At 65.8% G+C, this 66,447-nt stretch overlaps 4 protein-coding genes across 10 annotated transcripts; 3 read left to right on the top strand and 1 right to left on the bottom strand.

The window, feature by feature from the left end:
• The first annotated feature begins 27,646 nt into the window (after positions 1-27,646).
• Positions 27,647-35,186, top strand: TH (tyrosine hydroxylase). 3 transcript variants are annotated; one of them, XM_045558450.1, is made up of 14 exons: positions 27,731-27,833; positions 28,556-28,635; positions 29,431-29,652; positions 30,570-30,744; positions 30,959-31,047; positions 31,194-31,261; positions 31,679-31,729; positions 32,122-32,267; positions 32,377-32,512; positions 32,688-32,757; positions 33,180-33,236; positions 33,449-33,544; positions 33,791-33,924; positions 34,740-35,186. In XM_045558450.1, the coding sequence occupies exons 1-14, from the start codon at positions 27,731-27,733 to the stop codon at positions 34,897-34,899; spliced, it is 1,587 nt and encodes a 528-aa protein (XP_045414406.1). In that variant the 3' UTR covers positions 34,900-35,186. The 3 variants fall into 3 exon arrangements, with proteins under 3 accessions (XP_045414407.1, XP_045414406.1, XP_045414408.1); XM_045558451.1 differs by lacking the exon at positions 28,556-28,635 and having other exon boundaries at positions 27,647-27,820; XM_045558452.1 differs by lacking the exons at positions 28,556-28,635; positions 32,122-32,267; positions 32,377-32,512 and having other exon boundaries at positions 27,731-27,820.
• Positions 35,187-37,456: 2,270 nt separating this feature from the next.
• INS (insulin) lies at positions 37,457-38,417 on the top strand. Its single transcript, XM_045558449.1, has 2 exons — positions 37,457-37,646; positions 38,272-38,417. The coding sequence occupies exons 1-2, from the start codon at positions 37,460-37,462 to the stop codon at positions 38,415-38,417; spliced, it is 333 nt and encodes a 110-aa protein (XP_045414405.1). The 5' UTR covers positions 37,457-37,459.
• A 9,887-nt stretch (positions 38,418-48,304) lies between these two features.
• LOC123642179 (WAS/WASL-interacting protein family member 1-like) lies at positions 48,305-56,158 on the bottom strand. The gene is given in 9 exon segments (XM_045557081.1): positions 48,305-49,478; positions 49,982-50,048; positions 50,381-50,560; positions 50,778-50,927; positions 51,032-51,092; positions 55,578-55,704; positions 55,706-55,776; positions 55,779-56,012; positions 56,122-56,158. Coding segments are annotated over 9 exon segments (1,725 nt in total). The 3' UTR covers positions 48,305-48,680.
• IGF2 (insulin like growth factor 2) lies at positions 49,164-63,584 on the top strand. Of its 5 annotated transcripts, none has more exons than XM_045558445.1 (4): positions 49,164-49,253; positions 60,725-60,887; positions 62,605-62,753; positions 63,063-63,584. In XM_045558445.1, exons 2-4 carry the CDS (start codon positions 60,731-60,733, stop codon positions 63,297-63,299), a joined length of 543 nt encoding a protein of 180 aa, XP_045414401.1. In that variant the 5' UTR covers positions 49,164-49,253; positions 60,725-60,730; the 3' UTR covers positions 63,300-63,584. The 5 variants fall into 5 exon arrangements, with proteins under 5 accessions (XP_045414401.1, XP_045414404.1, XP_045414400.1 ...); XM_045558448.1 differs by lacking the exon at positions 49,164-49,253 and adding an exon at positions 56,212-56,376; XM_045558444.1 differs by lacking the exon at positions 49,164-49,253 and adding an exon at positions 57,533-58,254.
• The last annotated feature ends 2,863 nt before the right edge of the window (positions 63,585-66,447 follow it).

The raw sequence follows: 66,447 nt of genomic DNA, 5'->3' as shown, positions 1-66,447 counted from the left end.
TGGGATTGGGCGGCACACCCCAAAACCTGGGGGGACAGGTAGGCCAACCTGGGCCAGGGACAAAGGCTGAGATGTGAGTTCTGTCTGTGGCTTTGTCAAAAGCCAGCAGGTGCTCTGGGGCCCTGAGTGTGGAGGAGATACAGGCTGACTCTCACTCTTGCAAAGGTCACATCAGCCCCCAGGGGGACAGAGGGGCCCAGGGAGGGTGAAGGGAGGCCACAGCATGGGTCACTGCTCTCCGGATGGGGGCTCCAGAGCAGCTGATGGGTGGGATGCGGACAGGAGTGCCAGGTGGGGGAGGAGGTATGTCCCCAAGGAGGGTGGGTGGTGGGGAGCCCTGGGGCTCCGCGCGGGGTGGCCGAGCCTGAGCTGCCACCGTCAGAGAGCATCAGAGGGCAGCTGGCTTCCAGGCCGGAGAGACGCCTGGACTAGCGGGAGCAGCAGCTGGGGGGCATGGCAATGCCACCGGGGGGAGAACACACGTGGGGCTCGGAGGGTCTTAGAGCGGTGACGCTCCTCCGTGTGACACTGGGGTGGCACAGGGCAGGGCATGTCCACACCCACAGAGTGTCCAACACCAACAGTGAGTCCCAGTGTTGACTGTGGACTTTGATTAGTAATAATCTATCAGTGTATTTCAAAACAACACGCTGCACCTGATGGATGTGTACAAATTTTATTTGACAATTGAAATAAATAAATAAATAGTTAAAATGTTTACAACAATTGTCAGCGTGGATGAGCAAAGTGTGGTCTGTCCCTACAGTGGTGTATTATTCCAGCGTAAAGAGAAGAAAACCCTCCGCAGGCTACGACGTGGAGGCACCTTGGGACGTTGCACTCAGGGAAATGAGCCAGACGCGACAGGACAGACCCCGTCCGTGTGCTTCCGCCAATCCGAGGTCCCCAGGGCTGTCGAAGCCCCAGAGACTAGGTGGATGGGGGTGCAGGGCTGGGAGTTCAGATTCACCACCACGGTCCATCCCCCGCCTGTTCCCCCCCGGGCTGCCTGGTGCCCAGGGCTGCCTGCTGACCCCTGTGTCCTGCAGCCGGGCCAGCCCCTGGCCTGGCGGGTCTTGCTACGCGGTGGGGAAGCGGGAACCGACCAGAGGAAGGCCTGGTCAGCCTGACAGCTCCCGGCACGCTGGACACTGAGGCCCTGAGAGGCCACCACCGCCCAGCCGGCCACGGAGGCGCTGGCCTGAGCCAGGCTGCCCTCGCGGTCTGTGCCCAGCCTCGTCCCCCAGCCTCTCCGGGCTCCCGTGCTCTGAGATTTGCTGTTTGTACCTGTCTCAGCAGGTTATTGTTTTTAAAATGAGGTGAAATTCGCATATCACAGAATTGGCTATTTGGAGTACACAGTTCAGTGACATTCAGCACTTTCGTGGTGCTGTGCGACCGTGACCTCAGCCTGGTTCCCGGAGTTGGCGTCACCCCGAAGGAGCCCACCCCGTCAGCGTCAGTCCCTGCTCCGCCAGCCCGGCTGCCGCGGCCGCCATCCGCCCTGGCCCCTGTGCATTTGCTTATTCTGGAAATTTCACACACATGGGGGCAATGGCCTGGGGCCTCCGGTGACTGGCTTCTTTCGCTCAGCGTGTCCTCGTGGCTCGTCCCTGTCGTGGCACGTGTCAGCGCTTCATCCCCATGTGGCCAAACCACACTCCACCACACGGAGAGGCCACTTCCTTATCCTGCCGCTGGCTGCCGTGGCCGGTGCTGCGTGGCCGTGGCCGTGCACACTGGAGTCTCAGCTCTGACTTCTGGACCTGGGGCTGGACCTGGGGTGGGACCGTGGGGTGGTGTCCAGCGCCGTGTGCTCCTGCCAGGCAGCTTCCCCGGCCACTGCACCACTTCACGCTCAGGGGGTTTTAATCACGTTCCCACTTCTGTCCTCCGGGCCCGGGAGTGCGCCGTGAGTGCCGGCTCTCCCGTGTCCGAGCGTGACCTGCGGCCCGGGCCCGGCGGGCGTCTTGCAGGCAGCTCCATCCGTATCCTCTGGACGAGTCTCCCGGCGCCAGGGCTGCTGGGAGGCTGGTTCTAGCCCGGGGAGAGGCCATGTGCTCTGCTGCTGCAGGCCCTGGCGCAGGGTGGCAGTGCCACGGTAGGGCCGGGCGGGGGCGGTGCCCAGGCCATGCCCTTCGGCAGGGGCCACCGTCCTTCTCCCTTGGTTTAACCATTAACAGGCCAGCCCCTGGCGTGGCTGGAGACAATGCCGTGTTTGTTCGGCGCAGCCCGCGGAGGCCGGTGCGGGGCCCTGGCACGGTCATCAAAGCCTCGAGATTAAGTCTATTAGGGACGGGATTTGTACGAACAAAGAGACAGGTGCAGGGCTCGGCCAGCTGCCAGGCTGGGGTGTGCCGCGAGGTGGCCATAAACCTCCCTGGCTGGCCGGGCCCTCCTAGCCCGCAGCCCGCTCAGCGCAGCCCGCCACCCGCCAGGCAGGGAGGCTGGGAGCAGGTGGTCGGTGGGTCCTGCCGTCCCCAGCCCACGACCCTGGGCCGGCCTGCAGATCCGCTGGCCCCTGGAACGTCTGAGCCCGTCTCCTTTTCACACAGCTCCTGCGAGCAGGTCCTTTAAACACGAGTGACCATTTGGGAAGGGAGGCGCCACCTGGCAGCCCCTGCTCAGGGGGGGCCTCTGCTCCCCAGTTCTGGCCCTGGCCCCTCACCCCACGGGGGCTCCACGCGCCTCGTCCCTGTGTGACAGCCGAGACCGCGGACCTCGGCCGCGTAGGTCCTGGGTCCGGAGGTCGCAGGCCCCAGTCTGAGCCTGGCCACGACCAGAGGTCACGCGGGTGATGGGCCTGGGGGCTCGGCTGCCCTGGTACCTTGGGATGTGGTCTGAGGGACACCTCATCCTGCCTCCCTTCCAGGTGTGCCTGGACACCGAGTGGACACACCCACCTGGCGGGCAGACAGCCCCGCTTGGAGCTGCGTGGAGCCGCTGTGGACTGGGCTCCCACGTGCCTTCACGTGGCAACTGGCTGTGGACCCCGATGAGGGCCCGGCCACCATCCCCACAGCGACAGGAGGACATGGGATGGCAGTGCCTGGCCTTCACTGCCCGGGCCCGTGGCAGGGCGCGGGGCGGCCTGGACAGTGAGAGCCGGTGTGCCCCACGCTGGGAGGTGATGGCTCCACTTCTTCCGAATCCTTCTGGCTGGAGCCGAGCCAGGAGGCCCCGCCCCACTTGGGGTGAGAATCCCAACAGGACGGGGACTCAGGAGGCCAGTCGGGGTCCTCAGGGCCTTGGCCACAGAAGGAGGACAGGGCCTGGAAGTGTCCTGGGCAGAGCCCTCAGTGGGCGGAGGCAGCACAGGCCGGCTGGGGCTCCCCCTTCCCCCCAGGGCCACCCCCCAAGGGACGGAAGGGCCGTAGCTGGGAAGAGAGGGGGCTGGTGGGGCTGGGGGGGCTGGGCAGTGGTGTGAGCATCCCAGTCAGGGTGGTCCAGGGAGTGAGCGCCTGGTCTCTGGGGGTGAGCAAGCACTGAGGCTGGAGCCCACCCACGGCGAGGGCAGGACTGGGCGGCTGGGACTGGATCCCTGGGGAGAGCGTGGGCGGCAGGGGAGGGAGGAGGGGGGGGCAGGTCCAGGCCTGCGGGGCGGGTGGGGTTGGGGAGGTTGCTTGGGAGTCCCAGAGAAGACTGATGGGCCCGGGGCTGCACCGTGACCTGGGGCCCCACCAGCCTCCTCCTTGGCCATGGGGCCTGGCGAGGGGCCGGCTGTGCGGGGGGCAGAGGGGCTCCTCCAGCCCCTCCCCTCCCCCACATCCCAGCGGCCCAGTCACCACCCCCCGTGCCCCCAGCGGCCAGCTCCAGCGTCAGAGCACAGTCCTGTCCCCCCTTCCTGTGTTCCTCAGCCCCTCACACGAAGCCACCACCCCCGCCTCGTCTGTGCCACCCCTGCCTTCTCTTGGAGGCCCACGGGGCTGTCCCTGTGTCTGTCCTGCGGTGTTCTGGACTCTGCTGTCCCTCCAGTCCCTGCCGGCTGCATCTCAGCCCCTGGCTCTCGGCTGTCCATCTGCTGCCCATATGGCCAGCGGTGACGTCCCTGCTGGGAGGGGAGGGGCCGGGCCACACCTGGGCAGGAGCGGGGACAGCGGTCACTGTGGACAGCAGAGCTCCAGAGGGACAGGTGGAGTTAGGCACCGAGAGCAGCTGGCAGGCAGGGGCGGTGACCCCATTTTCTGCTTGGCCACTGGCCTGCCATCAGGGCGAGGCCCGTCCTGGGGCACTGAGGCTGCTGCCCAGGCCGCCCGCCTGTAGCCAGGGGCCTCGGGGGAGCCCAGCGCAGCCCCTCCTTGCGATTTTCCAAACCCCCATGCCTCGGAGGACGCTGCCAGGCCTCACCGGCTCTCCAGACAGGGGCTCACCCCAGCCTGCCCACCGGAGCTCAGGGGACGTTCCTGGGAGGGTCATGTGCACGTCCCCAGGCCTGGCCACAGACCCTGAGTCAGGGGTGGCCGGATCTGCGTTTGCACAAACTCTGCAGGCACTTCCGAGGCCCCGGAGCCCCGGCATGCCTGGTGTTTCTCTTGTGTGCCTGTGCGCCGAAAGCCAAGCCAGGGTGTGGCCTCCCCCCTTGCTCTCCTGTCCTCAGGGACAGCTTCCCCCACCTACTTCCCTGCTGGCCACACTTCCTTCCTGCTGGTCCTGAATGTGGGGGCTGCACTCATCCCGCCTCAGGGCCTTTGCACTGCTCCAGCCATTCGAGAGGCCCAGGGAGGGCCTGGTGTGGAAACTGCCTCTCTGCCTGCAGCTTTGTGTCCCCACTGCCCCGCCGAATTCTCCCTGGTGCCAACGTCGGGCATCTCTGTCCGACACTTCTCTGTCCCTGATCATCGGATCCCCTTCACCAGAAAGCAGCTGTGTGGGGACGGCCTCTGCTCATTGCTGTGTCTCCCAGGAGGGGGCCTGGCACCCGCTCTGTGCCACTGGGATGAGTGGATCCCCCGCCGACGGAGGGGCCGCGTGCAGATGTGCTGGCCAGGGCGGCTGTGAGAAGGGTGAGCTGCGGCCGTCTGGCCGTCTGGGAGCGCAGGAGCCGCCCTGCAGAGCCCGTCCACTCCGGAGCTGTAGGGGTGAAAATGCCGTGACCTTGTTTCCAGCGATAGTGGTGGGCAGCGGGGTTAACGCTGTGGCGGGGAGAGTCCGCCTGCCTCCGTGTGACGGGGAGACCATGGCAAAGAGCAGACGGGCCTGGAGCCCTGAGCCCCAGCCCCGGTTTCTTGTGTGAAACAGGGAAATTGCAGACCCCCCCGCAGACCGCAGTGGTGAGAAGCCAGTAAAATGTGGAATGTGTGCGAGACAGCGGTGGACAGCACGTGGCCTCAGTCTCAGACCACAGCAGGCCTCGCCATAACCTCGCAACCCCATCAGGGAGGAAATGGAAACCAAACAACTCGACGGGGCTTCCAGCGCACGGAGTTCTGTTTCCTGCATGTCGCAAGCGCTCGGCTAGACGGGTTGGGGGCCCGACCCGCACGTGCCGCTGTTGTGCATACGCGGAGGAAAATACAGCAACGAGACCTGGCTCCTGTCCCCCAGCAGGCCCCTCCTCCCAGTCCCTCTTGTCCAGAGGCCTCGATGGCGACTGTGCCACAGGAATCCCCCTGTGGCCGTGGACGGGCCGGAGGATGCTGCGTTCTGAGAGAGGGGTCCCCACTACTGACCGGGGGTTTTGCTTGTTCTGCTGACGTCTGGATCTTACAGCAGATGCCAGCAGGGGTGTCCAGACACACCCGAGGCTCCCACCCTCCCCAGATGGGCCGCAAGGCTTGGGACTGGCGTGTGGAGGGGTCACCATCAGGAGGGACCACCTAGTTGTCAGTGTCCACCTGTGGCCACCGTCATGGACCCACCTGGGAGGCTGGGGGGAGGGAGGCTGGGAGGAGGGAGGCTGGGGGGAGGGGAGGCAGCGTGTGGGCTTCTCAGTGAATCACTGGCCCCTGAGGACAGCCGGGTCAGGTGCAGCACTGCCCCAGATGCCGCTGACCAATTTGTCACCCCTGCCCTGGAGAACCAGCTGCAGGAAGGGACGGTGCCCCCAGCTGCAGCACCGGGGAGGCCCCTCCTCCCTGGCAGAGGCAGGAAACTTCTGAGCTCCCACCGACCCAGGGAGGCCCCCATATCTGGGTCCTTGTGCAGCAGGCCCAACCCGCCCTGCCACAGAATCCTCTAGAATCCCTGGAATCGCAGAGTCCCACCCCCACCAGGAATTCTGTCAGATATCCTAGGAATGGGGCCCTGGGGGAGGGGTCGGAGCGGGAGCCTCTGCACAGACAGCGCTGGGCAGCGGGACAGGGGGGGCGTCTGCTGTGACCCGTGAGCGCCGCCGTCTGACCCTCGGGCTCCCCCAGTCAAGTAGAGGACCCCCCACCGCCGCTGAGGGCTGGGGAGAGGAGCGAAGCGGACGCCGGGGTCACGCCGCATCCTGCTGCCCGGCCCACAGCAGGGCCACCGCCAAGGCATTCCCCTCACGCTGGGGACCCTGCTGCTGCCAGGGCGGGGTTGGCACCTGGGACCCCCACCCCTGCAGGCAGACCCCCCTCCCGAACACCAGGGGCTGGGCTGGGGGCCCCAGTGGGTTGGAGGAAGCCGACAGCGGCAGCCTTGGAGGCTGTCAGGAGAGCTGGGCCGGGCTGACCCTGTGGTGCCACGGAGCCCCCAGCCCCCCAGAAGCTCCTGGATCCTGTCAACATGGGGTGGTCGCCAGGTGGAGGGGTGCGTCCCTGCCCCTAGGAGGCTGCCACCTCCCCTGGCCTCTGCCTGGCTCAGGCGCCGCGCCTGGAGTGAGGCCCGGCCCAAAGGCAGAACCTCAGGGTGAGGTGGGGGCCTCGGGGGGCTGTCGGGGCCTCCCCTGGACCCAGGGGTGGGGCTGGGCCGAGGCCGCTCCCTGTGGAGACTGAAGTCTGGGCAGCTCCAGGCTTGCTCCGACGGCCCGCCACCCCTGGGTGGGGCCCTTTGATGTCCCCGAACCGCAGGTGGGCGGGACCCAGAGGCTTTTTCTCGACCTTTGAAGCCGGGCACTGCCCTGTGGCCCCTCTGAGCAGAGGTCTCCGCAGAGCCATGTGGCCCCAGCCCCAGGGTCAGGGGCCTGCTCACCCCAGGGCCCCGAGGGCCAGCCCTCTGCCTGTGGCCAGATGTCCTCACCCCCGGCCCTCAGCGGCAACAGCTGATGGCACTGCGCCCGGCTGAGCTGTCCCCTAGTCCCGCTTGAGCAGATCAGTGTCCTGTCCTTTAGGGAGGAAACTGAGGCACGGGCCTTGAGGGGGCAGGAGGAGACGGGGACCCGCCTTATGGGAGCCAGAGCACGCCACCCCGCCTGCAGCTGGCAGGGAGATGGGGACCAGCCGTAACCGTTTGTTCCCGGAACCGAGAGGAATAAAGTCAGATGCTAATAAAACAGCCAGACTCAAAGCCGACTTATCTCCTCGAGGTGCCGTAAAATCGCAGACTCACAGAGGCGGCCGCCTCTTTATGGTTCGGGACCCAGAGATTTCCGTGCCCGTGGCCCTGCAGGGCCCCCACTGCCCTCCCAGCCCCACGTGGAGCCCCAGCCCAGAGGGGACCTTCCGTGGGCCACTCCTGGACATGGGCTCCTGAGACCGGGCAGAGCTGCCCTCCCCGCACGATGGCACCTTGAGTGGCCCTGGCAGAGGGATGGCCCCACCGCTGTGGGGTTCCTGGCCTGGGCACTGTGCCCTCTGGTCTCTGCAGAAGACCCCCCCCAGTTCCTGAACCCCTAGACTCTCTGGGAGGGGGCCCAGCCTCTGTGCCAGCCACCCCCTCTGCTGTGCAGCCTCCAGGCTGAGTCAAGTGTGTCCGTGGAGCTGGCGAGGACGGGTTTGGGGGTCCTCTTCTCCCGGGTGGCTCCTCCCTCTGCCACCCAGGCCCCTGGGGTGGGGGCACCAGTCAGTGGTGGGTGGGATGGGACCCCAGCGCCTCGGGCAGGCAGGCAGTCACTCTTGCAGGCCTGGGGTCCACATCAGAGACACCGTGCACCCCCACAGGTAGGCATGCTGTGGACACACCCCTGTGTGAACACGTGCCCAGCTCCCGCTGACGCCCCTCCCCCGCCCGCCCAGGGTCCCTGAGCAAACGCACGTGGGTGGCCCGCCACGCTTCCTGTGCACGCTTCACCTCTTTCCTCACCAACTGCTCCCCAGAATCTGGCCTCTTTCCTTCCCAAACAGGACCGACAGGTCATGACACAGAGGATCTCAAACCTTCTCTGAGGGCGGGTGGGAAGGGGAGGGGAGGTTGGCCTTGGGGCAGGGGCTTCCACTGGCCTCCAGCCTCCACCCTAGAACAACCTGGGCCCCAGAAGCAGGTCCTGCACCCCTGCTGTGCAGGGCATCGGGTTGGGTGTGGGCCAGGGGCCAGGGGAAGGGGCCGTTCCCGGGTGGCTCCGGCAGGCACAGCCAGGGCAGAGAGGGTGGGGAGCTCAGTGGCTCTGCAGCCCCAGGGACACCCTCTCCACCTCTCTGGGCCCTGGCCGTGGCTGGGTCTGGAGGGAGGGCCTGCCAGGTGGATGTGGGTCCTGGGCGGGGCTGGGGGTGGGTGTGGCCTCAGCCTCCCCCCACCCAGGCATTGCACTGTAGGGCCCTGCTCCCCGCTCAGGGCAGAGCCTAGCAGGCACCCAGGACAGACCAGTCACGAGTCTCAATGGCCCCAACAGGGATGGGCTGGGGGCGGGGGGAGCCCCTTGTTTCAGAGAAGGCTTCCTGGAGTGGGTGACATTTCCACTGGGACTGGGTGACAAGAGGGATATGGACAAGCAGGCCGCTCCTAGTAGCCCACAGATTTCCCCAAGGGGTGTGTTGCACAGATGTGGGCATCCATTCATCCATCTGTCCTTCCATGGAATCTACTCGCCGTACAGAAGCCTGGCCAAGGACTTAGAGGGTACCCAGGTTAGCAGCAGGGCAGCTGCCCCGCCATGGCTAAGACCCAAGTGAGCCCCAGCTGTGGGAGTGATATTACCTATCTACCACGTCTGACACTGTGAGGATTTGGGTCCTGTTAGTTGTATTTACAAGAGGACTGACTCAAGCATATCCTAGAGCAGGCAGGACACCAGAGTCGGGCCTTTAAGAATGTGACACTTTGAATACATCAAAGAACTGTCTCCTCAGCTTCCATCCAACCATCCCTCTATCACCCCACCCATCCATCCATCCACCCATCCATCCACCCATCCATCCACCCCCCCATCCATCCATCCATCCATTCACCCATCCACCCACCCATCCACCCATCCATCCATCCACCCATCCACCCATCCATCCATCCACCCCCCCATCCACCCATCCATCCACCCCCCCATTCATCCATCCATCCATCCACCCATCCACCCACCCTTCTTCCCACCCATCCACCCACCCATCCACCCATCCATCCACCCACCCATCCACCCACCCATCCACCCACTCACCCATCCACCCACCCACCCTTCTTCCCACCCATCCACCCATCCATCCACCCATCCACCCACCCTTCTTCCCACCCATCCACCCATCCATCCATCCATTCACCCCCACCCATCCATTCATCCATCCATCCCAACCCATCCATACATCCATCCAGCCAGCCAGCCACTCATCCACCCAGTTATCTATCCATTTCCCATCTATCCATCCACCCACTCTTCCCCCACCCATCCCTTCCTCCCTTTATCCATTTCTCCCTCTCTTCCTCTCTTCATGCATTGATCTACCTAAGTGTCTCTCTCTTGATGTATCTATCTATCTATCTATCTGTCTGTTCATCCATCTATTCATTACATCTCACCACTTTTGCTTAGCAGACGGGCATGAGTTGAATCACAACTTATTTCTTAGGAGGTTATGAACATCGTCCACGCGCCCACGTGATGCAGCAACTCCTCGCTTAATGAATGAAAGCATTCTAAAGCCGCAGGACTGTTTTATTAATTCAGTTGCTTTGAAAATATCTATCTTTCACCTTCTTAGAGGATTGGTTTTTGGTCATCAGTCAATGCTGAGTGCACTGTTTTGGGCACGTGGCGGTCCCTGTCCACTCCTGTGGGTGCTGCTTGTGCCCAGCGAATGCTGGAGGATGGAACGGGGCAGGCGGGGGTGGGGCACACCCGGGGTGGGTGGGCAGGTGCAGGGGATGGGAGGGAGGGGCGTTGTAGCAGGTCTCCTGGGGCCAGGACGCAGCCCAGACCCCAGGCGTGTCACCCCCCGCGGGGGGCCTTGCACACTCTGGTGGGCTCTCCCAGTCTCGGCCCCTCCGTGGTGAGGTGAGGTGGCGTCTGCGCTGCAGGCAGAGCGTGAGGAAGCCGCGGGGCAGCAGCCCTCGGAGGATTCTATAAAGGGCCTCACTGCTGCCTCCAAGGGAGAAACGGGTGAAATGAGGGCGTGAGGCTGGGCCCTGGCCCGGCAAGGTGAGTGTCCTTGTAAGAAGAGGCTCAGCAGGGGGACACTGCCAGGCAGCCCAAGCAACTGGGGGACACTGGGGACAAAGGAACCACCTCGGGGTCACATCCAGCTGGCCGGCTGGCCTTGGGAGTGGTCAGAGGAGGCAACAGTCCACTCCCGGATAAACACTTCACTGCGCTGACCGCAGGCGTCTGGCCCACTGTTGGCCCCACTTGGCGCAGGGTGCACATAGTAGGTGGTCAATAAAGGCCTTGCAGGAATGGCCTGGCGACAAGTCTGCCCTGCCAGTGGCCTGGAGGTCCCGTGGGGTGGTCCATGTCAGCATCGGAGGTGCCCTGGGTACGGGTGGGGCAGGTCCCTGATGGGTGCCAGGGCACCTGGCCGGCCAGGGGCTCCAGCAAGTGTCCCCAACTCGGCACATCCCCGGGGGAGGAGGGAGGACCCCTGACACTGGGGTCCCGGGTGTGGGGAGCAGGAAGCCCCAGCATCCGTCTGTGCACTCATTGCCTCCTTGTCCCACAAGCCTCCACGGCTGCCCTTGCTCGGGGTGGGCGCGGGAAGAGGAAGTGTGGTCACGGAGCCCCCGCGGAGACACAGGGCTGCCGGTCAGGACCAGGCTGCCTCCCTGTCCCTCCCGCCACCATCCCACACGCAAGCGCAGGGAACGGGAGATTCTGTGGCTCTATGCAGTCTCTCCCCAGCTTCCGTGGCCAGGGCCCCCCGAGAGTTCAGCTGTGTCCCATCCTACCTGGCCCCCAGTGGCTCCTGTCTGCAGGTGCTGGCTGTGGCTTGGCCAGCTGCTGTGGCCACTCACGCCGTGGCCGACAGTTCTCTAGGCCGTCCCTCTGTGGCCCTCTGTCCGCGGTGGCCGGGCTGTCCAGGGCAGACGGTGGGCTAGGCGGGCGAGGTCCTGGCCCCCACTGCTCGGAAGGTCCAGAGCTGGGTGTCTGTGAGGACCCCCGGGGGGAAGAGCCCTGCAGGCGCAGGCGACTCAGGCTGGGAGGCCCCAGGGCACCCAGGGCCTGGCCATGTGTCCGACCCTCGTGTTTCTAGCAGGACCAGGCCTAGTGCAGGATAAAGGAGGGGTGCTGGCCCTGGGGTGTCATCCTGCTGCCCGCCAGGACTGGGACGGCCTGGCACTGGGCTGGTGTGCGAATGACCGGGTGGCTGGCCCACCTCCCGGCTCCCCACAGCAGGGCCTGACCCCTTCCCTATGGGGGTCCAGGAGGGGACGGTGCCCTCTGTCCTTGGGGAAGGGCCTGAGAGGGGCCTCCTGGTCCCAGGGGAGGACACTGGACCCCAGGAAGGTGCCACCTGCCAGCCTTCTGGGTCTCTGATGTCAGCACCTGGGCCTTGGGGCCGCCTCAGTGGTCAACTCACGGCGTTTCCCACCCAGATGTGCAGGCTCGGCCCTGGGCGGCTGGGACAGGTGAGGGCCCCAAGGGGTGTGGGGGGGCCGGGTGGGGGCGGGAGGGTGGCCTGGCCACACTGATCCTCCGGCACCAGAGCCCAGGGCCACCGCGCCCCGTTGGTGCCTGGCTGGCAGCTGGGGAGTGTCGCGAGTGTCCCCATCGCTGTGCTGGCCCCGCCGTGCAGGCTGCCAGGTGGGAGGCTGCCAATGGCGTGTGTGTGAGCACCACCATGTGGGAACATGTATGCTGTGGCGTGTGCACATGCGTGATTGCATGGGAATGTGTGTTGTGGCCGTGTGTGTGCATGTGTGCTGTGTGGTATGTGTGCACATGCATGTCGCATGTGTGTCTGGGCCCCATGTCCTCTGGACTCTGGGACTGAAGCTGCCTTGGAGACCCCTGTCCTGTGGGCCTCCCGCAGGCGCCTCCTGGGGACACCAGTGACCCCCGCCCTGTTTGGCCATGACAGCACCTCTGGGGACGCCCACCCGGCCTGCACCAGCCGGGCCCTGCCCCAACCCCCACCCGTGACAGCACCTTCCTCCCTCCCTCTAGGGTCCTGTGGGGCACCTGGGGTCCCCGAGCCCCAGCCCAGCTGCCCCCGGCTCCTCCCCTCTCCCCTGGCCTGGGGCAAAAACTCCCGGCTCTACCGAAAGTGGGGTGAGGGCCCCATCCTGTGGTCACTGGCCGCACTGCAGGGCCTGTCTGACGCTTCCCCACCCCATCTGCCCTTCCTCCTCCTGGGGAGGGGCGTGTGAGACAGAGGGAGACAGACAGGGACAGAGACAGAGAGAGACACAGAGACAGAGACAGAAAGAGACAGAGAGACAGAGACAGAGACAGACAGGGACAGAGACAGACAGAGACAGATGGAGACAGGGACGGATGGAGACAGGGACAGAGACTGCTGGGGCCACTCCCATCCTCCTGCTGCATTTGGGTTCCTCCAGGACACAGGCCCATCCCCGTCCCTTGGCCCACAGGTTTCCGTGGGTGGATGGGGACCCCAGTGGCGGCTGGGCACAGCAGTGGGACAGCGATGGCCACCTTCCACCAGACCAGGCTGAGCCCGCGCACCGGGTGGGCATGTGCCCCTGTGGGTGCTGCCACCTGGCTCTGTGCCCTGACGGGTAGGCAGGGGTAGGCACGGGCCTCCTCCCCGAGACGCCCTGCCCATGGTGGCAGAGGCCTGGTCACTCACTGTCTCCTGGGCCGCTGTTTTTTCACCTGTCACATGGGGGTGATGACCACAGAGCCTCCAGGCAGGCTGTGGTGCGGCACAGATGCGCGGGGGCCACACCGTGCCCTGTGACCCGCTGTGGACAGAACAGCCCGGCCTGCCCAGGGTGGGGTGGGCAGCAGGGACGGCCTTGCTGGGGGCTGACGGCTGCACTGAGGGCCTGCCCGGCCGCGTGGTCTCCCAGGACGAGCCTGCGGGAGCCGGGAGCAGCTGGGCTGGGGCTGACACAGCAGGGAGGGAGGCAGCCGTGCTGAGAGCCGGGGGGAGTGGGGGGCTCCAAAACCTCCGGAGCCCTCGGGAAAGGGGGCCTTGCTCCCAGCGGGCATCTGGAGCTGGAGCAACTCCCTTGTGCTGGCCACGCCGGAAAACTCCGCCACTGACCTGAGATGCCAGGGCTCTCGCGGACCCCGGGGGACTACAGACCCCACGCAGCCAGTGACAGCCAGAGCCCCCCAAGGATCTGAGACCCCCTCCGCAGACCCCCTGCCAGTCAGGGGCTTGTGAACCCCCAACCACCTCTTCCTGAGCGGCGAGCAGGGCTCGAGGTGATGCCCCCGATGGCCACGTGGGGGCGCCAGCCCGCCAGGAACACCAGGCGAGGGGCTCGCCAGGCGGGTGGGTGCTCCAAGCCCTGGCAGGGGTGGCAGGCGTGCCCCCCACCACGGGGAGCCTGCTCCCACGGGGGACAGGAGAGAGGACGGCAGCTCCAGGCAGCGGCACAGGCTCACGTGGGCACGCAGCCCACCCAGGGAGGGAGTGCTGGGGAGCAGGCTGGGCAGGCGGGTGCAGGTGGGGGACGTGGGGGCAGCCTGTGCGAGCAGGTGAGCCGCATCCACGGGGAAGCCAGGGTAGCTGGGGCGGGGGGACGAGGACCCACCGTCCACGACCCAGACCTGCGTGTCCAGAGACAAACACACCCACACCTACTCACCCGACAGACACACACACGCACACGCAGCCCGTCTACGGACGCACACACCCCACACACCCTGGATGGAGAGCAGAGGGCCTCCTGCCCAGAAAGGCTCGTGGCCAGTTTCGGGGCATGTCTGGGCCTCCCGAGGGTCTCTGTGCCCGTCCCCCGACCACAGACCCCTCCCCGTCTGCGGCCCTTCCCTCCTCCACCCCACGTGCAGCCACCGTCACCTCTCTCAGCAGGCAGCGATGGCGTTCGCATGTGTCCTGGCTGTGCAGCGTCCCCACCACACACACACCGTGTGCACACACGTGCGCGTGCAGGCACACATGCTCCCGCACACGTGTGTGCACAGATGGCAGCGGGTGCCGCAGCAGCACTATTGCAGTGAGTCCCGGGGCACAGGGTCCAGGCCCCCCACGCTCCAGGTTTGGGGTCCAGGATCGGTGGGGGAAGGGCTTGGGGCTGAGGCTCAGAGCACAGGGAGGCTTGTCCCCCTCCAGGCCTTGGTGGGGGTCTCTGGGTGCTGGTCGGGTGGGCTCTAGCAGGGTGCCCTCTCCTCCTCCCAGGGCCCGGACCGTCCCCTGTGCCTGCATGGATGGGACCGTAGCCGGGGTCTCTGTGGCCTGAAGCTGGGCCCCTGCCGGGCGCTACTCATTGCCCCGCCCGTCCCAGAGCGGCCCCCGGGCTCCTCCGCTGCTGCTCCCGCCCGCCCTGCCGCGCCCGCCTGGCCCTCTGCCGCCTCGGAGACCGTCTGTCCTCCGCCAACCCCCTCCCCCCCCCCCCCCCCCCCCCCCCCCCCCCGCTACCCCTGTCCTCCAGGGCAGCGAGTGGGCCTCCCTGCTGGGCTTTCCGGCCCCGCCCACAGCCTCAGCCTGGCTCCCGGTGGAGCCTGGTGTCACCTGTCAGAGTGACACAGACCAGGGCCACTGCCGGGGAGCGGTGGGGGAGCAGAGCGCCTGGGTGCCCGCAGGCGAGGCTGGGGCGCGTCCTGCGGAGAGAACGCCGTGTGCCCTCAGCAGCAGGACAGCCTGGGGCCGGGCGCCTGGCATGAGCCATCGCGCTGCCCCCATTGCCCATGATTCCCGCCACAGCCCGCAGGGTTGGTTTCAGGACACCCGCCACATGGGGGGACATTGAGACCCACAGGGAGTGGCCAGACGAGGCCCTGCACCCGGCGGCCTTTTCCTACCTGGCAGCCTCCCCAGGGCTGCGGGCCGGCGAGGGTCAGGGCAGCCCCTCGGGCCTCAGGGCTGCCCACAGCCCGAAAGGCAGAGCCACCAGGCACCGTCAGACCCCACCCCAGCACAGGGACAACGCTTGACCCCATGGACAGGGCTGTGGCCACCACCGCCCGGCACCAGGGATGGCGGAGGGGGTGCCTGCCCGCACCACCGGCCCTCATGTGCCCCCCCTGCAGAATCACCTCAGCTCAGAGACACCAGACTCTGCCTTTTGGGGTCCCCAAGGCTGCTCCCCTAAAGCCCCAGTGTTGGGGTCCCCCCAAGCCTCTGCTCCCTCTGGGAGGGGCTGACCCTTCCTGGATCCGAGAACTCTTCCCAGAGGGATGGGCACCCAGCCCCACAAGAGCAGGCTGGGCTGTCGCCACGCTGTCCCTGTCATGGACACGCATACCGCTGGCCTGGGGACAGCTGCTCGGGGGTCAGGCCCAGCCTGGAGGGGGTGGGCCAGCTTCACCCTGAGAAATCACATCACACCCGGCCAGGGCCCCCACGGTGCATCCCAGGGCCGGGTGTTTAACAATCCCGTGTGCCAGCTGGTGGGGACAGGGGAGCACCAGTGTCCCCAGAGTGGCTGCCGCCGGCTCCGTGAAACCCGGGTACCTCTGGGACCCCGTGTCCCACCTCGAGAATAAGGACCCAGCCTCGGGTGTGCACCTCAGTTCCACTGCGCCCCCTCCTGCCCCAGACACAGCCGCCACCTGGAATTTGGGGTCCCCCACCTGTGGAGGCATGCCGACGGGCACCGGTGTGTCCAGAGACCCAGGGCCCCACACGTTCCGTGCGCTCGCTGCAGGGCACTGGGCGCCTGCTGTGTCTTCCCCACGCGTTTCTGGGCCGCTGACGTTTTCCTGACGCGCACAGGTGACTTCATGCTCCTGAGAACACTGTGGATCTTCAGTATCAGACGGGGAGCCACAGGCTTCCCACCCACCTGACTCCAGCGGTCACCCCGGGCCTCGTGACAAAGGCAGTAGGCAGAGGGGACTTGGGGAAAGTCAAGCTCCCAGATCTCAGCCCCGGGACCCGCTCTGTTCCACCCGGGCCTTCCAGGTGGCCCTGCTCCCCCACTGCAGGGGGTGTCTCTGGGGCCCATGTCCCTGCAATTAGTCCCCAGTGCGTGTTACAAGGCAGCAGGGCCTGGCTGACGGTGCACAGATAAGACAGGATGATGCTCTGCCCTGAGGCTGAGCACGGGGCTATCTTCCTGGACGGGGGACCAGGGTGGTGATCAGACGGCAGCGTCGCCCAAACCTCTGTCGCGAGGGCCCTGGGGGGCGGCAGCAGCACCCGCTGGCACAGCCCTTCCTCCTCCTCTTCAGAGGTGGACTGGACGCGGAGACAGTCGGGGAGGGCTGCAGCCGCGCCTGGCGGTGGGCGCGGAAGGCGCCCCTGGGTCTGCCCTGCAGTCGCCATTAGCCACAGGACGGGAAGGCGCTCGGGGCAGCCGGCCATATTCACCCCGGGCTGCTGTTTCCTCCGGTTTTGTTCACTTTGCTTTATGATGGAAGATAACACGTCTTAATGAAAACTCGGTAAACGTTCCCAGCCTCTAATGGAGGAGAAATGAATAAATGCACAGAAGCTGAGCTCCCCTGACCAGCAGCGGAAACAGCACCTTCTGCCTGTCCCCAGCCCGGGGCCCTAATCAGATCAGGGGCAGCTGGAGCGCGGGGAGGGGCCGCCCTGCCCTTCCAGCTCCCAACAGAGCAGGTCATCCGTCCCCCGCGCTGTCCCCGCTGTCCCTGAGAGGAGGGCAGGGAGGGCCTGGGCCCGTGAGCTGGGGACGTCTCAGCAAGCGGCCGTGGCCTCCCCGCCTCCAGGGACCCCCTCTGCTGCCTGTGAGCAGGGGCTTGGGCACGGTGGGGCCGCGGTGGCCCTGGCCCTGCACACCCCGGGGGGACAGTTCTCAGGGCTCCCCAGGTGCTGCCTGCACAGCTCGGTACCCCAGGCTCCGTGGCCGGGTGAAGGGGGTGAGCTGGCCGCTGCCCCACATGCTGGGTGGGCTTCCTGTCCGGTGCCCACCCGGCCTCCTGGGAGGGGCTGCCTGCTCTGCCAGTGGCCCAGAGACCCAGGTGCGGGCGGTGGCAGTCCTGCGGTGGCCCGGACAGAGCCAGCCTTCTCACGTCCCAGCCTGGCACCACAGATGGCCGCCTCCCTGGGAGGGTGGGGCGCGAGGTCCCGCCTGGCCAGTCCGGGGGCTGTGCCTGGCGTATCTCAACACTTGCAGCCCTGACAGCTCTCTCCGCCTTTCGTGACCCCTGACCCTTTGATAAACATCAAAACCCCAGCATCCTTGAGGGAGGTCATGCCCCCTGACCCCCACCACGGTGACACTCACTGAAGTGTTCTCCCCAATCCAGAAGATTCTGCGCAGCCCACCTGCCTGCAGTTTGTAAAAGAGAAACAAGAGAGCGTTGTCGGTTGTCATTATTGAAATGCAAAACTGCATTGTCACATGGAACGCCCCCAGTGTGCGCGGAGGGGGCGCATGCTCCTCCTTCGGGGGGCATTGCTCTGTTTGGGTGGGTTCTCCAGCAAGTCCCAGACTGCCACACCCCGAGGTCACATCAAAGCCAAACCTTCTCCGTGACAGTAGGCCCCATAAACACGTGAGGGACGGGCTGGGGCCTGGAGAAGATACCTCTCGCAAAAAAGGACACAGGTCCAGGACAGAGAAAGGGCTCCTGCATCTCACTGCGGAAAACACACACCCACAGGGGACAAGGCGAGGTGGGGAAGGGCCACCTGAGCTCAGGTGTGGAAACTGCCAGGCAGCAAGCGGAGGATGGCGCCCTGGGGCCCTGGACCAGCAGGCTAGAGCGTCGGTCAGATTCTGCCTTCACACGCCTCACGTCTGACAGTATCACGTGTTGGCAGGCGTCCTGGCCCACGCTGCAATCCCAGCACTCGGGAGGCGGAGGCAGGGGATCACTTGAGGCCAGGATTTGAAACCAGCCTGGACAATATAGCAAGACCCCATCTCTACAGAAAATAGAAAAATTAGCCAGGCGTGGCAGTGCACACCGGTAGTCCAGCTACATAGGAGGCTGAGGCAGGAGGATCACTTGAGCCCAGGAGTTCGAGGTTGCTGTGAACTGTGATGACGCCACTGCACTCTGGCCTGGGTGACAGAGTGAGACCCTGTCTGTAAAAAGAAATTAGTAATAATAATACAGGTGTGGAGGAACTGGACCCCTCGCACACCACTGGTGCAGCCGCTGTGGAAAACCGCCGGACACTCCTCAAAAAAGCAAAACAGAACCCCCGTGTGACCCCGCAGCCCTACTCTGGGTTTGTCCCCCAAAGAATGGAAGCGGGGACTGGAGATGTCTGCACCCCGTGTTCGCAGCATGTTCACGGGCAAAGGGTGGACGCAAAACAAAACATGCTCCGTCTACAACGGAATATTCCTCAGCCCTGACAGGAGGGAACCCTGACTCCTGCCACAGCGCGGGCACACTTGGGGACGCTGTGCCCAGTGGGACGAGCAGGACAGACACTGCGATGCCTCTTACGTGGGGGCCCCGGAGTCGTCACTGTCACAGAGACAGAATGGGGGGCTCTGGGGCTGGGAGGGGACGGGAGTGAGCGTTCCACGGGGACAGAGCGTCCGTTGGGAAGATGGAAGGTTCTGGGGATGGAGGGTGGTGACGGCACACGGCAAATGTGCTTGGTGCCGCTGGACGTGCACTGATGGCGATTAAGGGGCGGAGTCTATCTTACCACGGAGGAAACAGTAATCATTTTAAACTGCAGTAATGAAAGGCAGTGGGGATGGAGGGGGTGGTGACAGGCAGCCGGCCGGGGCGCGCTGGGGTCCTTTCAGCCGTCCCCGGGAGTGGAGGGGTGGGCTGGCGTGGGGGCCGCCCCTGTCTGGCCCCGGGGCCGCGCTGCAGACGCCGCGTGCTGCGTTCGCTGGAAGTGAAGTTCACCAGGGCTTGGCCATGGGGAGGGGACGTGGGCCTGGTGGCATCGGCTCGTGGCCCCCAGCTGCCCATTGTTCACTCACCTCACAGACCCGCAGGCCCCGCCAGGTGCTGGTGGACAAAGGGGCCGGTTCCGCTTCCGCGGAGGGTCATCCAGGAGGTGTCAGGAATGGACTGGGCACCCCTCGCTGTGTGGGGCAAGGCAGGGCGTCCACAGGGAGGTCCCCATGTCTGGACACCCAGCGGCCTTGGGGCGGGTGACAACACAGGCCGGGGAGGATCCTGACCCAGGCCTCTGCCCCGTGCTGGGGACCCCGGCCTGGGCAGCCTTGCGACCTTCCTGGGTCCTGGCTCCAGGGTCAGCTCCACAGGGCCCGGCCCCCTCAGCCCTGCCCTGTGCGACCTGCCCACAGCCCTCCCTCCTGCCTGCCGCCCGGTGTGCCCGCTGGACCGCCCGGCCGGGTGAAGGGCGTCACTCGTGTGCGGGATGAGCACTGGGGTGCAGGGGAGGAGCTGACGCCACTGTGGCCGCAGCGCAGAGCCCGGGGCATCTCCCACACGGCCCCAACCCCCCGTGACGCACGGCTGCACCTGCCTGCTCTATCTGCCGGGTCCCCTTGCTGCCCAGCCTCGCGTGGGGTCCCGGCAGCCTTGGTGACAGTGCTTCTTCCAACCCTGGGGCTGGTGGGGCCTGGCCTTGGCTCCCACCAGCTCTGGCGTCTGGGCACTTCCCCCCCAGCCCCGGAAGCAGCCTGGACAGAGAGGACAAAGGCCCAGAGGAGCCCAGAAGGTCCCAGCCTGGAAATGTGGGGGACTTTTAGGGATTTGGAATCTGGTCCCAGAAAGCCGGGGGTCAGGGAAAGCCCCTGGGGGCCCAGAGTCACCCGTCTCTCTCCATGCTGCGCCCCCACCCCGTCCAGCTGTGCCGCCCCGGCCGCCCCAGGCCACGCTGGGGTGGGGGCGGGCCGCATGTGCTGGGCCCCCCAGGGTCTGCCTGGCGCTGCTGGCCCATTGAGAGCCTCGTGGCATTTCCCAAAGGGCACCCAGGAAACGCTCACTCGGGGGGACTGGGGGGGGTGGGCTGGCAGGACCCCCCGTGGGGACTGAGGCCCCAGCGTCTCCCTCCGGCCCAGGCGGGAATGGCCGGCAGCTGGAGGGAAGCGGCTTAGCCGGGACGAGTTTATTAAAAACAAGCTCCGGATCAAAGCGCCGGCTCAGGTGCGGGGAGTTCACGCGGGGCCGCGGCAGTCGCGGTAAGCCCTGTCTAAATATCACGCGGCCGCCGGCGCAGGCGGCCTGGAAATGTCAGCGGCGCGGGGGCTGCTGCAGCCCCGGATTAGCTGAAGGCTCCTGGAGCTCTGGAGCCCTCCCCGGCCCCCTGCCGCTGCCCAGACCCCCGCGGGCGCCTGGGGAGGGCGAGGCTGGTGCCGGGCAAGGACGCCGCTGGGCCAGGCCGGGGAGAAAGCTGCCTGCGGAGAGGGGGCCCCCTGCTTTGTGCAGGGTGTGACAGTGTTAATTTGGGGAAGTCGGGTCATGAGGACCGGCTCTGGAGCGAGGCGGTCCCAGCGGCTGCCATGGAGCGCCGTCCCCTGCACCCCCACACCCCGGGCCTCAGTTCTTCCCCGTAGGCTCCGTGCCAGGGCTGGCCCCTGCTCTGGGCTTCCCGAGCCCAAGGGAGCCGGACGTTCCCCACAAGCATGGATGGGGCAATGGGGACGTTTATGGGCTGAGGTGACACCTGTAGCCCCACTGAGCGCCCTGGAGAATAATTCGCTGCAGTGGGGACAGTGTCCTCCACCAGGATAGGGATTGCCGCTGCGTCGTCCCAGCAGTGAGGGACGGGGCCCATGGGCTGCTCATCCCTCCCTGGCCCAGGAGAGGCGGCAGGTGCAGGAGAGAACAGGATTCGGGGGCCCTTCGGTTCCAGGAAGCCCCCAAATCTCAGCCCAGCTGCCCTCCTGGTGGACGGCCAGCTAAGAGTGCCAGGGCCACAGCAGGCCACGGCCACGGGCCTGGGCGGAGCAGAGGGACTCAACTGGTGGCCAAGGCGGGGCCCAGGGTGGCACTGGGGGACACCTGCCCCTCCCTTGTTCCCTCGACTCCAGCACGGTGTGCCAGCCCTCCCACCAGGGCCTCCGAGGCCTCCCCCGCCGGCCAGGTACATCGGAGCTGCGCCTCCTCCCTCTCGGCCCTCGGGAGTGGGGACACGGAGACCTCCACCCTCTCCCGGGGCCTGCATGGGGACAAGTGCTCCACGCCCCTGCTGTCCTCCCGTCCCTCCCGCAGGGGCCAGCTTCCTGGGAACACAGCTGCCTGTCTGGGTCCCACGGGGTCTAGCCGCTGTGGTCACACCCATGTTGAGCAGAACAAGACTGTCCCCTCCTGTGTCTTGGCTACTGTGTCTTTGCTAATGCAGCCCAGGGCCATGCAGTCCCCAGGGAGGGGGACAGGAGGGCACCAGGAGCTGGTGTACTGTGTCTACACCTGTGGATGGCGAGGGAGTCTCAGCACAGGCAAGATGGGGACAAGCAGCCCGCACCGCCACGAGCTCTGGGTGCCGACGCGCTCAGCTCAGAGCGGCGGGACCACGTCTCCCCCCAGCCACGTGGCAGGCGACTGGGACCCAAGCGTGCGGCACCGGCACTGCAGAGGGCAGGGGGCGGGCTGCGGTCCTGCAATTAGATGTCACTGCTGTCAAAGCACAGCTGCCGTCTCCGCGAGTGACTAACGAGAACTGAATGTCGCTCTTATTGCTTTTCACCCGGCTAATTTGTCAGAGACTGTCAAGAGCTGGGGGCAGGGGGCAGCGCGCGGGGGCCGCGGTCTGACTGAGTCACTGGTGCGGGGGCGCGGCCAGGGGGCCTGGAGGGGACCACAGGAAGCCAAGGACCCTCGCAGGATCCCAGAGCTTCCAGGGCCCTGGCCATGGAGGGACACGGGAGCCGGGGGACACCCTATGCGTCACATATCCATGGCCAGTCGGGCCTTCTAAGTCCCAGCTGTATATGCACAGGCATGCATGGAAACACGCATGCACCCACATGTAAGCATGCACACACGCATGCAAGTGTGTGAACATAAAACACACACATTCATGAATACTTGCATGAGCAGTGCTGGGTGCATACAGACACCGTGACACGCGTGCACGCACTCACACGTCTGCACAAGCATGCACACACACGTGTGTACATTTGAGTGCACTCACACACACACCGAGTAAAACTACAGGCAGAGACCGGGAGTGTGGGTTCTGAGCTCCGCTGCACACGCACCCAGGGGTGCTCTTGCCAATGTCAGCGTGTCCACACACACCCCTGCGTCCTCGAGTTCCGGTGTGGGCTTCCAGGTGACGCGTGTGAGCCAGGTACCGTGCAGCCATTCGGGCCCCAGCCTGGGCCTGACCCACGGGCGCTCCCCAGGAGCAGTCAGGGACGCCGGAGAAGGCGGCGGGGCCCCGCGGGCCCGGAGGGCTGCATCACCCCCGCCCCGTGCCCTCCTCCCAGGTGAATACTTGGCTGCCGGGCTCTGGTGGCCTCTCGCTGGCCAGGACTGTCCACACTTGGCTCTGCAACCTGCCCCCTCCGTCCCTTTGCCCTCCCCTCGCCCCAGCCCCCCCAGCTGCCCCTGCCTTCCTGACTTGGACCCCTGGGCCCTCTGGCCACTGGGTCCCTGCACCCGGAAGGACCCCCTGACCCAGTCCCCTTGGCCTTTGGGAATCCCTCACACACGTGAGGCTCACGGCTGCCTCTCTGAGGATGCGGAGCGGAGGGGACGTCTCCGGGTGGGCGCTGGGCCCTCTGGGGCTGTGGCGGGCTTCTCCAGAGACCCACTGTGTGGATGGCAAAACTGAGTCCAGGCACAGGGGCCGAGCCAGGACCCTCCTCCCGGCCCGCTGAACAGTGGTCTCAGCACCGAGGCGGGACCCCCTCCAGGATGAGGCGGCCAGGCTGGAAGGGCACTCAGGGAGGGCGAGGGGGCTGCCCGGAGGAGGAGGGGTGGCTCCGGCGAAGGAGCGAGGAGGCCACCAGACAGGGGAGGGCCGGAGAGGCCAGACGCAGGGGCCGCCCCTCCCCTCACTGCTGGGCCTGACTTCCAAATGCCAGATTAGCCCTAAGTGCGGCCCATCGATCCGCCTGCAGGCGCTGAGGCCCCGCTGTCGATATTCCCGGCCCGCCCTGCTGCCCGCTCCATCCGATGGGCTTGTTAGGGCTAATTGCCCTGACATTTGGGTCTGACGGGGACGGGCGGGTGCTGTCGTGTGTCAGGGCGTCTTGGCTCTCCCAGCTCGGGGGTGGGCGGGCCGGGTGCATCCTTAGACTGCGGGAAAAGGCAGCCCAGGCAGGGCCGCTGCCTCCTGCTCCGCGTGGTGGGAGGGGAGGGATGCAGGCTTCACTGTCCCCTGCCTCCCTGGGACAACGGGGGCCCAGGAACAGCCCAGGCCAGCATGACATCCCAAGTGGCCCCCGAATCCTCGGAGAGGGCCCCAGCAGATGTGTGTGCCGGCCCGTGACGCCTGGGTTCCCAGAGGACTGCGCAGAGAGCCATGGTGGGCCTGGTGCAGGTGGTGGCGTGTGTGTGTGTATGTGGCATGTGCACGTGTGTGCTGTGTGCATGGCACAGATGTGTGCATGTGCCCAGGCGCTTGCAAGAGGACACAAATGCCGACTGACCGGGACTGTCCTGCTCAAGCGATTGGAGGTGACCTCTGCCCCGGGTTTCTGGGGGGCAGGTCCCCAGCTGCTGTCCACTGTCACACGACCTTCCACTGTTGAGCCCCAGAGCCAGGGGGTCCTCGCTGGGGTCAGGGTACCTGCGTGGGTGGGAGGATGGGGGCCACACGAGCGGGGGGGCCACGGCTAAGGGGGGGGTCGTGGGGTTTGCTGCCAGGACTCGGCGGGCAGGGGAGGGGTCCCCACGCTCCCGGCCCACCACAGTCAGGGCCCTGCAGGGGCGCAGGCTGGAACCCCTCGGAGCCTGGGTTTGGGAACGTGCAGCAGGCAGGCTCCCACGGGCAGAGCAGCCTGGTGGCGGAGAGTGGGCACCTGTGCCAGGCCGCGGCACACTGTCATTATGGGTCATTAAGCCGGGGCGCTGGGAGAGGATGTTGGGGGGCCATGGGAGGGAGCCGGCACAGCACCCCTAATTGCCGCAATGGCAGGCGTGTGCAATTATTCTGGGTGACTGTGAGAGGAGGGGCCTTGCAGGGGTGTGGGCAGGGGGAGCAGAGAGCCCCTGCAGGAAGGTGGGGGCTGCCTGACCCCACAGCAAGTGAGGGGACAGCGAGGGCCGCCAGAGGTCCCCACCTCCCTGCTCAGCAGCCTCGTCTCTGGTCTTCTTGCCTTCACCCCCAGCCCCTCCTCCTAAGCCACCCCAACCCTCCCCATGGGCTCAGCCCAGCCCCTCTCCTTCCCCAGCCCCTGTGCTGGGCGTGACCTTGGCCTCCAGAGAAGCCCCTCCCAGCCCTGCCCTTCCCGCTGGGGTCCCTGCCTCCCGAGATGGGGTGCTGGCAGCCCCAGCCTGTCGGATTCCTCCCCTTGGCCTGGGGGGGACACCACTGGGTCTTTGAAAGACCAACGTCTTGGAAGTTGGGAAACTGGGCTGGGACTCACATGACCCAGAGAAGCCTCAGGCCGGAGCCTCTGTCCTGCCCCCGCAGGAGGGTCCCCAAGCGCCTCGGCTCCCTGATAGCAGCTGCTGCAGGGACCCCCTGAGGACCCCAGCCCCGGGCGCTGCAGAGGCCAGGGGTCGGCCGCGTGTTCCTCCCAGGCCTGTCCCCAGTGTGGAGGAGGGACTAGTGCTAGGACGAGCACGGCTGACCATCGTGGGGGTCTCTGGAGAGGGACAGAGGCAGGGGGAGGTGGGCCCTGGGCAAGGGCATGGCAGGAGCCTGGAGTCCAGGCCGGGGGCAGGTGTTGGGCCGGGAGGAGGCTGCTGGCCAGGGGTGGACTTCGGGGGCCTCCACGGGTCCCCTCACCACCTGGGCTGGGGCAGGGGCATGGCAGGGCCAGGGCTCCAGTCGGGGATCGCTTCTGTGCCCGCAGGAGGCCTCAGACCCGGGCCCAGCACAGCCGCCCGCCCTGAGGAGCCCGTGTGGGGAAGGCCCCCGGGCGATGGGGGCTCAGGGCTGCGCTTGCTCCGCCGGGGTCCCGCGGCCTCCCTGGCCTCAGCGCCTGGGGAAGACTCTAGAACGCTTAGCTCCCCCTGCAGCTTCCACGCAAGTACAACCGACCTGGGCAGGAAAGTGAATTAAAAAACAATATTTGTATCGGTGGAAGACATTTGCTGAAAGGTTAAATCCACATCCGGCGGTGCGGGCCGCCATGCCCTGCTTGGTATTTGTCAGACGTGTCACCGCTCCTGGCCTGTGCCACCTGAGCACGCAAACACGCGGGGCGGGGCGGGGCCGAGGGGTCCCCAGCAGCCTGGCCTGGAGGAGCGAGGGCGGCCTCTGTGGACGGGGCTGGTGGGGAGGGGGCAGCATGGGGGGGCTGGCTGCCAGGCGTGGGGGGGGGGACTGGGGCTCGGGCTCAGCTGCAGCAGAGGCTTCTGGGAGCAGCATGAGGACACGGAGGCCGAGTCAGGCCTGCACACGGGGGCCCCACGCAAGTCCTCTCGAGGCCACACCCCAGGCCACTCCTGAGGGACGCAGGGTCTAGGAGGTGAGGCAGGGCCTGCGCCGGGCACTGGGAGGTTGCCATGGCCAAGCAGGGGGGTCCCCATCCCTGGGAGGTGCCAGAGGAGCAGACGACAGAGCAGAGTAGAGGAGGTGCCCCAATACCATGGCGAGAAGGAGCAGGCGTTACAGAGCGAATGGTGACTGAGCTGGGTTCTGTGGGATGCGTAGGAGCTCACCAGGATGAGAGGGTGGGTGACGAATGACATTCCAGACTGGAGCCCGGTCCTGGAGCAGGAGCGGGACCGCAGGGGGTGGGCCGTGGCGGGACAGGTCCAGGTCTTCCCTTTGCTCTGTGCACTCAGGCTGCTTCCAGAAGGCAGTGGGGAGCCACTGAGGGTTGTGGAACAAGGGAATGACTTAGGGCAGGTCCCAGGGGCCTTGTTGGAGTGGGGAGAGGCGGGTCCAGCAGCTCTTGGGAGCAGAGAGGACGGTCCCTGGAGGCTGAGAGACACCCAGGGGGTGGTCTGAGGTCACACAGTGACCAGCTGGGGTGAACCTGTCGGGGTGAGGGGAGAGTCCAGGGCTTCTGGCTCTGCCACATCCAGCTTGTCCCCTGGCCTCCCATCACCAGGAAGCCCAGCACTGGGGGCTGCCCCGACTCCAGGAGCGGACGGTGGGTGGCAGGCGTTTGGTGGTGGCCAGTTCCTTCCCTCCCCTCACGCCACCATTTTCAGGGTGGGCTCTGGCCTGAGGCTGTCCCTGCTGACCCTGCACACCCAGGGGACACGGGGCTGCCCCTTCCAGAGTCTCCTCCCCCAGAGGAGCCAGAAGCCCTCCGTACTGCCTGCACACCTGTGCCCAGAGCCATTGCCAGCAAGAGGGGCGTGGCCCCAGGGAGGTGGGTTAGACCAAGACGGAGTGGCACTTACACCCGCTACTGGGGGGTCCCCTCCCGCCCCTCACTGATCTCCTGGGGCGTAAACCCCAGAGTGAAGCCCTGGCCCCCCAGCTGGAAGGAAGACTCATCAGAGACGTCATGTCCGGGGTGGGAAAAGGGGGCGCCCTGTGCTCGGGCTGTGCTGGGGACAGGGGTGGGGGACGGAGGGGCAGGCCACCGGCAGACGCAGAGCTCGGGAGACACTCCCCGGTGGGGGATGTCCTGGAGGGAGTCCCCAGGGTGCCATGGGAGAACCGGTCACCCCAGAGTGCCACCATTCAGGGCCCAGTTGGAGAAGATAGGACGGCGGAGTCGGGGGCTGGGCTGAGCGGGTGGGAGCCGCCCCGGGTGCCCTGGAGGGGCTGGAACGGGGGCAGCGGGGACCATGCAGCAGCAAGTGGGACTCTCCTGGGAGACTGCCCCTTCCTCGGGCCTCCCGGGTCCTCCACACTGGAGGGATGGGCCCTTCTGGAACATTCCAGGTCCCACTGGTCACGCCTGGGGACCTGGCACAGGGGCCACAGGTGCGGGGCTGTGTGAGGTTGGCACTGCTGCTCCCTGCGTCTGACAAGCGCCTCACGGGACCCTGCACGGGGATTCGGTGGAGGGAAGAGGAGGCTGCGCTTCCCTCCGGGGCTCTCGGGGCCACCCAGGTCCTACGCCCGTGGGGGGCCGGGGACAGCCCCTCCCTGCCTGCCCCTCGTGGGGCTGAGGGGCCCTGCCGCCCCCAGCGCCTGCCCTGCTGTGTGCAGCCAGCCCCGTCCCCACCGAGCGAGGGAGGGCGATTCAGAGGCACGGCTGGGCGGACCCTGCCCGGTGCCTGTGACGGTGGCGGCAATTAGATTTAATGGGACGGAGCCCTTTCTCCGCGTCTCCCGCCTCCCCCCACCCCCGCCTCCCTCCGGCGCAGCAGCAGGGAGGGGCGTGAGGAGGTGGAGGTGGGGGACCCGGGGGGGCTTTGACGTCAGCCCAGCCTATAAGAGGCCACCGGGCCGAGGGCCGTGGAGAGGAGCCCGGACCTCCACGCGGCACGATGCCCACCCCCGGCGCTGCCCCGCCGCAGGCCAAGGGCTTCCGAAGGGCCGTCTCTGAGCTGGATGCCAAGCAGGCGGAGGCCATCATGGTAAGAGCACACGGTGCCCGAGGGCCAGAGTGGACCAGAAGCCCAGGCTGGCCACGCAGCCGCCCCCACCCCGCTGGCGGGCAGGGTCGGGCATGGAGTCCTGGGCTGGCGGGCACCCCTGTGCCTGGGTGTTCGTGTCCCCGTGGGTGTGTCCTGAGTGTGGGGACGGTGCCTGTCCCTGCAGCACCCCTCTTGTGCCAGCCCCTCTTGGGGGTGTGGTTCCCTGTGTCTCCCATTTCCTTTGGAACCTTAGGGATAGGAGTCTGGAGAACAGCTGCCCGGGGTCCGGGAGGGGGCCCTGGGGGGCAAGAGTGTCCCTGTGTGGGCCCCTCCTCCCATCGGCCCCCCCTGCCTGCTCTCTGCCCAGCTGCCCTGTGTGGGGAGGGGCCCCGACAGCAGCTCGTGGTGGGGTCCTGGGCACATGGGGACGTGGGCCCAGGGCCCGCGATGCCAGCCGGTGTCCAGGCTCTGGGGCAGTTTCCTCCCACTCCCTCCTCCTTCCCCCTTCACCTCTTCAGCACGAAGTCTGTGCCCCTGCGGGCCACTGAGCCAGCCCCTCTGCCAGCCTGGACACTGGGGGCATCTCAGCCCAGCACGGGGTCCTCGGCTCATCCTCTTGGGTCAGCTGTGGGTGGCTTTGTTCTTAGCCCCCCAGTGCGAGCTACAGAGACGCCATTCTCGGGGCGGGACGCAGCACCCTCGCCCCCACCAGCCACCCCCATGTCCTCTCCCCAGGGGGCCCGGGGCCCTGCCCTGCCGGTGCTCCCGGGCCTGGGTCTGCAGCCTTGGCTGTGCCCACCCCACCCACCCCCGCGGTGATGGGGGCTCCGATGTCTGCCACACCCCTTCCATGTTCCAAGACCCTAGAGCCCAAAGACGGCTGAGCTCGTTCTCTCTTGCCAAGGGACCCAGAACATTCTCAGAAGTTCTGCTTCAAGCCACAAACCACAAGCACCCGCCAGCGTTGCCTCCGTCCAGCCTGGGTGGGGTCTGGGTGTTGGGGTGTCACATGTGCAGAGCCCAGGGGCGCACGGTCGTGGGGGAGGCAGCCAGGGGGAGGGGGCCGCAGGGAGGGCTGCGAGGTGCAGGCCCTCCGCTGGGTGCGAGAGGGCTTGGGGGGGACGAGGCACCGAGCAGGGAGCCCCCCGTGTCCAGACGGAGGTGTGAGGCAGGCCCTGGCCGAGGAAGGGCCAGGACGCTGTCGGGTGGGCCCAGGGCGGTGGGCAGCTCCTGCCCAAGCCCCCTGCCCCCGCCCCCGCCTGGCAGCAGGCGTCTGCCCATCGCGGTCCAGCTTGGAGGCTGGGGCGGGACACGCAGGTCTCCAGTCACCCTCTCTCTGTCTTAATCCAGTTAGGGCCTGGCCTGGGGACAGGTGACACAGCGTCTCTGTGCTGAGGGAGTGGGAAGGCACCCTCGCGCTCCCATCCCACTCCCACCACTGCAGCTTCCAGCATCTTCCATGAGGATGGACTGGGCGTGCCATGCCGCAGACAGGCCTCCGGCAGGCACACAGTAGGCGCTCAGTCCTGCCTGCTGCGAGCCACCAGAGCAGCCCGCTGGGGGCCATGAGCGGTCCATGGGGTCTCAGTGGGTGCGCCCCTGTCCCACAGTCCCCGCGGTTCGTCGGGCGGCGGCAGAGCCTCATCGAGGACGCCCGCAAGGAGAGGGAGGCGGCAGTGGCTGCGGCGGCCGCGGCCGCCTCCTCGGAGCCTGGGGACCCCCTGGAGGCCGTGGTGTTTGAGGAGAAGGCGGGGAGGGCTGTGCTGAATCTGCTCTTCTCCCTGGGGGGCACCAAGCCCCCGGCGCTGTCCCAGGCCTTGAAGGTGTTTGAGGTGAGGGCTCGCGGTGGGTGTGCACACGTGTGCATCTGTGGGTGTGCGTGTGGGGGCGTGCGTGGTGGGGCTGCCTCGGGGGTGAGTCCCTGTCCCCTCTAAAGCAGAAGTGTGGCTGCCTGGGCCACCGGGGGCTGGCGGGAAGAGGTCTCAGGAGCCCCCGTGGCCCTGGTGCACCCCGTGTTCGCAGGAGCTCCCCGAGCACAAGCCTCAGGGCTGAGGCCACCAAGCGCCACCGCGCCACACGCCTCCCCACCACCCAGCTCCCCGTGAGCACCCGCACAGGGTGAGGTGTGGGGGGCAGGGCCGAATGCCCCCCACCTGCCAGCAGCTAACGTGGCAGCCGCTTGTGTTAGCTGCTGCCGCCACACTCCTGGAAGAAACTCCCAAATGACATTAGAGCCAGACTCCCCGCGAGCTCCCAGGGCTGGCTTCGTGGCCCGAGGGCCGTTGTGACCGATGGCCCTGGTTGCTGGGTGACAGGAGGTGACAGCGAAGCGGACCCTTTCTGCCAGCCCCTGGGTGCTCAGGGCATCCTCTGTGGGGGCTGGAGCCTCGTGCCCACGGCAGGGTGGGATCCAGGGCCCACGCACCAGACCTGGGAGTGGCCCGTTAGGCCCAGGTGGGGCCAGCAGGGATGGGGGGACCAGACGGTGGGCGCAGCCTCAGGACGTGGACAGCCCTGCCCAGACAGCACGGGAAGGGTCGAGAAGTGACAGTTCCGGGTTAGACGTATTAGACAAACCCCACTGGCCACAGACAAACCCTGTCCAGGCGGCAGCGTCCGACCCCAGCCTGGAGGGTCCATGTGCCGCTGTCGAGGCCAGAGTGGGGCCCAGCGAGCCCAGAGCGGCCCCTCCTTGCCATCCCCGCCTGGCCTCTCTCTCCTCTCCCCCTTCCTGCTTTTACCCCCGAAGACGTTTGAGGCCAAGATCCACCACCTGGAGACCCGGCCCCCCCAGAGGCCCCGGGCCGGCGGTCCGCAGCTGGAGTACTTCGTGCGCTGCGAGCTGCCCCGCAGGGACCTGGCCGCCCTGCTCGGTGCTGTGCGCCAGGTGTCCGAGGACGTGCGCAGCGCCAGGGAGGACAAGGGTGAGGCTGGTTTCCTCTCCTGCAACCGAATGGCCTTGAGACGTGGGGTGCAGAGGTCCCCCCAGGCGGGGCCCTAAGACGGGCCCCCTCCAGGGCCCACCCCTGTCACAGCCCGGCTGTGTCTGCCTCCCCGAGTCCTGGGGGCTGCTTGCACGTGACGCCGCCCCCACGGCCCCACACTCACTGGGGCCTCTTCCCTCTGTCCTCTGTGAAGTCCCCTGGTTCCCAAGAAAAGCGTCCGAGCTGGACAAGTGTCACCACCTGGTCACCAAGTTTGATCCTGACCTGGACTTGGACCACCCGGTGAGCCCCCGCCCCCAGTTGTGTCCCCTCACCCTCGGCCTGGCCCGGACGGGAGGTCTGTCTGCTGCAGGACCCCACGGCCTGGTGCCTGGGCTGGCGGGCAGGCGGGGCAGCCTCCCGACCGGCTCGTGTCCCTCTGTCCTCAGGGCTTCTCGGACCAGGCGTACCGGCAGCGCAGGAAGCTCATTGCCGACATAGCCTTCCAGTACAAGCAGTAAGGGCCTCCCCACCGGCAGGCGGGGTCTGCGGCCTCGCACCAGGCTTGGGGGCAGAGAAAGGACAACGGGAGGGGTCATCTCTGTCACTAGCATCGTCACCTCCCCGTCACCACGGCCACTGACCTGGGGTTTGGCTTTCTGCCGCACAGCTCTGCCCTGGGTCCCACATGTGCTAACGTGGCTGTCCCTTCTAGCGCTCTGGGGTGGGTCCCCAAATCCCAGCTGAGAAAAGCGAGGCACGGAGAGGTTAAGCAACCACCGGCTCAGGGCACAGCCGGGCCCCACGGGCCGTGGGCAGAGTACAGCCTCCTGTTTGCACCCCTAAGGCCTCGCTGCACACGGCTGGCCTGGGTCCCTCCCCCCTGCCCTTCCTGCTCCCCGGGGGACCTACTGACCGCCAACCCCCTCCACAGTGGCAGCCCGATTCCCTGTGTGGAGTACACAGCTGAGGAGACTGCCACCTGGTGAGACCCTGCTGTCACCACAGAGCCCCCTAGAACCCCCGCGTGCAAGGGCCGCCTCCAGGGACATGGTGCAGCAGGAGAGACCGAGGCCAGCAGGAGGAGGGACTTCCCCAGGCCCAGAATGTTGTGTTGGGAGCGTGAGGCTGCCCGGCCCGTCAGGGCATCCCCAGGAGCTGAGGGACGGCCCCACAGCCCCCGGGCCCCTGGAATCCCCGAAGCCGCCAGCAAAAGCCCCTCCCAGTGGCCAGGGTCTCCAGGGGGGGCGAGAAGCCTTCCTGTGGGTGGTGCAGGCGGGCGGCGCCCGTGGGGTGCGGAGTGCAGCTCCAGCAGGAGGGGCTGCTGGGGTCCGGCGCTGGGGGAGCCCGGCAGGCCCTGAGCCCCTGGGCCTGCAGGAAGGAGGTCTACACCACGCTGAAGGGGCTGTACGCCACGCACGCCTGCCGGGAGTACCTGCAGGCCTTCCAGCTGCTGGAGCGCTTCAGCGGCTACCGCGAGGACAGCATCCCCCAGCTGGAGGACGTCTCCCGCTTCCTGAAGGGTGCGGCGCTGCATGGAGGGTCCCGGGGGCGGAGGCTGGGGGCTGGGGACTGTCACCGCGAGCCCCGGCCCGGCTTGGGTGCCAGCCTGACCGATGCGGCCCCTTGCAGAGCGGACGGGCTTCCAGCTGCGGCCCGTGGCCGGCCTGCTGTCTGCCCGCGACTTCCTGGCCAGCCTGGCCTTCCGCGTGTTCCAGTGCACCCAGTACATCCGCCACGCCTCCTCGCCCATGCACTCCCCCGAGCCGTGAGTGCGCCCCGTGGCCCTGCCCCCCACAAGGCGGCCAGGATGCCCTTTATAAAGGAGGTCACAGTGGCAGGGAGGGGCCCGGCCCGTGGTCCTCGAGGGAGGGCGGAGGGGGGGTGCCGGGCAGGCCCCGTGACCCCCAACCCCGCCTCCCTTCTCCCCACGCCCCCCGCAGGGACTGCTGCCACGAGCTGCTGGGACACGTGCCCATGCTGGCCGACCGCACCTTCGCCCAGTTCTCCCAGGTGCGCTGTGGCCTGGGGCTGGGGGCCGGGGGTCTCCGGGGGCCCGGGCAGGGGCTGGGCCTCCATGTGCAGGTGGTGCTGCCTGCTCCCGGGCCCCACCACGGGGATTCGGTGCCCCCACGGTGGACAGTGCCCTCGTGGGTCTGGGAGCCTGCAAGGTGAGGCGCCCTGCAGCCAGGGGTGGGCGGCCCCGCGGACGCTCCAGTGCATCGGAGCAGACCCGCCCAGAGCCCGGGCCCGGCAGAGGGATCCCACGGCCTGTGCTGCCACCTGCCGGCTCCTCGGAGCAGCGGGCCGTGGGCCCTCGGTGGCCAGGGAGGGTCTCAGCATCCCTGCAGTGTCCGAGAGGGCCCGGAGGGGCTGCTGACACCTCAGGCGCCGTGCCAGGGCTGTCTCCCCACTTCAGCCTCCCCCCTCCACAGGACATCGGCCTCGCCTCCTTGGGGGCCTCGGACGAGGAAATTGAGAAGCTGTCCACGGTGGGTTGCTTCCTGGCAGGGCCCTGCGGGTGGGGCTCCCAGATTCAGGCCACGCCCTCCCGTCTGTCCCCTGGAGGTCCCCGCTTCTGTCCAGGCAGTGCGGCCCTCCCCTGTCCAGCCCGGCAGCCTGTGCAGGTGGTGTCCGGCCACCGTGCCTGGGGCTGCGGGTGGCATCTGTCTCTCGACTGACGCTGCCTGGCTGTCCCCGGCAGCTGTACTGGTTCACCGTGGAGTTCGGTCTCTGCAAGCAGAACGGGGAGCTGAAGGCCTATGGCGCCGGGCTGCTGTCCTCCTACGGGGAGCTCCTGGTGAGAACCCCCTGCCGCGGCCCCCGCAGGGGAGACCTTGCTGGGCCCCTGGGACTCAGGCCCCCTTTGGAGAAAGCCGGTCTCTGCCCACTCCCCAGCCCACGCTGTCCCCAGGCCTCAGGAGGACCAGCAGGGGGAGGAAGGGGCGGGCGAATCCAAGTCCAGAGCCCACCGTGGAGTCAGGCTGTAGCGCTCGGTCCCCTCGGGGCCATGGGGTGCCCGGTGACCCCTGTGGCCTCCTGCCAGCACTCCCTGTCTGAGGAGCCCGAGATCCGGGCCTTCGACCCCGAGGCCGCCGCGGTGCAGCCCTACCAAGACCAGACCTACCAGCCGGTCTACTTCGTGTCCGAGAGTTTCAGCGACGCCAAGGACAAGCTCAGGTAGGTGGGGCTCCCAGGCAAGACCCCCACCGCGCCCCAACCTGGACAAGCCAGGCCTTCATCCTAGCCGCCCGCAGGGCCTGTGAACCCGCGTCACGAGTGAGGACACTGAGCCTCCGTCACAACAGCCCTCATGGCAGGCGCCCCCTCCCTGAGGACTCTTGGCAGGCGGGGAGGGGACATGGGGGCAGGGGGCTGCTGGGTGACTGGGCCGGCCAGCCTTTTAGGACCTGGCAGGGCCCTCTGAGCAGGCGGGGCCTGGGGCTGGGAGGGCAATGGGGCCGGTGGGGCCGGGGAGGAGGGATGCAGTGGGGCTGGGGTGGAGCAAGGGGGCGGGTGAGTTCCCAGGCTGGGGGCTGGGGGTGCTGTGACCGATGTGTCCCAGAGAGAGGAGCAGAGCTCGACAGGCTCTTCCTCCTGCAAGGAATTACCATTTCCCTCCAGCTTCCAGTTGTGTAATGAGGAAACTGAGGCCAGGGGCTGTGTCCAGTGTGGAGAGGAGCGGAGGGCTGGGGGCTCTCCAGGGCACATGCTCAAGGAAGGCTTCCTGGAGGAGGGGCCGGGCTGAGGTGCGGGAGGGTGGGGTGCCCAGCGAGGCCCCCTTGGCAAAGCTGCCAGGCCCTGGAGGAGGCCCCAGTGTTGGCCTTGTCCAGGTGGTCGGAAGGGCGAGCTCTGGGGCCCAGGAGGCTCAAAAGAGCCCCAGGAGCTGAGCCCGCCGTGACGTAGGGACCAGCCCCACCGCCCAGGTGCCGGCCCCACTCTGTGTCCTCCGGGCCCCCCCTGGGTGGCTGAGGGTGCCCCGTCTCCCTCCCCAGGAGCTACGCCTCGCGAATCCAGCGCCCCTTCTCCGTGAAGTTCGACCCCTACACGCAGGCCGTCGACGTGCTGGACAGCCCCCGCGCCGTGCTGCGCTCCCTGGAGGGCGTCCAGGACGAGCTGCACACCCTCGCCCACGCGCTCAGCGCCATCAGCTAGGTGCAGAGCTGCGACCCGAGGGCCCTGGGGGGCCCGCCCTGGGGTCTCCCAGCCCCCTCCCCAAACCCCTCCGGCTCCTGCACGTCCCAGAGCTCAGGCCCACGCGAGGAGCTGGGTCTCGGGCACCCTGGGGCCTACCTGGCGACCAGGGCCCCCACACCCTCCCTGCCACCCCCGCTTTTCAGCGCTGTCAGCTGGTGTGTGCACCTGACGTCCTTGTCCTGCTGCTGTGGCCTGCGCTGCCGCCACCCCGCCCCAGGCTGTCTCCCGCCCCACGCGCCCTCTCAATAAAGAAGGATCGGTCTCTGCACGGCCGCCTGGCCCGAGTCTGCGCCGTAGACAGGCCTTGCGCCCCCAGCCTGGCTCAGGGGCCCACACTTGCCCCTCCTCCCTGGGACACGGCCCCCTCCGCCGCCCGGGAAGGAATCAGGAGCACAGCCGTGCTGACTGGGAGTGGTCCCCACGCCCCGGGGCCCAGCCTCAGAGCAGGCAGGGGAGTGGGGGGTTCACAGCTGCTCTGAGCCCCCACCCCACCCAGAGTAGGACCTGGGCCTCTGTGGGCTCCCCAAAATGTGAGCTGAGAGGAGGGGTCCGGCCGAGCGGGTTCCCAGGAGAACTCTCCAGGGCCCTCTCTCCCCAGCAAGGCGGGGGGCTAGATACAGGCTCTGGAAGGCATCCCCGGCTCACCTGCGGGGCCTGGAGATCATGCTCCAGCTGGACCCCCGAGCCCTGCAGGGCTGGCCGGACGCCCCCCGTCCCACCCCACCTCTGCTCCCGGAGAGCGCGGCCTCAGAGCTGCCTGTGAGGACCTCCACTTGCTCACTGCAGGGCGAGGGGGTGCCAGCCGGTCTGCAAGGCCCTGCTCATGGCCCGTAGCCACCCCTACCTTGGCCTACCAGGACCCTTGGCTTGGCCCCCAGCAAACTCCTATGCATCCATCAAGGCCCTCCTGGCAGGGCGCTCTCCCATCAGCTCTCCTCGCCGCCTTCCCTGTGCCCAGTCCCCAGTGTCCACAGCCATTCAGTCCACGAGGCTGCACCGGCGACTTTTCTTCAGGGCTGTGAGCCCCATGAGGCCCCTGGGGAAGGGCTGACGGCCTCCCTTTCCCCCCGCCCTGCCAGCCCTGGGCTCTGCCCTCCACCTGGGTCCTTCCCGCCCAGCCTACCCCCTGCACGCCCCTCTCAAGGTGGCACCACGTCTTCCCCAGCTGCAGAGCGGCCCCGGAGCTCTGTGGTGTCCTGGGGTGGCCACAGTGTGTATGTACCGTGGCAGGAAGGGCCCCCACGGACAGCTGGCACCTGCCCTCCGCAGAGCCCTGCACAGGGTGGGGGGAGCCTGAGGCTTGGAGTGTGGGTGGGGCAGCCCCCCAGGGGCCCCAGGCCGAGTGCCAGGCAGAGGGTCTCGCTGGCAGGCTAGGCAGGAGGGGCAAGGCCTGGGCAGGGGCGGCAGGGACAGAGGGGCAGGACACAGGGTGCCCCCAACCCGTCCTACCCCCTTGGTCTCGGGTGACCTCAGGGGCATCTCTGCAAGGTGCTACAAGGCAGGTGGAGGTGCAGGCAGGGGAGGCTTAGTGTCGACGCACGCCCGATGGCCAGGCTGGGCCTCTGGGTGCCTGTCCTGGGGGACTGGGAGGGCCAGGGGTGAGCTCAGGCGACACCCAAGGCAGGTGCTGGGTTGGGGGGCATGGCTGGAAGAGGGGAGATGAGCCCGGCCCCTGGAAGAGGGTGGGGGCCGAGAGGACACCTGGGTGGGACCCTGCTGTGCGGCAAGTCCTGCTGCCCCCCACTGAGCACGCGGGTCAGTGTGGCCTGTCCTGGGCTCTGCCCCCCGGGGGGAGCTGAGGTCATCACTGGGGCTGCTGTCCTGGGCATGGTGGGGCCATGGCAGTGAGCGGGGAGGACACGTCACCACACCATCCATGGGGCACCGGGGGAGAGGCCAGGCCGAGGGTGCAGGGATGGGCAAAAGGACACCCCAGTCCCTGCAGCCCCAGGCTCTGCAAACTGATGTGGAGAACGGCTCCGGAAGTCGGGTGGGGCTGTGCTCTCCTGGGGACGCTCCCCCCAGCCGCGACAGGGACAGCTCCGCTGTCAGGGCCTCATTAAGACACTAATGACCGCGTGGCCCCCAGTGAAAGGTGCTGACGACTGAGAAGATGTTCCCAGACCCTGCACCAGGGAAATGATCCGGAAACTGCAGCCTCAGCCCCCGGCCATCTGCCGACCCCCCAGGCCCTAATGGCACAGACGGCCGGGCTGGGGGGCAGGGCAGGTGGGCTCAGGGGTATAAAGCCAGCAGCGCCCGGCGGCCTCCAGCCCTGCGGACCAGCTGTACCCGGCCGTCAGCAAGCAGGTCTGTGCCAACGGCCCCGCATCAGCCTGGGCCCGGGGCCGCCAGCTGGGGGGCTCCAGGGCAGTGGGACCCCGGACCCGAGCTCTGCAAGGGGAGGGACGTGGGCTCCTCTCTTGGGCCAGGAAGGGGGCAAGCGGGGGGTCCCAGGGCAGGGCGCCTGCCTGTGCTGGCCTCAGCCTACTCCTCTCCCAGGTCATCGCCCCCCGCCATGGCCCTGTGGACACGCCTCCTGCCCCTGCTGGCCCTGCTGGCCCTGTGGGGGCCCGAGCCTGCGCCCGCCTTTGTCAACCAGCACCTGTGCGGCTCCCACCTGGTGGAGGCTCTCTACCTGGTGTGCGGGGAGCGGGGCTTCTTCTACACGCCCAAGACCCGCCGGGAGGCGGAGGACCCCCAGGGTGAGCACCGCAGCCTGCAGGGCAGCGGGGGACGGGCGGCTGCCGCCCTGCGGAAGTCGGGCCAGCTTCCCTAGACAGAAAGGGAAGTTCGCTGGGCCACATCCTGAAAGCGGCCAGTCCCCGTGGCCCGGCTGGAGACTCCCGGCTCGAGGACAGAGCCGGCTTTGGGAGCAGGCCCCCAGTGGCACCTCTGAGGCCAGCAAGGCCCTCCCCGCACCCATCCTCCCCAAACAAACGCCCCCAGCCCCTGTCCCTACCTCACAGGACGACAGCAGCTTCAGGGGAGGCTTTAGTAAGGGCCTCAAGTCCCGGCGTTGGTGGTCTCAGGGCGACCTCAGGGTGGTCCCCCACCCGCCCGCCTGTGGGCACTCCCAGGAGGACCCGGTAGCCAGTCGGGGGGCGGTAGGGAGTCAGGGGATGGGCAGGCCCTGGGGACGGTACCCGTGGGCACCCGTCTCGCTCCCGCTGACGCACTGCCCAGGCCGGGGACAGGTGGCAGGGTGTGTGGGCTCCGGGCCTGCCTGTCCCTGCCCAGCGGCGATCCTGGGTTGGGGGCAGGCGGCTCTGTGTTCCTGACGGCGTCACCCTGTCGCTCTTTCTTTGCCTGGCACCTCCCACCTGGCAGTGGGGCAGGTAGGGCTGGACGGGGCGCTCGGAGCGGGCGGGCTGCAGCCGCTGGCCCTGGAGGGGGCCCCGCAGAAGCGCGGCATCGTGGAGCAGTGCTGCACCAGCATCTGCTCCCTGTACCAGCTGGAGAACTACTGCAACTAGCCGCCCGTGCCCACCGGGGGCGGAATAAACCCTTGAACTGCCCTGCTGTGTGGTCCGTGTGTCACTGAGCCCCCACGCCGCACTCCCCAGCAGCCCCTCCGAGCGTCCCCCACGCAGGCCCACCGCTGGCCAGGCCCAGTGGCGGTGCCCTCCCCGAGGGTGTTGGAGCGCCTGTTGCTGCCGGCTGCCCCTACCCTGGGGCTCTGGGGGTCTCGAGGACCGGACTTCCCTGCTCAAAAGCCCCAGGCCCTCAGAGTCCCCAGAGAATTTTCAAGAAAAGAGAATGAGAACATTCCAGCAACTTCTTCCCACCTTCCCCTCCCAGGCCCTATTTTTAGAGCTGTTTCTCATGGAGTCCCTGTGCAGGGGGGAGGCTGGGCCGGCGGAGGGGTCCTGCAGGGGAGGGGCCAGGAAGGGGCTGCGAGGCTGCCTGCTGTCCCCAGCTCCGGGCGGGTGGGCTTGATCACAGCCCCCAGCCCAGCCCAGCCAGACTCCTGAGGGACCCCCTGGTGCTCTGGAGGAAGCAGGACAGGCCGGATGACTCCCCAGGAGCCGGGCAGCTGGAGGGGTGGGCGTGGGAGGGGCCCAAACCCCACTGCCCGGCACTGGCTGCGAGGCCCTGAGAACTGCAGCCCACGCGGGCTGGGAACCGCCAGGGCCACAAGGCCAGGGACCAGGGCCAGGGTCTCCCGGCCACCCCCTGCTCCTCTCTTCCCCATAGGCAGGGCCACTCCACCAGATCCCTTCAGCCACAGGCCTGGTGGTCGTCCCCGCAGGTGCCCGAAGGCCCTGGCGGGAAGGTCACCCCAGGTGCAGGTCTTTGGGGTCCTGGCGTGAGCACTGTCAGCACCCACTGGGCACAGTGGCTCCGCTGGGCACCCAGACTGGGGAGCAGATGGGAGCCTGTGGGTACCTGGGCTGACTGACTGTGGCCTGGGAGGTCAGCGGGTGACCCTGGCCGCCACACGGTCTGGCCGGCCTGCCTGCCGCCCAGGCCAAACCAATCTGCGCCTTTCCTGAAAGCTCCACCCAGGCCAGGGCTTGGGATGGCTGGGCCCGGGGCTGGCACCGGCAGCCTCCTTCCCGCAGCCCCGAGGTCGCCCCCTGCCCGCGACTGCACTGACACCCCCTCCAGGGATGTCGCAGGCCCCCGGCAGGCCCCGCCCCTGGAGTGGGGGCCAAGGCTGGGCCGGCGGGTGGATGGCCGGACACTGGACCCGGAAGAGGAGGGAGGAGGTGCCTGGGGCCAGCAGCCGGCCGTCCACAGGAAGGCCCAGCCAGCCCCATTCGCGCGGGAGAGGCAGGGGCGTCCTTCCGGAGCCGAGGTACGTGTGCCGGGCAGGTGCCCAGAGCAGCCGTTGGCCAAGCCTGTCACCCCAGCCGGCCCCGGTGGCCAGCAAGGCCCTGGGAGTGATGGGCAGGTGCCCCGAGGCGCCGACAAACTCCGCAGGGGGCGTGAGCTGGGGCTGGAGGGCGGCAGGAGCCCTGCCATGGCCGGGCACTCGTGGGCCACCCCGGCCTCGTGGGACTACCGTGTCGCTGCCTCTGGGTGGTGCAGGGGTGCTGAGGAGGGCCATTTGAGGGGCCAAATCCTTGTGGTGTCTGTCCTGGGGGGCCTCTGGCCAGAAGGGACATGGTCACAGGGTGCTGCCACCCACCCTCCGCCTTCCTGAGAGCCACCCGGCACTGAGACCCGGGACCCCTCCCCACACCTGTGTCCTCCAGCCTCGTCGGCCCCCCAGTGTGTGTCTGTGAGAAGGTCGGTGGGGGGAACAGACAGGGCATGAGGGTCGCCTCTCCCTGCCCTGAGCATAGACAACAAGTGGCCGCCCAAGGTGGCAGGAGACCCGGTTGTCAGCCGCCTCCCGACGGGCACCGCCCTGCGGCTGGCACCTGCCTGGGCAGTGTGGATGCCCCCCGGGCTCGCCAGGCCCGCAGGCCTTGGCTCTGCAGTCCCCGCCCGGCCGCGCCTGGGCTCCACCCCTTCTGGGAACCTGCGGGACAGCCCTCCCGTGCTCTGAGACCCTGCCTGCCCTTGGAACCTGGGCCGCACGGCCCACAGGGCTGGTAGTGGCCACCAGCTGTGTCCAGCTCTGCCTGTCACCCTGGTGTTGGGGGCTGGGGGCCCATCTAAGTGCTCCCCAGTGGCGGGGCAGTGAGGGTGGCGGAGCAGCTGCTCCCCAAACCCCTCAAGCCTGCCGTGCCCCCCTTGCAACCTTTGCCCCCTGTCTGGAGGGCAAGGGTGTCACCGAGGGCAGCCGCTCCCTGGCCTCCTGTCTGCGTAGGTGTGTCAGCTTCACACGTGCCAGGAGGGCTGGGGACTCTGGCACCCGCGTGCCTCAAGGGGAGACTGAGGCCCAGAGTGGGGGCCCTGGGTGGCGTCTGCTCTGGCGTAGACACCCTGGCACCCGCGCCTGGCCCCGGGCTGTGTTTGCCTTCTCCTGTCAGCTGCAAATATTTGCTGTCCTCACTGCTGTCCAGGAAGAGTATACCCTGGGGGGCGCGAGGGATGCAGGGCTGCCAAGGTTGACCCCCGGCCCTCGAGGACCTGGTGCCCAGCGGGGTCCGGCCCAGGGAGAGGGCGCAGCCCGGGGCAAGGGGAAAAGGCGCCCTGGGCCGAGCTCGGGCGGGAGGCCAGCCGGGAGAGGGAGACCGGGCCGTGCCGGAGGACCTGGCGGGCCGCCCCGTGCAGGTGGCTGTTTTCTGGGTGGCACCTACGGACGCTCAGCAACGAGCCGCGCGGCCGTTCACAGGTGCGACCAGCAGGTGGCGCCAAAGGCTCGCCTTCGCGGTGGCCCCGCGGCCGCGCTGCGCTCTCGCGGGTGCGGGTCCCCGCTGCCCGCCGCCCCGCACTCGGGAGGGCCCGGGCGTAGGACGGAGAGACGGGTCTGAGGACGCTGAGCGGTGGCGGCTGTCGAGCCCCAGGCCAGCTTCTCTCACCAGCCCAGGGTCCTCGCAGGCCGCAGACCCAGGGGAGTCTGGCGGGGGGACAGCCAGCTGACCCACGTCCCGGGTCCCTAACACGCTGAGAAAACCTCCAGCTAGAGCCGGCCCCCACCCCCCGCCCTCCCCATGCTGCGGCTGGGGCCAGGGGGCTACTGGGGGGTCCTCACTCCGCTGTGGCCACCTGGGCCACTCCAGCCAGAGACGGAGTCCTCGTCCCCATGTGAGGGGGCGCTTCAGGGGCTGGGGACCCTGGGCCCAGAAGGCCTCAAGCTGGGGTCCCGCGGGTCAGGGCGAGGGCCCTGTGTCCAGTGCTGAGAGGACGTTTGGGGGTCAGGGGAGGACGGGGTCTGGGGACGTGGCGATTGCAGGGGGGGGCGCAGCCTCGTCCCCTCCTGCCACTGTTGTTTCTGGCCTGGGCCGCGGGAACAGCAAGGCGGATTCCTTCGAAAGGGGGGCGGGTGGAGGCGGCCTCCCCACCGTCCGTGCAGCCTGGTCCCGCTGCGCTGGCGCCGAGCAGCCCGCCGACCCCCCGCCCCGCCCCCGCCCCGCTGTCCTCAGCTCACTGTCCCGGCCCAGGTGGCCTCCGGCCCGCCCCACCCGGCTGGACTCCCCATTTCCTGCCCATCTGCCGCTGTCGGGGACCATCCTGACCCCAGGGAGCCCTGACACAGCCTCCAGGCTCCCACAGTGTCCTTGAGGCTGCCCCTGGAAGCTGCTCTGTACCAAGGGGCACCCCATCATCCCCGCTCCCCAAGGCAGGGCTGAGAGAGGGGTCTCAGGGGTACCTGTGTGTCCATGACTAAGCCGGAGCCGATTCCCCCGGCTGAGGGGGAGGTGGGGCTGCCTCCCGCGCCCCTTACCAGGTACAGGTACACTCAGAGTTCAGAGAGACCCTGGAGGCCTGCACCCCAGCAGCCAGCCCCGGCTCCCATCTGTGACCAGGGATGGGGCTCCTTCCCAGCCATGCCCAGCTCTGTGCTCTGCCAGGGATGAAGGTTGGCCTTGGGCGGCCCAGCCTGGGGGTCCACAGCCCCCTGAGCCTCGGGGAGGCCCCGCCCCTGCAGCCCGTGTGGACCAGGCTGCTGAGTTAGCAGAACCCCAGGGCCACCGTGGGCCTCGCATTCCGCCCGGGCCCCACCCCGACCCCCTTCCCAGCCCATCTGTGTTTGTGGAAAACAGAGCCGTGGCCCGGCAGCCCTGCCAGCTGCGGCTGTTCCCGCTGCGGCCCGAAGTGCACGCTGCTGTCCCTCCAGGTCCACCCGCACTTGGGAACTTGGTGCCGTGCCAGCCTGGCCCCCCAGGCCCGGCCCGCCTGCCCCCTGCCCGCATGCAAGGCCCACTGCTGCCCGGCTGCCGAGGGACCTTGGGAAAGCCCTGACCCACTCTGGGCCTGGGGTCCTTGGCAGGGTCTGTCACACATGGGTGGCTCAGTAGGCGAGGACAGGGCAGAGAGGGGACCCGGGGGGCTCTGGGGGGACTGAGGCACCTGAATGTATGGCTCTGGCAATGGCTGCCTGTCCCTCCATGGCGCCTTCCTGAGGCCCGACCTCCAAGGTCCAAGGACAGCTTCAAGGGGCAGGAAGTGCCTTCCTCCCTGGCCACCTGGGTGTGCTCCCCGACCTGGGCCCAGCTGTGGGACCGGAATGTGCGGGGGGCCAGGCTCCAGGCAGGACGAGCTGGCTGAGAAACAGGAGAGAGAGCGAGGCTGGGGCACCCCCCGCCCAGCTCCAGCTGCACAATCAGAGCTCAGAACAGAGAAGCCAGGAAGCAGCAGTTGGGGAGGCTTCCTGGAGGAGGTGTCTCATGGTCCCACTGGCACAGCAGCCTTGAGGACCGGTCTGTGCTGGGCTACCACCCCCAGGGGTGTAGACCCAGCCTAGTGCAGCCCATGCCGCCCTCGCCGGAAACATGACAGCTGTGATGGTACAGAGCTGGCACCCTGGGCCCTTCCCTCCGCTGGGTGTGGTCTGGCCTCAGCAGAGAAGAAGGGGCAGCTGTGGTCTCAGGGTGACAGTGCACCATGTCCTGCGGGTGCTGGAGGCCCTAAGCATCCTTAGGGCCAGCACAGAGTCCACTCAGGCCAGTGTGGGCTCAGGGTGAGAGCTGGCAGGCCGGGCAGGCCGGGCAGGGCTAGAGTGCTAGCTCTGCCTCCCCTGGCTGTGTGGCCTTGGGAAAATTACTTAACATCTCTGGGTCTTGGTTTCCTCATCTGTCAAAAGGGAGCCAAAAGAGACCCCGCCGGCCTTGGCTGCTGAGAGGGTGAGTTTGGGGAACCCCTGGCAGGGCCGTGCCCTCTCAGCCCCTCCATGTCCGGCCTCCTGCCCACACTACCGGGGGCAGGGAGGGGAATCTCCAGGTGTCCCCAGGGAGCCTGATTTCTTATAGCGGTGCTGCCAGGTGTGAGTGCCCCGCCCAGGCCCGTCCACACCTGCTCCCTTCCTGGGCCAGCACGTGGTGCCTCAGAGCCCACAGCCTAAGACCATGAGGGACGCCAGCATGGAGGTGTCCTCCAGGCCACGGGCCACAGGCCACAGGCCACAGGCCAGCCCGTCCAGGTGTGTGGGGAGGTGTGGCGGGCGGGGGAGGGAGTCTGCAGGCACTCGGGCGAGGAGTCCAGACTCTGGGGCCACTCACCGTGGCGTTCCTGTAGTGCCTTCCCCTCTCTGGGCCCTAGTCTCATGGGGACAGCACCACGGGCCTGCTTCTCCTCTGGGGGTGGAGGCCAGGGGACCTCGTGTCCTCGGGGGGAAGCCGCAGCCCCCACGCTGCCAGGCCCGGCTGTGGGTATGTGGCAGGGCCCAGGGTGAAGGCACAGGCCTCCACACAGCTCGGGGGAGACACGCAGGAAGAGGAGGCTTGTGGGAGGGGCTTGGGGGTGCCAAGGTGCAGTCTGAGCGTGGCCCCGTGTGCCTGAGGGCCCCCGTGGTGGAGGGATCTTTGCAGCTCTTCAAACTTGGCAGCCCCGGGCAGGGAGAGCCGCTCCCAGAAGTCACTGCCCGTGATCCCCGCCCCCCCACCGGCCACGCACAGGCCTCCCCCTCCCAAAACTGCGAGTCCTTTCGGCTGCCAGTCCCACCGGGGCAGGTGGAGGAGGCTTTGCGGGTGGGGCTCCCAGGGCCTGCGGCACAGGGACCACCTGGCCTGCGTTTCCGCATGGTCCCAGGAACGGGCGTCTCAGCGCAACGGCCAGGGGAGAAAGGGGCAAATAATAACTTCACATCCAGGACGGGGTAAAACTGAACGCCTGTTAGCATTTACTCTGGGTCGGAGGGGCTGCCCACAGCCACACTGGCACCTGTGCGGGCAGACGGGAGCATGGAGGCTTGGGGCGAACCGGCTCGCCCAAGGTCATTGGCAGCAGAGCTGGGATGTGCCCCTGCCAGGCTGTGCCCAGGGAGGCAGCTGGGCCACCCAGTGCCCCAGTGCTGCGGGGCTCCAGGGACATCTGGGGTGTTCAGGATGGGGGTCGTGGGTGACGTCCTTCTCGTGCCCCCATCCCCGAGGTTCGGCCCTGCAGTTACTAAGGGAGATGGTGACTTACAGGAAAGTGGCTGCAACTTCTCCGAGTGGCCACAAGGTGTCAGGCTCGGGCCAGATTTGGAAATTCCCAACTTCCCACTACCCGGTGGGGCAGGGTGGGGCGGGGAGTGGGCGCCGAGGACAAAATCCCGCGTCCTGCGTTCATCCCGGGGACCCTGCCTCTGCCCCAGGGCCTCTCAGTAATATGTCCAGTTTTATTTTGATGCCAATAGAATACAGTTTCGTCTCTCCAAGCATAACGGATGCTTCAGGAAGGTGTTCCAGGCGTAGCCTGTGGCTTGGGGTGCCCACCATGCCAGAACCCCCTGGGTGGGGGACACGGAACGGGAGTCTCCCACCCCCTGTCCGGTCCATAATGCCAAGATAGAGGCAGGTCCAGGCGCAAAGGTGCAGAACCCACTTGTACCCCCAACACTATGGAGGGGCGTCTCCACCGTTAGGAGGGGTGTCCTGGCTTTGCACCCCTGCCCCCCACACACCCTCTCTCCCAAATGACAGCCCCTAAATCCCTTGGGTTGTGCCATTGTAATTCTGGAAATGCCCACCAGGTGTCAGTATGAGGCCACTCAAGAAGCTAAGTGGTAGAACGTGGCGCTGGGGACTTCTGGGGGTACCGATTCTCTCCCACCTAAATGAGGGTCTCACCAGATCCCCGGATGGGCTGACCCTCTTCCAGGCCCAAGAGGCCGTGGAGCAAGCAGGTTCCTGCTGTGTGGAGTCCTTCACCCCAGCACCCCACTATTTGTCTGCCTTGTGGTCCTTCTCAACTGTGTCCTGCCTCGATGCACCATGGCGAGGCTTCCACCCCATGGGCCCTTCCTACCGGGCCCCTTTTTCCTGGCCCCCTCCTCTTGCTTAAACTCCCTGGGTTCCAAGATCCTGGTGGGCAGAATAATCCCAGACTGGAGTGAGCCCCTTCTGTGCTGGGCAGAGATGGAAATCCAGCCCAGGGCAAAGCTTGGAGTCAAGACACCATCTTGGCGATGGGGGCTCCACACTTCCAGGAGCTTGGTCTGTGGGCTGCTTCCCTGTCAGCCCCGTAGCTGCCTGCCCCTCAGTCTGGGGGCGCTCCTTTGACGAGCCTCCTGTGGAACCACCTCGTCTGGCTCGATGGCAGCCCTTCACCCTCCCTAGCTCCATCTGCAACTTGGAAAGTCCCCCCCAAGTATCCACAAAGGGCCCTGGCAGCGGCTCCCCGCAACATCTGGGCATTTTGCGGCAGACGCCAGGGGGCAGCACGTGCTGCGGAGTCTCCAAGCCACAGAGCCCAGGGCACAGTTAGAGGCAGCATGAGCACTGAGGGCTTCACCCGGAGAGCCGTGAGCTACTTCACCCTGGCTGCTGTCTACAAGCCCCACACCTGACTCGGGGCCACTAGCCTTTCTCCCCACCCAAAAGCCCATGAGGAGTCCCACCTGCCTTCCTCCCAAGGGAGGGTATGACTCTGAGGCACCTGCGTCGGGTCTGAGATGCCACCCCCACACACACCAGATTCGAGTCCTCCTCAAGTCTAAGTCTTTTCCCTACTGAAAGCCATGTTATCCCCACTAGACACCCTATTGCTCCAGCTAAGGAAGGGAGTTCAGGTGCCGGCTTGGGAGAAGGGGAATAAAATCCCAGCACAGGCTGGTGGACTGGATGAGATGACACACAGAGGGTGGATGGTTGAGGTGCGGGCGGTGGGGACTGGTGCTCTCCGGGAAGCGCACAAGCCTTTGCGTCTCCCCGAGTCTTTGTTCTGTGCCTGCTCTCCCTGCAGGCTTGGGAAACAGGTTTCAAATTCCCATGAGATTTAGCCCAAGCAGGCAGTGCTTCCACCAGAGACTTCTCCAGCTGCCATCAGCTCTGAGTCTGCACCTTAGCTGGAGTTTCATTGAGGCTCAAAAGGATGGGAACCTGGCCAGTCGTCCGACCCAGGGATGCCTACAGGTGCTCACTGTCTGCTGCCTGCCGCTCGCAGCAGCATCCTTAGTGCCCTGCGCCACACGGACAGTGGGTGGGGGGCAGATCGAGTGCGACTGGCGAAGGGGAAAAACTCCCAGCCGAGTCCCCTGCCTCTGGAGGATGGAAGGACGTGACCGCGCTGTGCACAGCTACCTTGGGAGCACCTAAAAAGCAATTTTTCTGCTCATCCTCGAACCCTGCTTATGCCCCACCCCATTTTACCAGTGCCATGCCCACTGGCATTCCAGGGTATCAATTAATTGCTAAGTGTCCCTCTAGTGAAGCCCCACCCACTCCCCACCTCCTCCACAGGGTCCTCACCTCCTGGCTAGCAGGGAGTGCTTCCGGCTGTGCCAACACCCATGGATGCCTTTCTGCTGGGGTGGGGCGGGCAGACCTCCACCCCCGATGCACCGTACTCTCATGTGGGCACCTGCCACGGCAGCCACCCCAGAGGCCCCAGCACTACCAAGTTGGCACGAAGCTCACCAAGTTTGGAGGGGCTCGGGGAAAGCAGTGGCGGGGACGAGGAGGTGAGGGCAAAACTGTAATTTCAGTTGGCATTTGAGCAGGTGCCGTGCCCAGTGGTGGAAAGGCTCTCCCACTTCTAGGGGCCCCGTGATCATGCACTCTCTAAAAGCACCCCTTCATCGTCTCTCCAGCCTCAGCCTCATCTGCCTCCCCCTCCACATCGACCCGGCTGGAGGGTCTGGGCACCACAGCCAGAGCACCCCCTGCTTTGGCGGCGACTGCTCATGTTGGCCCAGCCAGCAGACCACCCTCCAGGCAGTTTCGGCAGAGAGCCTTGGGCACCAGTGACTCTCCGGTCCTCTTCGTCCACCATCCGGGAGCTGCGGGGACCACGCAGCGACTAGAGCACAGGTAACCGGGCTCCCCTCCCTCGGCTGTGCCCTCTGAGTGTGCGTGAGCAAAGCTGCATTTGGGGTGTTCAGGCCCAGGTGGGCTGGGGGCTTGGAACCGCTGCCAAGATCCTGGATTCTGAAAGAGGGGAAGAATCTCCGTGGCCGCAGGGCCCAGGCAAGCTTCCCAAGAATGGCCTCAACTTTGGAGGGGACAGGAAAGACAGTTGGGGAGGGGATTCCTCTATAGGGCTACACAAAGCCACAGGGGCTTTTGCAAGGAGAATAGGTTTTCCTGTCCTAATCCAGCAGGCAAACGGGGAGGGGCAGGGAGGCAGGGAGGGCCGCTCTTCCCAGCAGGAGTGCACAGCTGTTTTTGCACACGTAAAGGGAAGGGTTTTTCTGTGTGAAAGTTTCCTCTTGCTGCACGACGCACCCCCCACCCCAATCCCAAAGACAAACAGGAGACTGTGCAGAGGGGCCTGAGGCTCCAGAGCAGGTATATATAATATATAGATAACATATATACACACATACACAGCATTTTAAAAGCTAAGCTTCCCTCTCTCCCTGCTCCTCCTGACCAGCAGCAAGAAATTGGAAAGGAGAGTGAGGAGGAGGACCATGAGGTACAATGTGCTTGACGTCCCCAGCAGGGTCTCAAAAAGTAGGGCTTCCCTCCTGCTGACAGCGCGCCTGGCTCTCCCGCCAGCCACGCTCCAAGAAGAGCTGGGGCACAGCAGCTCCGCCGGGACTACATGCATCTTGCATGAAGTTTCTTTCGCACCCTGGACCCCAGACTCCTCCACCCACCCAGGGTGGTGTTTGTGGGGAGGGGCTCATTTCCCAAAGGAGCCAGCTGCACCCCACTCGACAGCCTTCTCAGTCCTGGGCTGCCTATCCTGTGGGGTTTGCAGGGGGCCCTCCCTGCTCCCACACAAGGGCGAGCGTCGGGAGGTGGAGGGACAGACTTTCATATTTCGTGCTGTGCCCCTTCAAGGCAGGCCACCGTGTGCACCTCATGGCCACCCAGCAGGAGGGTCTCCTGCCCCTCCAGCAGCTGTCTCAGCCCTGGCTGCTGAGAAGCCCTTTCTGGGTGAACTTCTTGACACTCTCTCCCTTGTGCTTTGAGACAGGGAGAGCCAGGAGCAGAGAGGCAGGGGGGGAGGACGTGCTCAGGCCCTGGCCAGGAGACCCGCAGGCAGCCTGGGGAGGGAGAGGGGACCAGGGCGCTGGCTCGGGTGGGGGGCTGTTTGGTTTTGACAGGGAGCATCTCAGGAACACCTTTTTGGTTTTCTCCAGGGGCCGAAGAATCACTGCTGAGCTTGTGTGGGAGGAGGTAGACTCCAGCCCCTGGCCCCAGAGCCCTTCGTCCCCTGTGGCGCAGCCCCCTGGGCAGCCCGCCCCCCAGCCTGAGCCCCAGCAGGCCAGAGCGGCCAGAGACCCCAGTCCCGAGGTGAGCTGCTGTGGCCTGTGGCTCAGGGGACCCCAACGCTCTCAGAACTGAGGCCAGCAGACAGTCCCAGCCACAGCCACAGCCGGAGAGGTGAGTGTCTGGGGCACCCCGGGGCAGGGCAGAAGTGTCACTGGTGCGGTTCTGGGCCAGGCTCTGGGCAGGGGTTTCAGGCACAGGCGGATGTGGGCCTCCCAAGCACAGATTTGTATTCAGAGTCACGCGTGGGCTCCAGGGTCTTCTCGCTGGAGGGCTCAGGTGCGGGCAGAGCGGGTTCCCTGCGGTCTCTGCAGCATCGAGGGCCTTGCAGGGGAGCTCCTGGGCGAGGAAGAGGGCAGAGGAGGGCAGGGACAGAGGGAGGGGCCGGGGCCACCATGAGGAGGACAGGGTTTGAGGAGGGGTAGGCAGGGAGAAGGCGCAGAGGAAGAAACACATCAGGCAGGGGCAGTCTGGAGACAGGAAAGTTGGGGTCCCCTGAAGGGCCTGGGCCCAGTTCTCCCTGCCCCACTGCTGGCTATGAGGCCTCTTGCCAGTGGCTTGACCTCTCTGTGTCTGTCCCATTTGTCAAAGTGGGCGACAGTCTCAGGCCTCCTGGCCCTGCGGGGGCTGTGAGGCCCAAATGAAGCACTGCCCAAAGAGGCATTCTGTGCACCGGGGCCTTGCAAGTGCCGCTGTCAGGATCCCATTGTGTTCAGCGACCCGGGCTTCCTGTGCACCGGTGGGGGTGGGGGGCTAGAAAGGCCCAGCCGGACGCCCCGACTCCCCTGACTCAGCTGCAGCAGCTCGGTGGCGGTGGCTGCACCAGTTGACTAGTCAGGTACTGGGGTCGGGGGCGGCTCTGGGACTTGGGGAGTATGGGAGGAAGGGTGAGCGTCCTCGTCCTTGTACCTGACCCGGGAGGGAGGCCTCCCTGTAGGGCCTGCAGGGAGGGACCCAGCAGGCTGTGTCTTCCGGGCGGGTTTGCCCTGGTCTCACACAGAGGCCAAGAATATTCTTTTAAAGGTGTCTTTAGTTCAGACACCAAATCAAACAGTAACACGGTGGTGAGTGCGCCGGCCCTCCCGGCACTCCCCGCTGACCCTCGCCCAGTACTCACCGGCTGGCTTGGGGGGCTTGCTCAGCCCTCGGCTGTGTTGTGCGGTGTTGCTGGCAGTTCCGCTGGGTGGTCAGTCCCTGGCTGATGCCCGGTGGGCGCGTTGTCCTTCCCCAGTCCCGAGTACAGTGCCCTGCAGAGTGAGGGAGGGGTGCTCAGGGGACCCTTGGAGAATGGAGCTGGGTTTGTAAAATGCTGGGCTTGGTCCCAGGGAGGGGGGAGCGGCCAGCTCAGAGCCAGAGCCGGGAAACCGGGACGAGAAAGGCCCAGGCAGAGCGGGAGTGGGGAGCCCCGGGCGCAGGAGGAGCTTGCTCCGCGGGGTGAGTGGGAATTCTGAGGGGACGTTTATTCTCTTTGGAGTTTGGGTCTGCACATCCAGAAAGAAGACTGGTGCTGTCGAAGTGCCTGGTCAGGGGTGGGGGAGGATGCCACTTGGGGCTGAAGTTCCTGCCAGCCAAGCTCTGGGCTGGAGGAGGGCTCCCCCCTGTGCAGCATCCTCGGGCTGCTGGCAGGACCCTTCCTACCTTGGGGGTCCAGGAACAGAGGGGAAGGAGTGGGCCTTGGGGGCAGAGCCCGCTGCTAGACCTGGCTGGGGGCGCAGCCAGCATAATTTTTGAGCCCCAGGGTGACCCGGATCTGCTCCGGCCTCTGGGCTGCGCTGGCCACACTTTTGACTAAATAAGGAGAGGGCTCAGGGGGCAGCTCCGGTGGGGAGGGGACCATGTGCAGCCCCCACCCTGCCGTGGGCACCCCAAGGTTTCCTCAGCTTTCTCCATACCTTGCCAAGTCCAGGCATGTGTCTCCAAGCATGGGTCGTGACTCCTCCAGGGCAGGCACCTCTGGAACAGAAAGGGGGGGCCAAATGGGTCACTGGTGTGATTGCCCCCGGGTACCCCCCAGGAAGCACACAGCTCTCCTCAGTGCCCCACCCATCCCATCCTGGCCTGCAGAGAGGGTGGAGGATGCAGAGCGGGACAAGGGGAACCTGGGCTTTGTCCATGACAGAGATTTGAAATCTGCTCCGGTCACGCAGGGCCAGCCTGCAGGCAGGCGCTTACTAAATGCTCCTCACCCCCAAATTTGCAAGTCGCCCTGGAGTGGGGAATATCAACAGGCCTGCGGTTTCTGCCGAGCCTCGCTCCCTCTATAGGCTAACTCAGAGGCCAGAAAGCCGGACGCAGGAGCCTGCGGAAGGCTGGTGGAAAGGGGAGGGGGCCGTGCCGGGTGGGGGGAGACAGCCAGATGTTCTTGGAATGGGACACGGGGTGATGGATGCGGACTGGAATTTGAAGGGGACATTCCCCACGTGCCTTGTGCTCTGGGTGGAAAATGGGCTGTTTTTCATGGGTGGGGGTCTCCCTGTCCTGCCAAGCTAATGCAAAGGAGATGCCTCCCCGCTGCCCAGCTCCCGCACCTGTCCAGTGGCATTAACCCCTGCCTCCCCAGGGTGTCAGGCTTTGAGATCACCCCCTTCTAGCTAGTGTCCCTCTAAGGGGTGACATGGGGATGAGCAAAGCTCACTGTACTTGCCCCAGAGTCCCCACCATTATGCAGTGCCCCTCTCTGGCAGCCCCCACCTCTATGACCACCTGGGGCTATTGTCCCCCCACCCCCAACATTGCCCAGTGCCAAGGGGGTGACCTTGTTTCGCCAACAGTGCTGTGCGCGCTTGTGTGTGGGTTCAATGTTTGCCTTTGAGGAAGTGAACTTTCCCCAGCCCCGGGGGAGAGGCTTTTTGCAAAAATTGTCTTTGAGAAAACGAAAGGAGACCCCGGCCCCTCAGGGGAGCGCAGTCCTGCACCCCTATCTGTCCCCCCATTTTTCTCCTTTGCTTCCCCGCTTCCTCTCCTCTTTCCGGTTACCCAAACAAAATTGGTTTCACTGTTGCTTGGGGCTGGCGAAAGCCGCGAACAGCGCGCGCGGAGCGCCCGGGCAGGCGAGGGTGGCCGCCTGGGGTGCCCCGGGGCCCCCAAGTCAAGGCAGGGATGAGCCTGCCCCCGGCGGCGGCTCGGCCTCGGCTTCGCCTAGGCTCGCAGCGCGGAAGCGCGTGGGGCGCAGCGGCGACGGGGAGCCCGCGGGCCTTGGCGGCGGCGGTGGCCGAGCAGGGGGCCGAAGCCCCGGGAGCGCCCGGGGAGCCGCGCCCGGCGGTTCCCTCTCGGCCCTCGGGGTGCTGCCTTCACCCAGGCGCCGCTAGGCTCAGGCCGCCGCCGCGGAAGCGCTGTGCGTGGGGAGAAGGCGAAAGAACGAGAAGCGAGTGTCCCGGCCGTGCGCGCCAGGGCGCCGGCCGCCCGCCCGCGCTGCCCGCCGAGCTCCCCGGGGAGCGCGCCGCCGCCCCGCGCGGTCCGGACGGGTGGCCGGGCAGCCGCTACTCCCCGGCGGCCGAGCCTGGTCTCGCAAGTGCAGCCCTTGCTCTCTGGGATCCCAGTGGCTACTTCCCTGCTCCCCCAAACTTATTTGGGGGACCTCACTTATTCGGGGATCCTGCAAATTTAAGCGCGGCTTCTCAGGTCCTCCGGCACGGTCGCGCTCTGCAGGTCGGGGAGCTTCCGTGGACAGTGGTTTCCGGGGACTCAAATCGCATCCAGCCCTCACGGGCACCCCCAGATTTACACTGTGTGTCCTGGGTCCCCAGATTTGTTTTCTCCAGGGCTCTGAGCAGTTTCAGGTAACCCCTGCAGGTCCCACAGACTCACACACCACTCACCCGGCCGCCCTGAAACTCACACAGAAACCCCGCAGCCCTGCAGCCCGCCACCAGTTTGGTTCCGCAGGACGCACACGGCGCTTTTCTCGTGCTCAGGCTCTTCCCAAAATAAGCAGACTCTTCCCGCGTCCACGCAACTTTTAATAAACCGCAGGGTCTCTCAAACTCACTGTCCTTGTTCTGATTCCCCGAACCTTCCTCTGGCTCTGGGACACTTCCACACCTTGGGACACTGTCTGCTGAGTTCCACAAATCTAATGGCACCAACCTGGGTTTCCTAATTTTGCACGTGGAACCCCAAGTCCCCGCACACTGAGCGATTTTCCTGGAACCCTCAAAGTTTGAACCTTGTCTCCTCCACCTCCCCCTAAATTCAGGCATTACACCCACAGCACACCGACTCCGTTTCCAAGTCATAAACGATCTGCACGCTTATTGCCTGGGTTCCGTTGAATTATTTTTCAATGATCCCCAAAAACTCATCGAGAATTTTATTTATTTATTTATTTATTTATTTAGGCGAGCCACAAAGATGTGGGGTGTTCACTTCTGTGGCCCTACAAGCTCCAGACCACTGATCTATCTACCCCTGCTTTAAGATTTAAACACTGTCCCCAGCCCCCACAAGCACATTCAGCAATTACCTGGGATGTGCTCAAGTGTGACCCAGGGTCTTCTAAACTCCCCCCAAATCACCACCACCTCCAGGCCCCTCTGGGTCACACCGAGCACAAAATTAACCCCTAGGCAGAGTCTACTTTTTGTTAAACCGGGCTTTTTTTTTTTTTTTTTTTTTTAAGTGTCCCAAACATGCTGAGCATTTTCTCTGCACCACAACACTTTGAATATGAAAAACTCCCTGGGTCCCACTAGCTTACTGACAACAATCCTGCATTTTAAAAACTCAGACACTGATTCCAAATCCCAAACCCCACGATCACACTGGACTCTTTTCCTGACCCCCACATTGGGATATGCCGGACTCCCTGGAGTATGAGGCCTTGGCACATTCAGTATGACATTTGGGTCACAGAAAGGGGCTGATTTCTCGGGCTCCAAAGCGACCCATGCACCCACGGAGTCACCCCAAACGTAAGCAAACACGGACACGCTGCATACTCCCTGTAGATCACAAAATTTGGGAGTAGATTCTCCAGGCCCTAAAACCTCAGAACTCATAATCCCTTCCCCCCAAATTTAGATATTGACTCCCAAGTCCTCCAAGACCCTGAGCAGCTTCACCCATCCTTAGATTCAACAGTTATTTTTCTGGGGCCCCCAGATTGAGGTATTGTCTCCCAGCCCTCCAGAACAAATTGAGATTATTTTTCTTCACAAAACGATTGAGTTTTTTTGAACATTGATTTATGAGTCTCCCGACTTTACGACCCCCGTCCTGAGTCCTCCTGCCTTTGGGCAACGTTCCATGGCTCCCCCAAAGCACATGGAAAATGTGCCTAGGTTCCAGGAATCCCAGGCATTAAAGGCCCGTGTCCTACAAGTTTCTGAGCTACTTAACCCGGTTTCCTGAAATTTAGATATCAGTCTCCTTTGGGTAATTTTCTTGGGTCCCCAAAACTTGAAATGTGTTTTACGGAGCTTCCCCAAATGCAGACATTGTCCAGAAAAATATATAAAATCTTTTTTGTTTATAAGCAATAAATTAATTTAAATCTACTTAAAAAATAAAATACAAAAGGGCATTGATTTTCTGCATTGACTAAATGTACTTATCACGCTCTGGGTTCCCCCAGATTTAGACAGTGCTTCTTGAGTCTCTAAAGGACATTAATTTTTCCCCCTGAAACCACAGTAATCACGGAGGTCACTTTTGTCTAGTGCTGCAAGTGTCCAGGCCACTAACTTGCATTCTTAAAATGTGAAGTTAATCCCTACTTCCCCCAACACACTAATAATTTGCCTGTATCCCCAAAATGTGCCCATTGCTTTCCTCTCCCCATTTAAGGTAATGTGCCTTTTAGGTCCCCCCAAATTTCATATGGAGAATTTTGATTCAACCAAAAAAATATACCCCTCCATAAATTGGTCTGGGATTGGTGGGTCCCCCAAGGCTGCTGACCAAGATGCTGGCTTCCCCTCTGTTTTGGACACAGATGTCTCTTACCCCAATTGCATGGAGCAATTTCCCTCATCCCCCCAAACTTGGGCTCTATTTTTCTAGACTCTCAAATTTAGTCATTAATCACAGTCCCCACATTAACAGAGTCTCCCCTGGGTCCCCCTACTTCGGGACACCCATTTTCTCTGCGCAAATAAGACAGAGCTTTGGCTTGCGTTCCCCCCACATTTGGGCATTGTTCCCGCCGCCGCCGGCCCGTGCCTGTTTCCCCAATCCCGCGCACCGCGAGTTCTGGTTTCAGGCCTCTCTACGTCTCCTAAGAAGCCCCCCGAGCTACTCGAACTTTGGAAATTTCTGTGTTCCCCAAACACACTTGGGCCGGCCGTGCGTCTCGAAGACGTGGGCAGTGCTTCTCCCGTGTCCAGGAAAACGACTGGGCATTGCCCCCAGTTTCCCCCAAATTTGGGCATTGTCCCCGGGTCTTCCAACGCACTGGGCGTTGCCTCGGACACTGGGGACAGCCCCCGGGGTCTCGCTCACCTCCAGCAGCGTTCGCCGCCGCCACAGAGCGCTCCTCGATCGCCTTGGCTCCTCGTGCGCCGCAGACACGGCCTCCAGCCTCGCGGTGAGCTCCCCGCGGTGCCGGTCCCCGCGGCCTCTGCGGGCCCAGCCCGGCTCCTGACCCGCACCCGCCGCTGTCCCGCCCGGGCTGGCGCTCCTCTGGGGCCTCCCCCGGGAGGCCGACGCGGGGCCCGGGAGCCGGCTGCGGGTTTTGCGGCTCGGCGGCCACGCTCGCTCCGGCTTTAGCGGCCAGAAACCGGCGCCACTTTCCTTTGCTCTTTGCAAAGACCACATTTGTGGGGAAAGCGGCTTGACGGCCCCGACACAGAGCGAGCAGGGCGCCGAGTTGGAGGGACGCTAGGAAAGGCGCTCCCTGCCCGGGCGGCCGGGCGCCTCCAGCCCGCAGGCCCAGGGCTCAGGGAGGCGCGCGCCGAGCGGGGGCGAAGTGATTGATGGCGGAGTGAGGGGGGCGAGGGGACGCGGGTTTCCGCCAGGGCCCCTTCCCCTCGCGAGGCGCGGCGGCCTGGGACCGGGCAGGCGGGGTGCGGGGTCTTGTGCATGGTTGGACTTGGTAAAAATCGCAACGCCTTTTTACATCGTCCAAACTCTCCAGGAGATGGTGTCCCCAGACCCCCAAGTTATCCTGGTGGTCCCCGGGACTGAACCCGCGTCTACGCAAGTCCAACGCACTGAGGACGGGGGAACCATTATCCGGATATTTTGGGTGGTCCCCAAAGGCGAGCTGCTTAGACGCACCCCGGTGAGCTCGGTCACGCAGGTAGGATTTGAGCTGTTTTCCGCCCTGAGCCTTTCTCCCTGGCGGCCACAGCCTCGGCAGGCTCCGAGCCAGGCCCAGGGTTCGGCCCGGCCCAGCCGACCTTCCCCGCGTCCGCACCTGGCTGCCGCCGCGGTGCTCTGGGGCTCGGCGCGGCACCTGGGGGCGCTCGGGATCCGGCTGCCGCTCGAGGCGCCGCGCGGCCGGTTCCTCCTGCTCGGGCAGGTGGCGGCTGTGCGCCCACCCGAGCCCAGGGACCCTCTCCCCCGCAGCTCCCAGCGGGGTCCGCGACCCAGACCAGCCACCTGCGCCCGCACTGCAGCGGGGCGCCCCTGCCGTGTAGTCCCCGGGGGGCGCTGGGAGCCCAGCCGCCGGAGCCTGGCAGGCCGCCTGCTCCTGCCAGCACGGTGCCCCGCGTGCACGAACCCAGGGCGCCCTGGCACCCCGGAAACCTGAGATGGGGCCCCGAATTCTTTAGAACGGGGATTCAGCACTCTGTTCGCACTCCGCCGCTCCCTGCCCCCCACCCAGCCTCCCCCCGCGCACCCCACGGCCCCCCTCCTACCGCCGCCCCCCGGGGCCCTGGGCCCCCGGCCCGCGTCCCCCTGGCTCGAGTTGCGGGGGCGGGCCGGGGGCGGGGCGAGGGCCCCGCGGGCGCCCATTGGCGCGGGCGCAAGGCCAGCGGGGCCCGAGCGGGCGCCCGGCCGCGGGGTGGCGCGGCTATAAGAGCCGGGCGTTGGCGCCCGCAGTTCGCCTGCTCTCCGGCGGAGCTGCGTGAGGCCAGGCCGGCCCCCGGCCCCCCCTTCCGGCCGCCCCCGCCTCCTGGCCCACGCCCGCCCGCGCTCGGCCCGCCAGCGCCTCCACCCGGGCTGGCGGCCCACGCCGACGCCGTCCGTCGCCTCGCTGCTGACTCCCGTCCCGGGCGCCGTCGGCGGGCCGCGCTCCGCCGGGCCTGCGGATCCCCCGCCGCCTCCTCGTCGTCTACCTCATCCCCGTCCCCGCTTCGCCGGGGGAGGCGGTCCCCCCCGCAGGCAGTCCGGCTCGCAGGCCGCCGGCGTTGTCATCCCCCGCGCTCCCCCCAGCCCTCCCCCGGCGCGCAGCCTCGGCCGCTCCCCTCCGCGCTGCATCCCGAGCGGCCCCGGCGGCGCCACCGCCTGCCCCCCCCAGGCCCGGGCTCGCGACGGCCGAGGGCTCCGTCGGCCCAAACCGAGCTGGGCGCCCGCGGCCGGGGAGACGCCTCCACTCCGCCCCCGTCAGCACCTCCCCCGGCCCCCGACGTTGCGCCCTTCCCTGGCTTCTCTGTGCGCCCCAGCCCCTCTCCGCATCTGGCCCCGGCCCCGTCTCTTCTCCCGCCACCTTCCCTGCGCTCCCTCCCGTCCCCCCCGGCTCCTGGCCTCCGACTCCCGCCCCCTCCACGCCCGCCCTCTCGCCTTCGCCGTACCAAAGTGGATTAATTATACGCTTTCTGTTTCTCTCTCCACTGTTCTCTCCCGCTGTGAGCCTGCCCGCCCCTCGCTGTCCTCTCTCCCTCTCTGACCCTCTCTTTGGCCCCCCCCCGTTTCACGTTCACTCTGTCTCTCCCACTGTCCTGCCCCTCTGTCCTTGATACAACAGCTGACCTCATTCCACGACACCCTTTCCCCCCCGAAAGTACAACATCTGGCCCGCCCCAGCCCGAAGACAGCCCGTCCTCCCCGAACGATCAGACAAATCCCACCCCCCCAAAAAAGCCATCCCCCCGTTCTGCCCCGTCGCACATTCGGCCCCCGCGACCCGGCCAGAGCGGCGCTGGCAGAGGAGTGCCCGGCAGGAGGGCCCACGCCCGCTGTTCGGTTTGCGAAACGCAGCAGGGAGGTGGGCGGCAGCGTCGCCGGCTTCCAGGTAAGCGGCGCCCGGCCCTGGGGCTCGGCGTGGGCCGGCTGAGCCCGGGGAGGGTGGGAGGTTCGGGTCCCGCTCCCCGTGGCGAGCCCCGCTCTCGCCCTCGCACCGCGGAGTTTGGGGGGCGGGGGCGCCGGGACGCGCCGAGGGAGGTGTGAGCTGTCTGCGAGGCAACAACTTCCTGGTCGGGTTGCGGGCGCAGGGGTGTCGCGGGAAGTGTGCGATCTGTGCCTGGCGGGCGTCCCCGGGCGCCGGGGAGTGTGGGGGGCAGAGCCCGAGAAGCCCACCCTGGTATGTTGACTCGCTGCCAGCGAGACTGAGGGAAAGACTGGGTGGGCGGGGCCCGGATGGAGCGAGGGGGGCGCGCTGGCAAAGGAGTCGGGCCAGACGCCACATTTGCAGCATGTCCCCCACGTTCCCTTTCTGTCCCCAACGTTTTCGAGCAGGAATCCGGGGAGAGGGGCTGGAGTGAGGCTCGGAAGGGCAGGAGCGTGCGGGCCAGAGAGGCAGCCACCCCTGCCCGGTGGGCAGCATGGAAGTTTCCGTGCAGGGAGGTGGAGGGGAGACATCCCTCCCGTCGCCCTGTGCAGGGATGGGCTCGGGGGTGCAGAACCAGCCCCCCTGGGCACTTTGCTAAGGGATGGTCCAGAGCTAGTGGTGGGGGGTGCAGGAGAGGAGGGACTGGCTGGGAGGAGGGAGGGGGCGGGAGCAAAGGGGCGGGGGGAGTGGTCAGCCGGCGGAGGGGTGGGGGTAGGGTGGAGCCGGGGCTGGGAGGAGCCCGCTCAGACATAAAAGCGGAGGCACTGACCAGCCTGCAAACTGGACATCGCTTCTCCTGCGAGAGAAACGTCCAGCTCCCTCCTCCTCCTCCTCCTCCTTCTCCTCCTCCTCTTCAACCCCAGCAAGCCTCCTGTCCAGCTGCAGGTAACCAGGGCTGTCGAGCGAGGACCCGGCTGCCATCTCACTCCAGCCTGCGGCAGCCCAGGACACCCGCCAGCCTTGGCCAGGCCCTGTCGCCGGCCTGCGCCTTTCGCCTGCCTCGCGCCGGCCTCCTCCTGGGTCTCTGGCTTCCTCACCTGCTCCTTCCTCTTCTGCTTCTCCCTCGTGCCCCTCTGTGTCCAGCTTCGGGGCTGCTCCTGGGCCCTCACCTGTCCTGCCCCTCCACGTGCCTCTCGTCCAGGCTCCGGCTTTCTGCCGCGCACTTGAGTGTGTTCTTGGACTTGGGAAGGGGGTGGCAGGGGCGGTGGGGAGACTGGTTGGGGTCCAGTCAAGAGGTGACGGGGTGGTTTTCAGTCTTTCTGTGGAGCTGCCACTGCCCTAGAGAGAGGACAAGCGAGACTGTGTTTCTTTCTCATCCCCTACTCCGTCGCTCACATGATTTATTGCATCAAAAACTCCCCTGGGCCTGCCTGGGAAGGCTGGGGCTGCCCGCCTGGAGGGCTCCACCTTCTGCAGGGGCCAGGGCAGCTTGCTGTGTGGGTCCCCGGCTTCCCACCCTCAGGGAGCTGGTTAACCCTTGCCTCTGCAGCCCTGCGGCCACACCACCCACAGAGGGGGTGTGTCCTAAGATGTGCCTCCGCTTCCAGGGTGGACCTGGAGGGACCTGGTGTCCGGACTCCCAGGTGGCCTGAGCTGCTGTCTCTGGCTCCCACCAGTGGAGTTCGGTTCTCCAGATGGGGAGTGGTCAGGTGGTCACAGAGGGACTCTGAGGCCCTTGACCTTAGGTGGTGTGATTTGGGGCCCACAAAGGAGGCGTTTTGGCTTTGTCGTGTTTTGGGGTGCCCAGGGGAGACTGGAGGCGGAGGACTGGGTGACTCAGGAGAACAGGCTCCTGGGAGGAAGGGGGCATGAGTGCACTGGCCACTGGCTCCTTGGCCTGGGCTTTGCTCAGACTGGAAGGATGGAAGCTCCGCAAGGCCCACCAGCCCCGCCTGCTGCTCTGGAAGGGGGGGTCCTCCTGGACCCCCTTGCCCAGCTGGGGGGCGGGGGAGGAAGGAGGGCCGGTCCTCCTGCGCACATGTGCTCTGCAGTGAGGTGGGGCAATCTGCCCTCTTGGCTGGTGCGTGGAGGCCCGAGAGGTGGTGACATGCCCTTGGGCTGGCCCCATCTCCATGATGTCATAGGCCGGAGGCCAGGTCCACTGTCCAGCAAGGGCCCTGGCGCCCATGGGTGTGGCTGAGATCCTGCAATAGTGACGATGGGCATGGTCACCCCACGTTACTAGCACTTCTTGCAGCTCGGCCACCAAGCCCTTTCTGTGCACCATGAGCTGTTTCCCCCTTCCCGAAGTGACCCTGTGCCCTCGCCTCAACAGCTGACGTGTGTGTGTGTGTGTGTGTGTGTGTTATTTTGTAATTAAAATGCCGGCATTTATAAGAAAGCCATGCTTTAAAGTTTCAATTGCATTTTAACGTCAGAGACGGCTGGGCCCCGGCCCAGCACCAGGCTCACAGCGTGTCTCTCCTGCCCCCAGATACCAATGGGGGTCCCAGCGGGGAAGTCGATGCTGGTGCTTCTCACCTTCTTGGCCTTGGCCTCGTGCTGCATTGCTGCTTACCGCCCCAGTGAGACCCTGTGCGGCGGGGAGCTGGTGGACACCCTCCAGTTTGTCTGTGGGGACCGCGGCTTCTACTTCAGTAAGTAGCTCGGGGCTGGGGCTGGGGCTGGGGCTGGGGAGGGGCGTACACAGCAGGCGCTCAGTCAGTGTGGGATGGCTTCAGCAGACCTAGGTGAGACCTCCCTGGGTGACAGGTGAGGACGCCTAGCCTCGCCCGGGAGGACACTCCAAGGTGACTGGCCCAGCCTTTGCTCTGAGGCCTTGGCGTCCCAGTCGGCGTGGGCCTGGGCTCACCCTCGTGCCTGGTGTCCCTGCCACACGCACTCACAGCTCCTGCTGGGGGTGGCCGGAGGTGCCCCATTCCTCACATGAACTCCCAGGGGTCTCCGCTGGGGACGCCACAGCCTCGGGCAGGGCAGCGGGCACTGAGCAGCTGCCTTTCCTCCTGTACTTGGTGGGCGTTTTGACAGGGGCGTGTGTGCGCGGATGATAAGATTTAAAATCTGATGATCTAGATTTAAAATCAATAAAAATAAAAGCAAATGTGGTTGGTGGGTGTCAGGGCTGAGTGCACACGCGGGTGGCGGGGGACGGGGCAGGAGGAGAGGCCGGCTCTGCCAGCAGACTCAGCCCAGAGGAGGGGCGGGCATCCGGGGCCCCAGGGCTGCCATGTGGGGTGCCCACCTGCTGCCCCGAGAGTGCTCAGACTTCTTCGTGTTTCTCTCCTGATTTCCAGCCTAGGGGGCTGGCGGGTGGGCTCACTGCTCTCTGTCCTTCAGACTCACCCCCCAGAAGGGGGGCTGGGTGGGCACCTGGGTGGGGGCTCAGGGCAAGCTTGACACTTGGGGCCTGCTCCATGCCATCGGGAGTGGCGGCACTCCTCGCTGGCATGGGGTGCCCTGTCTTTCCCACCTGACACTTGCCGCGTGACATCCTCCACAGCCTCTACTTACCCACGCTGCCAAACTGAAGTGGGCTCACAGGATGCAAATGCATTTCGAAGCTTCTCTCTGAAAAGTGCACCTGCTGCTGATGCTTTTGAAGCCCTGCTGCCCTGGCCTCCCTCTGGCCTCCCTCTCACCTGCCCCATTTGGGGCAGGAAATGGCACTGCGGGGCTGGTGCCGCCACTCCTCGCTCAGGGAGAGGCCCCCCTGCACCACTGCCCCGAGAGGAGGGGCGGCCGAGCCCGCTCCTGGGACCCCATGCTGGGGTCCCTCTCCCTCCTCCCCTGATGGCGCCTGCCCTTTCCCGAGACTTTCTTCTTACAGCTGAGCCCTGCCGTGGGGGAGAGGGGGAAGACGGGAGGGAAGAAGGGAGTGGTTCCATCACCTCCTCACTCCTCTCCTCCCGTCTTCTCCTCTCCTGCCTGTTCCTCCCTCGTGCTCCCGGGGTGCGGCCCCTCCAGGCTCCTAGGTGGTGCCGGGTCAGAGCCCGAGTTCAGGGGCCACGCTTGCGTCCACCCAGTGGTCCCTTTCTGGGAGGCCTCTGAACTGGGCTCACACCCCAGAGTTCCCAAACCGCTGCCAATATGGGCCTCTGGTCCTGGTGGTGTCTGTCTGGCAGTGGGGCCAGGAGGCTCTGCCCACTTTAAATCTGAGGAAGGAGGCACCCGAGGCCAGGGGCCTAACGCATGCACCTCCCTCTCTCCTCACCTTCCTGGGGCACCTCTGCCTGCAGCTCTCACTTCCCTTCCCACCCCCGAAGGGTGGCCAGGCCTCCCTGGGGGACCTCCCCAGCCCAGCGGCCAGCGGTGCCCGGTGCTAAAGTCGCTCTGTGTATCCTGTGGCACTTCCAGGCAGGCCCGCAAGCCGCGTGAACCGCCGCAGCCGTGGCATCGTTGAGGAGTGCTGCTTCCGCAGCTGTGACCTGGCCCTCCTGGAGACCTACTGCGCCACCCCCGCCAAGTCCGAGAGGGACGTGTCGACCCCTCCGACCGTGCTTCCGGTGAGTGCCCCTCTCCAGACCCAGGAAGGGGTGTCTCCTCCAGCAGTGGGGGCTCCTAGCCAAGGGGCAGGGCGCAGCCAGCGTCCCAGCTGGCGGGGTAACTGGGAGGCCAGTCTCATGGTTGCTGCTGTCCCTCCCCACCACTGTGGACGTCAGCACAAGTTACTGACCAGTGGCACTGTGGTTGCAGGATGACAGGTGTGCCCAAGGTCTCCGTATCGGGTTGCCGAGAGGCCCATGCAGGAGGGTGGACGGCTCTGGTAGAGGCCCAAGGAGTGGCACCTGGTGACTGGCCCCTTCCCTCCTCAGGACAACTTCCCCAGATACCCCGTGGGCAAGTTCTTCCAATACGACACCTGGAAGCAGTCCAACCAGCGCCTGCGCAGGGGCCTGCCTGCCCTCCTGCGTGCCCGCCGGGGTCGCGTGCTCACCAAGGAGCTCGATGCGGTCAGGGAGGCCACGCACCCCCACGCCCTGCCCGCACTGCCCGCCCAAGACCCCGCCCACGGGGACGCCTCTCCGGAGATGCCCAGCAATCAGAAGTGAGCCAAAGCGTCGTCGTCCTGCAGCAAGTACCATCACCCTGTGACCTCCTGACCAGGGACATTTCCAGCAGGTTCCACCACTGAAATCTCTCTGTCCCACCTCCCCCTCGAGGGCTTCTCCCGAGCCCAGCCCCCGTGCCCCGCCTCCCCAGTCAGGCTGCCCTCCCAGGCCCCCTCCATCGGGCCAAGGGAACCACGGTAACATCTTCAAAACCATACAGAATTGATTGGCTTTAAACATCCTCCACAACCCCCCAACTTCTAAATTATCCCCAAATTACACATATACATCAAAAAATTGAAAACATAAAACCCTGAACTACACATACTCACGCACACATCCCAGCCCCCTTAAAACTAATTGGCTTTTTAAAACCACCAGAAAAGCTAATTAGCTTTAAAAAAAAAAACCTAAAAAATCAATTGGCTGAAAAAATACTAAAAATGAATTGGCTTGGAAACAATTGGCAAAATAAAGGAATTTGGCGCCCCCCCCCTTCCCCTTTGGACCTCGAGTTGGATTGGCCTGGACTCGGGTCCCTGCACCGGCAGAGAGAAAGGGATGGATTGCAGGTGGGCACGCCCTTGCTTGTGCGCTGTCTCCGTCTCAGGGAAACTCGCCACTGGGCGCTTTCGTGGTGAATTGACAACAGCAATGACCCAAACTCGTTCTTTGCTCGATTTCCCATCGCTAAAATTCGTCACGGAGCTAGTCGGAGGGACCTAGTGAGACCAAAGGTGAGGAAAATAGAATGTGAGGACCGGAATCCGTGCAAATAAAATTTAATTGGCACAACCCTGCACCCTAAAATCTTACATCTGAACCTCCACCCTCGAAAGCACACATTGCCACACCCTTCCCTGCAGCACACGCACACACAGGCACTCACACGCACACACTCACAGGCACACACACACACACACACACACACTCACACACATCCACCATCTTTCCACGATGAGGGAGCTGCTGCTCCTCCTTGGTGCCTGTCCCGTGGCCCCCAGTGTGAGCCGCGATGCCCCCCAGACCCTGCCCACCTCAAGACACCCTGTTGATTGTGCGTCGAGCAAAGAATGAGTTTGGCAGGTTGGAGATGGCTGTAGCCAAGCAAGACGTGCCCCCCCTCGGCAGCCTGACTGCCTAGGTGTGCTCCTGGCAGAAAGATCTAGGGGACCCCCCCGAGCACACCTAGGGTCACCTTCGCCAGTCTCCTGGGAGTCCCCCGGAGACTGGCGAAGGTGACGGGGAGAGTGGGAAGTCTGGCGGTTGGTGGGGTGGGTGGGGGGCAGTGGGGGCTGGGTGGGGGGCAGCTCTCGGGTGAGAGGTGGTCCAGGGAGATTTGGAGGAGTCAGGAGGAACAACAGGAGACCTGCAGGATTGCAGACAGCAATTAGGAGCCCAAATTCCACGTCAATTGATCTATTTCCCCTCTTTGTTTCTTGGGGCATTTTTCCTTTTTTTTTTTTTTTTCTTTTTTTTTTTTAATCCCTCCTTAGCTTTTATGCGCTACAAATTATACCCCCTCCTCACGTAACAGGGGGGCAGTGACCAAGTGATAGTGCACGAAGCCAACCAACAAGACCACCATGTCCTGCCCTCCGCCATTTATCTCCCTGCATTTAATTTTTGTTTTTGATCTGTCCCTGTCGCTTGGGTTGAGTCGAGAGTGGGGCCTCCGTGGGGTGCCGGCCACTGCGCCCCACGGAGCAGTCAGAGGGGAATGGAGAGGGCCGCTGCCCGGCCTGGCTTCTGGGGACAGTGGCTGGTCCCTGGAGGTCCTGGGGGGCGGAGGAGGGGGTGGGGCGGTGTCTCCCCAGGTGTCAGGAAGGTGCTCGGAGGCCACCAGGTTGGGGCCCCCAGCTGGCCCGAGGCTGGCTGGGGGGGAAGGGGCCGTGGATGTGTGAGCAGAGGGGTTCCATCGGGCTGGAGCAGGTGGCCGCCTTCCGAGCACTTGGGGAGCCCTCCCCCCTCCCTCGGTGACATCTTGCCCGCTCTTCAGCACCCTGCCTTCTCCCCGGGAGGCCTGAAGCTCTGTGCAGCCTCCCGGGGGCAAGGTGGGGTGAGGTCGGGGAGTGGGGAGGTCAGGAGGGCTGAGCCCCGCAGAGCAGGAGAGCTGTCAGATCTGTCCATCCACCGGGTCGCTCGGGCCCCGAGGCCCGCGGGTCTGGCGATGCCGTAGCAGCCACCCTTGCGGCGCCTAGGACTACGGCAGGGACCCGGGCAGCTGGGAGGTTTACCTCGCCCCCACTTCTGCCCCCAGCGAAGCCCCCCTGCATGGTGGTCCGACTAGCGGTCTAGAGACCTAAGGCTTCGGGGTCCTGGCGACAGGGCCGGCATGACCCCGGGGGTCGTCCATGCCAGCCCGCCCAAGCAAGGCACAGAGGGTCCTCGGCAGGTGCCGAGAGAATGGGCCATTCGGAACATTGGACACAGCCCAAAGAGCAAAACTGCCACGATTAGAGACCCAGACAGATTGGCCCGATACCCCAAAGACTTCGAGGCACCCCAAATTGCTGCCCAACCAGCTGGACGCCCGGCCCCCAGTATTACTTCGCCTCGTTGGGACGGGTGCTCCAGGGGCACTTGCCGACCACCCTCTGTGTCCCCCGGTTTGCAGCTCTCCCCTGGGTCATAGGCCATCCCGACCCGGGCCCCCGTCTGACCTCCCGAGCCCTAGCAGTGGCCCCCCATCTGTCTCTTCCCCGTGTACCCCAGCAATGTCTTCAGTGGGACCCCCTCTCGGGTCCCCCACTTGACCATCACCTGAAGACCCCCACGCGCCAAACACCCAGAGTCACCTGCCGCCGTCTCACCCCATCTGGTGGCGGCCGTGTTTGCCTCGACTCAGCTCCTCTAACACGCTCATGTTTCTGGCAAAATCCAGGGCTTGGGTTTTGTCTTTAACCTGTAACGCTCGCAACCCCAATAAAGCATTTAAAATGATTATTTTCTGAGTCTTCTGTCTTTTGCTTGGGTACTGGATCGTGGGAGGGAAGGAGGCGCTGGACCCCTGGGAGGGGCGGGGGCCTCGCGGTGTGGACGCCTCCTCCACCCTCACGACACACAGGCGCGGGCCGGGGGTCTGGGGCAGTTTCGAGTACCAGGTTCCCAGAGATGGCGTGCCACGGGGGGAGGGACAAAGGAAGAA

Source organism: Lemur catta, chromosome 7 (genome assembly GCF_020740605.2).
Source record: "Lemur catta isolate mLemCat1 chromosome 7, mLemCat1.pri, whole genome shotgun sequence".
Lineage (NCBI taxonomy): Eukaryota > Metazoa > Chordata > Mammalia > Primates > Lemuridae > Lemur > Lemur catta.
The sequence above is the reverse complement of the archived record's forward strand: the minus strand, read 5'-3'. Positions and strand labels throughout refer to the sequence as shown.

What these genes read in the sequence shown, in the direction of transcription:
- IGF2 (XM_045558448.1), top strand. Translation starts at nt 56,215, where the DNA reads ATGGTGTCCCCAGACCCCCAAGTTATCCTGGTGGTCCCCGGGACTGAA. An exon ending in CGGTGAGCTCGGTCACGCAG is followed by an intron (nt 56,377 to 60,724) that starts GTAGGATTTGAG and finishes TCCTGCCCCCAG; the next exon opens with ATACCAATGGGGGTCCCAGC. An exon ending in CCCCTCCGACCGTGCTTCCG is followed by an intron (nt 62,754 to 63,062) that starts GTGAGTGCCCCT and finishes TTCCCTCCTCAG; the next exon opens with GACAACTTCCCCAGATACCC.
- INS (XM_045558449.1), top strand. Translation starts at nt 37,460, where the DNA reads ATGGCCCTGTGGACACGCCTCCTGCCCCTGCTGGCCCTGCTGGCCCTG. An exon ending in GGAGGCGGAGGACCCCCAGG is followed by an intron (nt 37,647 to 38,271) that starts GTGAGCACCGCA and finishes CCCACCTGGCAG; the next exon opens with TGGGGCAGGTAGGGCTGGAC.
- TH (XM_045558450.1), top strand. Translation starts at nt 27,731, where the DNA reads ATGCCCACCCCCGGCGCTGCCCCGCCGCAGGCCAAGGGCTTCCGAAGG. An exon ending in CCACCCCACCCACCCCCGCG is followed by an intron (nt 28,636 to 29,430) that starts GTGATGGGGGCT and finishes CCTGTCCCACAG; the next exon opens with TCCCCGCGGTTCGTCGGGCG. An exon ending in CCTTCGCCCAGTTCTCCCAG is followed by an intron (nt 32,758 to 33,179) that starts GTGCGCTGTGGC and finishes CCCCCTCCACAG; the next exon opens with GACATCGGCCTCGCCTCCTT.